This window comes from Carex rostrata, chromosome 18 (assembly GCF_964058835.1).
Source record: "Carex rostrata chromosome 18, lpCarRost1.2, whole genome shotgun sequence".
Taxonomy (NCBI): domain Eukaryota; kingdom Viridiplantae; phylum Streptophyta; class Magnoliopsida; order Poales; family Cyperaceae; genus Carex; species Carex rostrata.
This window is the reverse complement of record NC_135935.1, coordinates 3,383,183-3,444,130: the sequence shown is the minus strand read 5'-3', so window position 1 is coordinate 3,444,130 and position 60,948 is coordinate 3,383,183. Positions and strand designations below refer to the sequence as shown.

The window sequence follows — 60,948 nt, the reverse complement described above, 5'->3', positions numbered from 1 at the left end:
TACCATTTGTACTTCCTCAAGTTTACGCCTATTTGAAAGAATGTCTTTGAAAAATTTGGTGTAAACTGGCATTTGGGTCATTACCTCAGTCAATGGTAGGTTCACATGCAATTGTTTCATCAATTCAAGAAATTTGGCAAATTGTTTGTCGGTCTTCTCATTCTTGAATCTACCAGGAAAATGTGCATATTTGTGAGGAGGGATATAGAGAGGTACCTGTGCACTTACCTTTGCCTTTGCTTGTCCTCAAGCAGAGATCTGTTCTTTGTTACCGGGCTGGACTCTAAATGCAAGTTAAGTTCCTAAATGTGAAAATTTACATGAGTTGCTTAAATCAAGAACCTCGAGAATCTTTATGGTATGATTTGGACTTTCCTTGATCAATTTTGATTCACCCCACAAATTGACTAATCAAACTTCAAGTTCTATAATGTTTTAATACTTGCAAAGCTGAATACTCGAATTGATCAATCTATCATTCTTTTACTAAAATCAAGCTCTCATTTGTGGAGATTTTCCCTTTTTCTCCCCCAAGCTTGGAACAAGCTTAGGTTAGCAAGTCGCGGACTTCGTGTGTTGATATATGCAAAAGTTATTCTTCTTTTCTAAATTTGGGAGACGAGCTCAAAGGCGCCCAACAGGACTTATTGCCAGTACTCTTATTTTCTCCATCTTTTCCTTCTTTTCTTTTCTTTTTTTAATTTAGGAGACGAGCTCAAAGGCGCCCAATAGGACTTATTGCCAGTACTCTTATTTTCTCCATCTTTTTATTATTTTTTTATTCTTTTGCTTTTGCACATACCATGAATACACACATCCATTGGTATTCATTCATACCAATGAATATCCAAATTTTTCTTTATTTAAAATCCCCATTGTCCTATTTAAAAGGCACAGTTCAGTTTCAAAAAAAATTGATTTTTGATTCAATTCAAGTTTTCATCCTTTCAAGTTCTCAAAACATCCCTTCCTAATCAGTTCTTTGATCAATTATGAGGTTAGTTCTAATTTTTCAAAGTCATCCAAATCACAACCAAAATTGTTCAAACAAGTCCTTAACCCAAGCAATCACACAAATTTATCACCTAAAAATGCAAATTTTGGAAAAATAAACATGACCTAAATGCAGATACAGTTTTCTTCTATTCACCCCCCCAAGCTTGAATGAAGCATTGTCCTCAATGCTTGAATTCACACAAGAAAAAGTAAATAGAAGAAAATATGGAAACTAACCAGACATGGAGTGAGGAGTGAGGCGGGGGCGCCTCACTGGTTGATGGAAGGTGGATCAGGCGGTTCTGGGCGGAGTGCCCACTTCGGAGGTGTACAGACCGTGTGCTGGTTTGCTGGTAAAGTCCTGAGCTTGCATGTGGCTGGATGAGTGCTTATCACCTTCTTGATCAAGTCCTCAATCACAGTTTGCTGAGCTTTCAAATCCTCCAAGAATCTGAGGATGCGAGCTGGGTCGAGGTCTGCATTGAAAAGCATAGGACAAGAGTTATTTGGGTCGGAGAACTCATACCTGAGGTTAGCTGGAAAAGGCTTGAGCTCAGGAGTCAGCGGCTCTGTGTGGACCTTGACGCGGTCCGCGTCAGGTTCACTCGGATCGTGTGAAGACCTCACGTCAGCTTCATCAGATCCTCGTTCTCTGTTTTCCAGGCCTTCGAACTGTGGCACGCGACCCGCGTGGGATTCATCCGGTCTGTATTGCCTACGAGATTGTTCTTTGGCCAATTGATCGACCACACCAAGCCAGCAGCATGTTTCTGTTTCAGAGGGGCACTTCATAGCTCGGTTGAGATTAAACTCCACTTTCTCATCTCCAATCCGCAGAGTCAGAGTTCGGTTCTCCACATCAATGAGTGTTCGAGTCGTCTTCAAGAATGGCCGTCCCAGAATGATGGGAATTTCTTTGTCCTCCTCCATCTCCATCACCACAAAATCAGCAGAGACATAGAACTTTCCGACTAGAACTGGCACATCCTCCACTATGCCGAGTGGTACCCTGACAGATGAATCAGCAAGCTGTAGAGTCATGCGCGTGGGTCTGAGCTCGCCTACTCCCATGCGCTCAAAGATGGTGCGTGGCATGAGACTCACGCTGGCCCCTAGGTCACACAGGGCTCGCTTGATGGTAGCTTTCCCAATTTTGCAAGGAATTGAGAATTTACCAGGGTCTCCCAGTTTGGGTGGTAGCTCCCTGTTCAGAATGGCGCTGCACTGCTCCGTTAGTTTCACCCTCTCATGCCCCCCCAAGCTTCGCTTGTTGGATAGAATGTCCTTCAAGAACTTGGCATAAGTAGGCATTTGAGTCAGAGCTTCGGTGAACGGAATCGTGATGTGCAGGCCTTTGATCACCTCAGTGAATTTAGCGAATTGTGCGTTCAACTTGTTCTCAGCTAATCGTCGGGGAAAGGGCACAGGTGGTCTGTAAGGTACAGGTTTCTCAACCCCTTTTCCTTTCTCTTTGTCAGACCCTTTTGATGCGGGTCGCATGGTACCATTGCGGGTCGCGTCCACAGGTTCTTCAGGTGGTGTTGCTGGTCGCATTGGCTCGATGCGACCAGGATTCACAGGTTCCTCCGAGGTTGATGCGGGTCGCATGGTTGTGGTGCGGGTCGCATCAGTTGGAATCTGATCAGTTGGGAAGGCTGGTTCATCGTACTGGGTCCCACTCCTCAGTGTGATCGCCTTAGCTTCTCCTCTGGGGTTTGGTTCTGGCTGCGCGGGCAGCTTGCCAGGTTGAGGTTGGCTAGATGTGACGATATGACTCAGTTGTTCTAACAATTTGCTTTGGGTGGCCATTTGAGTTGCCATCGATTGCATTTGCTCCCACATCATTTGGTTCATCTTCCCTTGCTCGTGTGTGAAGTTCGTAGCATAGGGAGGCACATAGGGTCTGGAAGGGCCAGCTTGAGGAGCTCGGTTGTTCTGGTTTGGGAAGGAGGTGTTTTGGTAGAAGTTCCTGTTGTTGTTTCCCCCAGAGGAATTGTTCCAGTTGTTGCCAGATGAATGATTCACAAAGGAGTTGTTGTTGTTGGTAAAGTTGGTGAAAGGGGGTCTGGGAGCATTGTTGAAAGGTGCAGGGTTGTGTTGACTCCTATTCCAATTATGTTGTTCTATTGGATCCTTGGAGTAAGATCGGTTGAAGGGAGGTTTCGGAAAGAAGGAAGGTTCATTGTTGATGGAGTTGACTTGCGCATCCTCCTCTTCATCTTGCACCAATGGACACTGCTCGTAAGCATGCCTCTCGTCACCGCACATGACACATGCTTGCGGTTGTTGCTCCATTGCCTTCACACTCAACTTATCCATTGCTCGTTGCATGGCGTCCAACTTGGCGGTTAGAGCAGTAATTTGATCCACTTCATACTTTCCTCCTCCTCCTCCTGGTCGGGTGTTGTCACGGCCGGACCATTGTTGATTCTGCGCCATGTTATCAATCAGGTTCATGGCCTCCAGAGGTTCTCTCGACATCAATGCTCCACCTGCAACTGCATCAACATTGGTACGAGTACTTTCGGTTAAACCATCATAGAAGGTTTGAATCAACAACCAGTCAGGAATGCCATGGTGGGGGCACGAGTATTGCAACTCTCTAAATCTTTCCCATGTCTCATTGAGGGGTTCATTTGACCTTTGCCTAAAACTGGTTAGTTCATTCCTTACCTTGGCAGTTCTTTTGTGGGGGAAAAACCTAGTGAGAAACAACTTAGATAATTCCCTCCAACTGGTAATGGAATCCCTCGGTAATGATCCTAACCATTTCTTTGCCTTGTCCCTAAGAGTAAAAGGAAATAAAGCAAGTTTGGTGTAATCAGCTGTGGCCCCATTGGTCTTAATGGTTGTGATACACTTGAGGAAGGTTTGGAGGTGAGCATGTGGATCCTCGTGATCCATGCCATTGAAGACATTTTGTTGAACCATGTTGACGACTCCTGGATTGAAGTTTGGTTGTTGTCCGGGAATCCTTGGTAGTCTGATTGCACCTCGCACATCTCCTGCCCTTGGCACGTTAAACTCTCTCAAGGTCCTTGGCATGAAAATATCCATGTCGTCGTCAGATTGGTCGGTCAAGTCTTCTCTTTCTCTTTCTCTGTCGGCGTCCCTGTCCTCCCTGCTCGGATGTTCTGACATTGTTTCTATGATGCGAGTCGCTTCAGTCTTGATACAAGTCACTTCAGGTGTGATGCGAGTCGCTTCAAGCTCGATGCGAGTCGCTTCAGTTGATGTCTGAGCAGGAACTGTGTCTTCTGGAGGTGTGTCGTCGAAGAGTGGTCCTCTGCTCCTCAGTTGATAAGTCAGTTTGTATTTACCTGCAGGAGGAGGGATGAAAGCCAGTTTTTAGTGATAAGGAGGTAAAGCAAAAGAAAAGATACAATTTAAAATCTAGATTAACTAAGAAAAGTAAAAGATCTAGAAAGGAATTGATAGCCGTCCCCGGCAACGGCGCCAAAACTTGTTCGCTTCTCAAAGTGTGCTTACAAAGTTCCAAATACAACTAATTGTACTTGTTTTAAACCTTGAATCCACTCACGTCTAGGATTGCAAGTGTACAATCCTATCCGTGTAGTAAAATAAGGTATCGATCCTCAGGGACGGTTAAACTCAATTCTAGACTTTCACAAATCCAAGTTAGGTACTAGAAGTTTGAAGAATTGGGTTTGATTTGTTTATGTTTCCTAATTTCAAAAGACAATTCAATTAAAGGTAAATGAAAGCGATTAAAAGATTTGGTTTTGAATCAATTATAAAAGGCGTTCTTAGGGTTTCAGACTTCATCTCAAACTTTTCCTTCTCTGGACCTATCATACAACTCGCATCATCTCTGATGCGACCTGTGTGATGCGACTCGCATCATCTCTGATGCGGGTCGCATGGCCCTCGAGCAGAGCTGACATGAGTTCGTATCTAAGTTGATTTCTTGTGCGAGGCTTCAACCTGTGGCTCTCGCCTACTGGTATCTATCATAAATTGATTGTCTGGTTAACTAGAAGTATCTATAACCTCTCGATAATAGAAATTTCACCTCTCGGTTACTATTGATCTTAGATCTACTTTAAGTGCTCAATTACAATTGCAAGATACATCAAGGCCTAATTACTAGAAGAGATGCTATAGACATCTAACAGTAGACAATCAAGAATCAATCAAGAAATCACAATCAAGCAAACGATGAATACTCAAACAACAATCACACAAGTTCAACATTAGATCAAAACATCATTCAACTCAAAGAAAAGGTTTGGAGATTACATCTTAACCCTAAGAACTAGAGATCTACTCAAGCATAACAAAAGTAAACATGAAAGAGAGAGAGAATAAGCAAATCATGATGGAGCTCGAAGATCCAAAGTAGATTGGAGAGGATCTTGAAATCTTCCCTTCTCTTCTTCTTCAATCAAGCTCCAATCTCCTTCTTCTCTCTTGATCTTCGCTCTTTTTGTGTTCTGGAATGTAGAGGGGAAAAAAGCTCCCCAATTTCTGGCTTAGGACCTCTTTATATAGGCATTAGATCTGACTTGGAGCTTATCAGGTCGAATTTGAATTGGGCGGCAACAGTTGATGCGACTCGCATCAACTGGATGCGACTCGCATCAGATGGTCTTCAAGAGAGAGCAGTGAGGGTCGCATCGCAGGTCGCTTTGGGCTTGGATGCGACTCGCACCAGGTGAATGCGACTCGCATCAGAGCTTCCTGAAGTCTGCCTTTTGCCTGATTTCACCTGATTCCTGCAAAGTAGGAACCAAAACATAGCAGTACCACATTCTAGGGATATTCAATGTAAAATGTGCTATTTGTTGGTTCAAAATATCATTTTCTGTATGGAAACAAGTCAATATAATAGGTCTAATAATGTGACATCAGCGGCTCATCTTGAGACGGTTTTGCTTGATTGGCATGATCACTTGGTACAATTGGTGTTGCTTCCTTTGAGGCGGAATCCTCACGTGTGGAGATGTGCTCATCATTGCTTCGTGTCCCTTCACCTCGCGGCTGTACATAGGCGTCCTCTGGGATGGGTGGATCCTTGTACTGCGTCCCGCTGCGAAGCATGTGCCTAACCGCCTTGACATCCCTGGGGTTGCTCTCAGGTTTTGGTGGAAGGGAGCCCGGTTGGTGAGAGAATTGGGTAACTTGTTGTGCAACTTGGTTTTCAAGCAATTTGTTTTGGGTTGCCAACATTTCTACCTTTTTGGTCAATTCATCGAATTTTTGATTTTGACTTGTCATGAAAGTCTCCATCATTAATTCAAGATTGGATTTTGATTGTGCGTTACAATTATACCCTTGGTTACCATAACCTTGATTTGGTCTATTAAAGTTTGAGTTACCTTGGGTATTTTGGTCATTTTGTCTCCACGCAAAGTTTGGGTGATTTCTCCAACCGGGATTGTAGGTATTGGAGTAAGGATTGTTATTCGGTTTGAAATTGCCTTGGTTTATGGCATTAACTTCCTCATGACTAACCTCATTACTTATACCACAATTGATTGCTAAATGGTCGGTTCCACCACAAATTGAACAAGGAAGAGAAGAGGGATAGTTTACCGAATTTACGCTCATTTGATCAATTTTGCGATTTAAAGCGGCAATTTCTGCGGCCATGTTTGAATTCGAATTCACCTCCTTCATTCCCCGTTGCAGGATGATCGGGGTCTCCCTAGGGTTGTGCCATTGGCTTTGGTTGAGAGCCATGTCATCCACCAACTTGTATCCATCAATAGCCCCCTTGTTCATGAGGCTACCTCCAGCGGCTGCATCTAGCATGCCTTTGTCGTGTGGCATGAGGCTATTGTAGAAAATTTGCAATAAATTCCACCCTTCTATACCATGATGAGGGCAGCACCTCTGCAATTCTTGAAATCTTTCCCACGCCTCGCTCATGGTTTCATCTCCTTTTTGTCGGAAATTGTGGATTTGATGGCGCAAGGAGTTTGTTTTTGATGGTGGAAAGAACTTGTTGAGGAAAGCATTCGCCACCTTAGGCCAAGTGTTCATGTTCTCGGGCCGTTGTCCCCTTATCCAACCTTTAGCCTTGTCTGCAAGGGAAAAAGTGAAAGCCATTACTTTAAGATCATCAGGAGAAACAGTTTGTACCTTGATTGTACTGCAGATTTCTTCAAAGTTGGCTAGGTGTTGTGTAGCATCTTCACGAGGCAAACCATGGAAAAGATTGCGCTGCACCATGCTAACCCATGCAGGAGGAATTTGATATTCCTCCGCATTGATAGTAGGTGCCGTGTACCCAAGGTAGATTTCCTCAGCCCTAGGTGCCCTAAAGTCTCTCAAAGGGCGGTTGGCATCGGCTGCTTCATGATTTTCTCTTTCCACATTAGCTGCCCTCAAGCGTTGAAGTTCATTGGCCATCCGATCCTTTCTCTTTGAAGGTTTTGAAACCTAGCATCCTCATTTCCGGTCGACATGTCTAACCGGCGTGGATTCAAGGGTAAGAAAGGTCCCCTTGTTGGGTGCTTGTTTCTTCTCTCGTAGAAAAGATGAGTTGATCCTCTCCTCGAAAACCACTCAACCAAATCTGTGGCGTCCGGAGTTGGAGGCTCCTCTGTCAGATTTCAACCTAAAATGAGAGAGAAAGAAAACAAAAGAAAATTAAAAACAATTACTAATTAAATTACTTAGGTCCGAAATAATATTCACCGTTGTCCCCGGCAACGGCGCCAAAAACTTGATGTGGTCTTTACTACACAAGTAATAAATCCTAAATGGCACTCAATCCGGTTGCAAGTGTACAACCTTATCAAGTAGTATTTAAGGATCGTCTCCACAGGGACAATTCGGAATATTAGACCCTACCTAATCAATTTAATTTAGTAACAGGAAATAAAAGGAATTTGTTGTTTTTAGTTATGTTTGTTTGTAGGTGATCAAATCTCTATATTAATACCATATTTAAATTAGTATAAATGTCACCTCTCGGTACTTGGTTACACTAATCCAAAGTCATTAAGTCCTTAACTGTCCCAATTGATGTAGAAAGCTATTCATCACCTCTCGGTACTTAGTACAATTTTCTAACCTATCGGGTGAAGCCCGTATAAGACAAGCGTCACCTCTCGGTACTTAGCCTATCAAATACCCTATTCTTTATGGTCAGGACTAAATATTCAATCTCTCGATTGCAAATATAAAATCCCAGGGTTTCATGCAATTTCGATTAAGTCATCACAATCAAATAATATAAAGAATAGATCATACCAAGGAACAAGTAAATATAATATAAAATCAACTAATTCATGACACAAGTTTCAAGCATAACCCTAATCAACCCTAGAAATGACCTTAGCCGATCATGGCTAAAGCACAAAAGAGAATAAACAAGTAAGAGAGTTCTAAAAGAAAGAAGTCAATATAACCGCTCGAAGAATTCGCTATCTTCTTCTCCTTCCTTTTGTCTCTCCTTTCTCTCCCTATTCTCCTCTGCTTTTCTCTCTTTCTAATGTCTAAAATTCGTCCTCCAAAAAAACAGTTATTCTTCTTCCAGAAATAAAAACAACTAATAATAGCAAAAATATCGTTCTGGAACTGTTTATTGCGGGCCGCAATAACCTCCATTGCGGGCCGCAATAATAATACAGAAATCTGTTCTGAAAATGCTGTTCTGTCTGAGTTGGTTGCGGCCCGCAATAAATTAATTGCGGCCCGCAATAAAAGAGAAAATTCGCCAGAATTCGTGCTGTCTTGCTCCAGAAAATTCGTCTTTCTCCGTTGAGCTCCAAGCACTTGATTGCCTACAAAATAAACACAACTAGGGCAGTAACTTGAACTTTTAAACATTTCTAACCTAATTAAATTCTAATTTCAACAAAACTCGGCTTAATTTACACAACAAACCCTAGGTTTCAACATATATCATTTTGGCTTATCAAATTCCCCCAAGCTTAGTTTTTGCTTAGTGTTTAGAAGAGATGCAAGAAACATTCAACAATAGACAATCAAGATTCAAACAATCAAAATCAAGCAATGAAAGAATAATACTCAATCAATTGATCACAAGAACAACTTCAAATTCAGATTCAATGCATACAATCAAAGCTTTAGACTACATCTACCCTAGAAACAAATAAGGATCTACTCAAAAGACATCATAAAAGAAGAGAGAAGAGAAGAGATCATGATAGAACTCAATGTAGCAATCTAGCAAGGATCTCCCCTTCTTTCTTGATCAACACTCCAATTCTTGAGGTTTTGAATCTTCAAATTCGGAACTCCCTCTCTGGTGGCAGGGGTGGTCTATTTATAGACCTTTCAAAATGAATGCTTCAATTCTGGGCCCTTATTGGGCCTTTGCTGTCTGCTCTGGAAGCTCGCGATGCGACCCGCATCACCACTGTTGCGACCCGCATCGGAGTGTGATCGATGCGTCTCGCATGCAATGGTGCTGCGACCTGCTGATGCGACTCTGAGTGGTTGATGCGCCTCGCGTCAAGCTTGATGAGGGTCGCATCAAGGTCTCTGGACTTCAGAAATTCTCTCGATTTCACCAATTTCCTGCAAAGTAAGAATGAAAGCACAACAATACCAAATTCTACATGTAATCACTGTAATAGACGTTATTTGATGGTTCAGAATACATGTTTTGGTACTGAAATTGGTCAAATCAATAGGTCGGATATAGCTATATCACTGTACATAAAATAAAACTCCAAATGAATTTGATACATTAATATATAAGCCCAACGGGCTGCCTGTGGGCTTCGATTCAAGCCCAGGCCTGGCCTGGCCCGTCTTTAGGCCCGGCCTTACTTGGCCCAGCACAGCGTCGGGCCGACCGGGTAAAGGGCGGGCCGGGCAGATATAACCGGGCCTCCGGGCCAACTGGGCTTTTTTGCCATCCCTAATGGAGGTAGGGAAAATAGTTGACGGGAGATGTGGTGATCTTCGGTTCATCTGGTTCATCAATATCTGATCGGATGGTAAATCAGTGAGATGACACTATTCATTGCTGATGTCACACTCTACTTGGTAGGTTTATCAGCTTTAAAAGTTTATAGAGAAAAAAAAAGGAAATGGATAATAGCAAATTAATTGGTACCTTAACAACCGATCAGGCTCTGCCGCTTAGTACTGGTACATATTGCTTCACAAAAATTAATTAATCTTTTCTTATTTCTATTTTTGTTTTGGAAGCAGCCAAGAAGAAGGGTAGTGCTTTGTTATTACTAATGATTTAGAGGTAACTCTTTTTTTATGAACTACTAAAACTTTAACTTGTAAAACTGTAAAGTAATTAGCATATTGTATTATATCATGATATTGGTATTGCTAGCAGGTTGGAGCAAGAGAATAATTAGGTGAGGTATGCTTGTGCTTAATTATAATTTGTTCTGTTGTTGTTTTGCTGTGCTGTATTGGATAGTAAAGTGTTTTTCTGTGTTGGAATTTTTGTTGCTGTGTTGTTTTGTGTAGTATTAATTTATGCTTAGTGTTGTTTTGCTTAGGGCTGTGCTGCCGTATCACCTTGGATTTTTTTTTTTTTTATATATGCTTAGTATTAATTTTTGCTTGTGTTGGACTGTTGATTATACAAAAAAAGTTGTTGGTTTGGTTGGGCATGGCAGGGCCGGGCCGGGTCAGTCCATGGGCACAAACAGGCAGGCACGGGCAGGCCTGAGCCTGGAGGAAAGGCCCATGGGCAGGACGGGCCTAAATTTTTAAGCCTGCCACTTTGGGCCAGGCAGGCGGGCCATTGATTTTTAACAAGCAGGTCAGGTCTGGGCTTGGCAAAATACCCGTGGGCTCGGCCCATTGCCATCCCTAACCTCCATTGGATGTTCTGCACGATTTTGCCCCAATAAGAATGGAGATAACTAAATTTCGTTGGAATATTACAAAGAGGATGCTCATATGCTGATCATAGGAAGTAATGCTGGATCTCCAGCTTAATGCAAAATGAAGAATACTTGTAATTGAATACTGTATAGAAAGATGGGAGATATGTTTCTCAACTTTAAATAAAAAAAATATATATATACACACACACACACATACATTCATACATTTAAATTTCGAACAAGTGACATCACCCACTGAAGATATAGTTGTTACATTTCAGTCTAGGCTGTCAGGTATAATTTCAACATTTTCATAGCAATCTAGACCAGATCTTGTTGTATACAAGCAATCAATCACACGCAGTTTAATGATCATGCTACACGCATAATCTAGCAAAGTGTTATTAAGACATATCTTTTCAATCTAGTGGAGCGTGAATCGGTTGCCTGCGCCTTAGTCTCCATTGATAAAGTTTCCAAAGTAGAAAACCTCAAGCTTCGCACACCAAGGTGTTATCGAGAACAGGAGGAGATCAATGCTAGTCAATCGTATCCTCGTGCCTTTGCGAATTCGAATACCAGTTCACAATACAATCTCGCACGCTTCTCAATGATCCAAATCTCAACTAAATTGAGGAGGTAAGGAGTCATCCCTCTCATGTGTTTGACCAATCAAACACATGACACCTCACATTTGGTCAAAAACGTGTTCGACCAAGGTTTGACCCGTCTTTGACTTTGGTCAACTTTCTTACATCTTCACTTAAATGATCATAACTTCTGAACCGTGAGTCCAAATTGCGCATATCATATATCCACACACTTGTATGATTATCTTCTATTTCATGGTATCAACACATCAAACAAAATAATAGGATAATCACCTCATATTATAATTAAAACATCATTTGTACAGCTGGTTGCAAACAACTTTAATTATAACCTCATTTCTCTCATAGTGTTGAACTGTATAATAGCTTGTATTACTAAATTTGTTGTGCTATGTTGTTTCCAACATTTATGCACTAGTATCATAAACTCGTATGACATCTTGACCAAGTGACCCTATAGGTATGACCGGTTTGGATCTGTATTATGTTGGCAATCTGGAACAGCTGGTTTCCAGTTGATCAAGGTTGGCGTTTAGCAACACGCCCTGACTATCCAAATACAGACGATATTTATACAAACAGTATCGCAGATCCAATATAGACAATGCATGACACTGCCCGTGTTGTGTCCAATATCTCATGATTATCCTCTGATGAACGCGAGACAGGATGTTTGTCATTCTCACTGTATCATCCATTATTTTTCTTGACACGTGAGAATTATATTATAATACTTGATTCCAACTAGTCAATCAAGTTGTGCTCATATAATATAACCTCTATTAAGGGCCCAATGGATATTATAGCTTACTACATAGACCAGGATGCTAGTAAGGAATATTTAGTCATGTTGACATATGCGTCATACCCAACATAAGTACTGTACACAGATAAAATATCTAAATGGCCCCTTTTTACAGAGAGAATTGGACATAAACCACTAATGCACATTCCTTAAGCAGGCTGATAGAGGTACAAAAAATGGAAGCATTTGAACTCTCCTCATCCAGCTAATACATTTCGCATAAAGGCCAAGAAAAAAAATATATATTCTCATTAAGTTGCTACATAATTTGGCGCGGTTACACATAAAATTTATGCACAAAATGATTGTTGCATTCTTTGTTAATCTCCAATTAAGGATACTAAACTAACTATTTTTTACCCAAATAAAATGTAAATTTCAAATTTAGAAGGCAGATATAAAACACTTACACAGGTATCAACACAAGCCCAGAAGTCAAAGTATTGACCAGTGCCAGTGGCGGAACCAGAAATGATCGGTAGGGGGGGCCTAGCTAGAAAAACCACGGCGCGGAGAGAGACAGAGTCGGAGACGCCTGTCGCTTTGGCATGGGGTAGAGATGAACAGTTAGTGGCGTAGCAAGGATTTTCATTAGGGGTAGGCAAAAAAAAGTTACAACTAGAGATTCGCCAGCTCGTCTCTGCACAGTTACAAGCGCAACTCATGGTTTTTCTTTCTTAGCAGTTTTTTTTTCTTAGACGGTGAGAAATTGATTACAGAAAAAAAAGAGGTTCCGATATATAGAACACAATATGGTGGCTAGTGAGAAAAAAGTTTGCAAATTAGGGTTTATATTAGAGCGCTAGGGTTAAGCATGAGTTGAGGTGCTGATGTAAAAAATCTAGAATCATGGTTTTGAAAATCAGAATTAAAATTAGTAGGAATTGGACAAATTGAATCAAAAATTTATATTTGTTTCTGAAGAAAGCTTGTTTTATTTTATACTTAAAAGAAAAAGGAAAATAATTCTAAAACAAATATTTTGTCGAAAAATTATATTAACTCAAAAAATCACCAATATAAGATAATACATTTATTTTGGTAAATAAATATTTTCTTATTTATTTATTTATTTATTTCTTTGATCAAATTCAGGTTCATAAAAGTGGTTTGCAGCAAACCACTATACATTCTTTTAAATTTTAATAACCTTTGTTTAATATTTTTTTTATTTTGAGATCGAGACTGGTTAAGTGCTGCAAACTACTATAGCTGTGCATTTGAATTTTTCTTTAATGAATTAGGTGCTGCAAATCACTGTACTTCATACTTTTTTTAATATTTTATTCTTTAGGCCCATAAAATTCGGCCCATTCACTTGAATCATGTAAAAATGACCCCACTTGTCAGAATCACCTTCTATTATCATTCTTTTTCATTCCTTCCTCCCTGAAACGATGGATCGACACAATTGCAAAATATGAGCTGCGAGCTGCGAGATTTTTACAGAGTAGGAAACCAACCTTATCAGGGTAGGTAACAACAAGGGGGGGCCAAGAGAGTAGAAACTAAAAGCTAGCGCTTGTTAGAGGTGAGAAACTAAAAGCTATCTCTGTATATTTTTCTGGACCAAGGGGGGCCAAGGCCCAGGCTGGCCCAGGCCTTGGTTCCGCCCCTGACCAGTGCAGTGCTTGTGACCCGACTCGTCATCTTTAACTCTTTCCACACATTCCTGTTATTATAGAGAAAACTTTGAATAAAATAAACATAACAAGCTACAACAAGAGTAATATTCCTGTTATTATAGAGAAAACTTTGAATAAAATAAACATAATAAGATACAACAGGAGTAAAACTAGGGTGTTCTTAAGTTCACCAAGTCTCTTTGTGAACTTAAATCTAAAATTTACCGGATTGACTTTAAATGATGAATTCAAGCCATTGAAATCCATCTATTTTACGAGTGATGTATTTACATGCGAAAATTTTTAACTTTCAAATTAATTTAGTATAAAGTCAAGCAGTCAAAATTAGAAGTTTTATAAATTCATTTTAATGCATTTATTTTGTGAATAATTTTTGACCACTTGATTCTATATAAAATTAATTTGAAAGTTTAAAATTTTCACATGTAGATGCATCACTTGTAAGGTGGATGGATTTTAATGGTCTGGATTCGTCATTTGATACCAATCCGATAGATTTTAGAGTTAAGTTCACAAAGAGACTTGATGAACTTATGAACACCCTAGTTTTTTTTTTTTTTTTTTTTTTTTTTCAAGGGTTAGTGGTTAAAGAACACCCTAGTTCTATACTCCTACAACAGCTCCATTTATGAAATTGATTTTATCATCCTTCCAACTAGAGGATGAAAATTCAAATTGTATTTAGAAATGATGATTTAGGGTTCTATTTACAATCAGCAGATAATAAATGAATGTAAGGTCCTATTTATATTTGGAAAACACTGGGTTCGATTTGCGAATATTCTAAGGAACCTGGTAATTTGCAAAAAAAAAAAAAAATTCATTTAGTACACCATAAATGGTCAAAAACCTTATACTGTAGAATTTCTAATCAACTCAAGTTGACACCTGGAAACTTTTGTCCATCCGTGGCGTACCGAATGAAAAATTGATAGAAAAATTAACAAATTTCAAGATCAAAATGGTAAAAAGTGTACCTGATAGACACGAAGAGGCCTGACGCACTTGGGCTTGCACGTGTCTTCAAGATACTTCTTTTGATCCATTATCTCTTCCTCAGCCCTGATTTGTAAACATACTTTCTAATTAGTAAACCTTTTATCTTCTGAAAGTTTCAGTAATTCTGCATTTCTTTGGGCAAATTTATTTTTATGTTTAGCTGTGCCAGAACCCCACGAGTCAGGCACACACTTGAGATTGTTCTATTCTTTGTATATTTTTGGTGAAATTCAACATGCAGACAACCTTCTTTTTATACTGTGATTTATTATTTGTTTTTTAAGGTTTTATTGCTGTATTAGGTTCTATTAAGGCTCAATTTGTGTTTACCAAACTTTTTGAACTGGTACAGCTAGGTCAAGTATAATTAAAAATACTTGCAACATAAATCTATTGGAAAGACATATCAAAGCTTACATTTCGAGATGAATCAAATTGTGAGGCCTCTATCAGCTTCAGCTTCCACTATACTGAAAAATTTAAATATTTTACCTGGCTAAATGATTTCAACACAAACAATGTATTTAGTTAATTACAAAAACACGTATAAATAAAACATATAAACAAAGCAAGAGAGACCAACACTTGTCACTATATATTATCGAATAATAGTATAAAATCTGGTGATCCTTTTTGGATTTTACATACACACCCAGAACATAATCCCATAATTGCAGAATCCCTCCACGCCCTTGCAAAATTGCATATCTGCATGATACCCAATATACCACATTTTTGCATAAAAATAGTATCTGTCTGACAATCTCATGGCATTTAAGAGATATACACGCAATATTAATTCAGAAATTAGAAAGAAAACGAAGAATTTTCAGCTTACTTTTGCAAAAACTCCAAGATAATGCAGATATAATACAGACTAATAGTATACCGAAATTTTTATTAATACCCAAAAAAAATATCAAATTACTCAATCTATCCATTTTTTGACAAGAATTCGATTATTGCCCCTTCCGGTTACTAAATAACCGGACAAACTCCTCTTTTCTAGTAATTTAATCACCAAATCCAGGAAAATGGTCCGGTTACTAGGGGTGCAAACGGACCGGATACGGATTGGATAGTGCTCAACCCATATCCGTATCCGTATTTTTTTTTCGGATATGGATACGGATCGGATAGTAATTGGATACGGATACAGATATGGATCGGATATTTTCGGATACGAATACATATACGAATATAATTCGGATTTCTAATTCAAAATATATATCTAATTAACTTGTTACACCATTACAAAATATATATCTGATTAACTAAAATTCACCAACATAACTATACATTTAATTAAAAATACCAACATAAAAGATATTTTCTAAAGATATTCTAATACAAAAGATAAATAGACACAAAATATATTTTCTCAAGTCTTAACACATTAATCACTGTCAGCATCTTCAAAACAAGATTAATCAAATTTCTGAAATAAAAAAATTAAAATGTCAAAGCTAGACTTGAGTTGTTCAAAGAAACTAAGGTTAGTCTAGATTTTGAATAATCCAAACTTTTAAATAATTTATCCTAATAATAAATTCAGTTGTCAGAATTATGCATATATAATATGCCAAACATTTTGTCTTTAAGTGAAGTTGGTTTATATTTTATATGTCAGATGACTCAAATTCAATGTATCAAAAGGATTATTTTAAACTCAGTTGTCAGAATCAAAGCATATAAAACTATTATCCAACACGGTAACACAAGAGTATATTATGCGGATATCCGAAAAAGTAATTTATGCGGATACAGATAATTATCCGTATTCGTATCTGATTTCGAAACTCAACCCGTATGCGTATCCGAATCCGCATAAAAAATATCCATATCCGAATCCGCAATTATCCATATCCGGATATCCGAATTTGCAAAAATTCGAATACGGATCTGAATTCGGACGGATAATATCCAACCCGTTTGCACCTCTACCAGTTACTAAATAACCGGAAAGAAGCCCTTTGTCCGGTTATTTAGTAACCGGACCAGATTTATATGGTATATAAAACCGTTTGACTGTGCCGTGTGTCTCTGCGAGTTATCTGACCAAGATAAATTGAGACTCTTATCCCCGTGCATTTCATTGAAATTGCATTGACACGTGGTTCGTTTTGGCCAAAAAATTCACAGTAGACAAAAGCAGGAATTTGCATCCTCTGAGATATGTATGCCATCTTCTGATTTTTTTTGTATCATATATAATGTATCCTTCCATGTTGCATAAATTTCTACATTAATTGTTACTTATCATACTTTTTATAGTAGTGATCAAGTCAGATATTCAGATAAATGTTTGTATGCTTGAAATTTATATTATATTTTATAAGTGAATTACAAATAGATTATTGTACTACATAATTAATATATCTTTTACATCTTCACATCAAATGTTTATTAACTTTTAAATATATTTTTTCCTATATAATTTTTACGCAAAACAAACTTGTGTCAAAAAAATTCAAATTTATGTTATGTTTCGACTGATTCCGAGTCAAGTAACCGATTTTGCATGTTTTAGTTATTGGTACTATAATTTAATAGATTTTGGAGTGAAGCTGACTTGGTAAGCTTAAAAATATTCTAATAATAGTGTAAGAATAATGTTAATAAGAGTAGAACAAGGATATTCGTAAGCTCACCAAGTTCTTTAGTTCTTCGCAATTTATTGGAGTAATTTTAAATGATAAATTCAAACAGTTAAAATTGTTCTACATCACAGACGATGCTATTAAATACATAATTTATAAATTTTCGAATTAATTTTGTTATATTTCGAAATTTTAAATTAGATTAATTTGCTAAATTAAAAATTTTGCTCAAATTAAATTTCTATTTAATTAAACGATTGTTCAGATTATATTTGACTAATTTAAAATGAAACCAGAAATTTCGAGATATAATCGAATTATGAATTTAACAATATATTAAATTAAGATTTAAAATTTAACTATAAAATTTATAAATTAATTCTAACTAATCGACAAGTTTGTAAATTAAAAATTTGTTACAAGTCTCGTTGGATTATCAGAAAAATAGTTATTTTAAATAAATATGTATTAATAAATAAATAAATAAATTGAGTTCTAATTTGAAAAGATAAAAACACAAACCATTCCTGCGAATTTAATCGTGAAAATTTCCAACTTCGATTCGAATTTTATAAACAAAACGGACCATAGATCAATTAATTGAGACCATATTGGAATTTCAGAAATCGTTGAACCCTTGGATTTAATCCGGCACGAATCTCAAAGCAGTCCCTTTAATAAACCCCTCCTCTCCATTCCCTTCTTCTTTCTCTCTCACTGACCGCCCCGACCCCTCCTCCTCCTCCTCTCCCTTGCGAAACCCTAAATCCCTCTCTCTTCTCTCACTGACCCGCGGACCCCACCTCTCCTGACTGCTCTCTTTTCTCCTTTCTGGAGAAGGAAACGGGAGAAATCCCGCTCGTTTTTGCTCTCTTCGCCGCTGTCTTTGCCGTAAGAGCGAGAATACTCGCGCTCACCCACTCCTGCACCTCTGTCTCTGTTGCGCGCACCTGCCCTCTTGTATGAAAAAGATGGAAGCAAGTAAGAAATATAACATTGCAAAAAAGGCCAAAGAAATGTCCATTTTATGCGAGATACTCGCCACTGATACCAAGGGGAAGGCAGATCTTGTCTTTGAACCGAATATGTAACCTCTAGTTCCCTATCTGTTATCTTTGATTTTGTATATGTTTTTTTCATACTGCGCCTTGTGCCCATGCCAAAGAAATCTTCTCCTAATTTGATCAATTTTTTTAACAACCCTTATTTACATTATTTGGTAAAAGAGTAATCTGTGTTATAAATTATATGAATTCCTTTTTGTTTTCATAATCGGAAAATTGAGATTTAATTATCTAAATTAATGAAAAGAAGTTGCTGGTGAGCCTTCAGTACTACCAAGTGCTGGTATCAGTTTACCAGCATTTATCTGTTTTTCCAACCGTTGCTAATTACATTTTTTTTTCTCTTTTTCTATTGTTGGCGTGTTCTTATATATGAGAAGTTGGAAGTATTTCAGGTAGATAATAAACTCTAGTTATTTCAATATTTTATTTATTTTTAATTTCTTCCAATAAGTTTGGCTATAACTAATATTTATTTGATATAAATATTCTTACTTTACATAAATAGGCTTTGAAAGAAGTTTTCAAAGGAACAAGCGACAATGAAAACAATATGAGCGGTAACATGGATGTCATTCAGGTAGACATAATAAACTCTAGTTATTTCAATATTTTATTTATTTGCAATTTCTTCCAATAAGTTTGGCAATAACTAATATAAATCTAATATAAACATTCTTACTTTACATAAATAGGCTTTCAAAGGAGCCTTCAAAGGGATGAGCGACCTTGAAATTCAACAGCTCATGAATATTTGGTACTTAGTTTTATTCATATTTTTTTTTTTTCTGACAACGAATGCCTCAAATTTAGTACTAGTTTGATACATGTTAGGTCTGGTCAATACCAATGCAAGTGGTACTTACTAGCATTGTATTAGAATATTATTCTTCATTTCATGTTACATCTTGGTCTACCAGCTGTTGATCAAAATGAACTTAATAAAGCAGAGATGAATAATTCTCTTTATTTGTGTCAATTTAATCAAATCGTGTACGTCTAATCTTTTTCAGGGGATCTGGAACCTCTCATTCCATGGAGCAGGTATTATAATATACTGTTTTTTCTTACCTTGTGCCTAAAGCATTCCATAAATAAATATTAAAAATTAAATTTTAGAAATCAGATTGATTATGTTCCACCCCATGTAAGAGACGAAGTCTTTGTTCGATTCCATGATATATGTATAATCTAGGTTGCATGGATACGGATACGAGTATCGTATCGGATACTATCTTTGTTCAAAGGATCGACCCGTATTATGGATCCATATCTTTGTTTTCAAGGTTTAAATAGTCAATCCAAACTGTTAAACATGATCTCTGTATTAAAATGTACTTGGAGACCAAATTTTATATTCTTTAGAATTTGTTTACTATTTTTAAGATACATAGAAAATTATTGATCTAAAAATTATAGGCCATCGGAAAGTGGTGATTTTCTATCTATTTAAAAAAAACCAATAAACAAATTCTTAAAAATGCGAAAAAATTTCTCCAAGTATATTTTCATATAGATCATGTTTAACGGTACGGATCAACTATTTGAACTTTTAAAAAAAAGATATTAATACATAGCACGGATCGATCCTATGTATATTACCAGTCTCATTATATATATATATATATATCATATGTGTATTCCTTCTTTTGTTCTCTTTTTTAAGTGCTGACTCTTTCTTTACAGGGCCAGCAGAGTTCTAACATGACCGAAGAAATACATGATACAGGAATAGCTCCCTCGCTTGAGTAATAATTTCATCAAAATTATTAGTTTAACTAGTAGCTTAACTAATTGTTTCCTTTCCTTTTCTTAATAGAGGTTTATTTGAACAAATTAGGGTTAGGTGATAGAAAATGGATTGTCTTATGGCTTTAGTTTCTAAACTGGAGCAAAACAGGGCCTAATGAGATTATATTAACAGAAGAATAATTTGTGGTTAAGAAAAGACTGATGGAAGCAATTAGTTAAGCATGACCTAATAGTAGTTAGGGATTATTTAGGAGTAATATTATAGGTCTTAGGTCATAAGACTAGAAATTTGGAGTCAAGGATGTAAGCTTAGGACTTTGACCCCTACGGTTGATAGTTTCGGTATAATATAGTTAATATTAGTATTAGTATTATTACTATCACTATCACTCTCACTTTCAATTTTATTTTTATTATTATTACTTTATTACTACTTATCTTTATTTTATGATTGTGATTGGGTTTCATTTCTAGCCTATTCCAATTTGTTTAGGACTAAATGCTTGATTGTTGTTGTTGTTGTTGTAAGAAAAGACTCATTGAAGCTTGAATTCTCTTATCTACAGAAGTATTATAGGAAAATTGAAACATATGGAAGCTGTCAAAGTGGAGCTCAAGAAGTAGGAGGTACATACATTTTAAATTAAATTACAAAAATGATCTTTAATTTCTTTCTATAATTGGAGCTACTAAGCTACACTAGAGATTGATTCGTTGTTCTTTTTTGGACAATCAGAATGAGAGATTTATCAGAGCCACTACAAGTACCAGTGCCGTTCATCATTCATATGGACCGTCTTAATGTCAGATTTGAATCTGGAAGGCAGTTTTTCTTATGCCTCTTCCTATGCCTCTATCTCTGACTCATCTGATTTAAGCTTTTTCTTCTGATGATGCTTTAGATAGTAGTCATATTGATAGTACTATGTTTTGTAATACCTTTAGTTTTCTACTTAATTCTGATATGCTAGTTCTATGTTAGTTGGACTTTCTATTCTTAACAACTGTAGCAAGTGATGAATTCTCCCTTATTATTTGTATGAGACAAATGCTTATTGTCAGATTTTGTAATTGAACTATTATGTTTCATATGAAACTAATGGATATAGGTATATAATCCACTTTTATTAAAAAAAAATAGATTCTTATTCTCTCGGACATCGTACTAATTTAAAATAAAATTTGATTTAATATCTTCTGTACCCTTTGATTCTTCATTAAGTATTTTCTTCTTCTACTTTTCATTCTTTCGTAGTTCCCCCTCAACTATTGCAAATATTTCTTATTTGTCCATAACATTAAAATTAATATATTAACTATGATTATCTATTTAGAAAATTACTGGTTTACCTTTAATTAAGAAAATAAAAAACAAAAGATTCTCTCTTCATTGCTAGTCTTTTCTCCATACAATGCAATAGTATCTATTCTATGAGTTCAAATATCTCTTGCATGTTTTAATTGTGGTTCATATCTTTTTTTTTTTGTATTTAAAGTCTAAATATCAATCAAAACATCTCAACACGACCTCCGTATTTTAATGTACTTAAACTGTTTGGAAAGATTTACTATTTTTTAGATAAATACAAAATCACTTCTTTTTTTTATAATATTCTGAAACATAATAGGATAGTGATTTTATACTTACCTAAAGATAGTAAAAATAATTCAAAAAACATAAAAATATGAAAACGACTCTTTAAAAGATCATGTTGAACAGTTTGAAAACGTCTCTTTAAAATTTAAAATAGGAAAAAAAAATATAAGGCACGATTAAAATATGAAAAATATGAGTCATTGAAACTTAAATTCATATTCTCCAAATACAATTAGAAAATTCAGACTGTTATTTAAAAACATATTTTCCATTTTTACAAAATGTACAGATTTCGTTTTTATTCGGCTGAGACTAATTAGACAGTTATTTTCCCTGCAATTTCCCAAGTTACCCGAGGGGATACAAATTCTTTAAACTCAATTCATATTCTATTTGGTATTTACTAATAATGAAAATTTGTCTGTGTCCACGACTTTCTCTAGTTGGTCCATCACGGACTATGACAAGCAAATTTTACATTCGCTTATTGCATAATCTTCGATTGCAAGTTTGGATTTCAGAGAAGGACAAATCACAGCTAAAAGAAGATTAGCTTTGTTTTTCAACACAAGGAAAGTGCGCGCCAACAAAGACAAGGCTGTAGGAGAGATTTTTAAAATTTTAATGTTTCTAGGGATGTTTCTGCTTATTTCCGTAGGTTACCTTGTCAGATTTTTTTTTTTATTATTATTATTGTAAGAGACATTCTGCTTATTATCAAGGGCTTTTTCTCAAAAAAAAAAGTTCGGATTTCAGATTTGTTTAATTGTTTCACTAGATTCTTACGGAGAACGTAGCTTACCTTCCAACTTTCTATATAAAATCCACCATCTCTGCATACTTGTTTGAATGTTTGAATGACGCCAACAAATTGTTATTATTATTTTTTGTTTAGAATTTGGAAGCTTCCTCTAACACTCGCACAGCTTTGATTTAAAAAAAAAATATATATATATTGCTGATTTCAGCCGTACGATGTCGAACTTCAACAAGTCTCCTTTACTATTTGAAATGGAGAGCTCCATTTCATCTCGTCCAACAGGTTTTTTTTTTTTTCTATGCAACTGTTCTTCATATTTTACAAAACTTACATAACTTGACAAGGTCGTGGTCATAATTTTTACTAGAGTAGACAAAAAAATTGCTGATGTGACTAGTTGATTGCGAAATAAGATAATTTAATCAATTCAAATTTTGAGTTGTCCGGAAATAAGCAACAATATGATTATACATGAACATATACTCGATATTCAAAATCTAGAGATAGACAATTGCATGTTGTCTATTTCTGATTGAATGTGACTCCGCCACAGTCCACAGATTGTAAGTTGAGAAGAGAGAAGAGCTTCGGAAAAAGAAGAAGGATATATTTGTCTTTTCAATTATGATTGCTTAAAAAAAAAACTGCTCATATGTCAATTCAAAACTAATTACTGTACTCCTCTCTCGAATTAAAATTTATGACATTTTTTATACCATGATTAAATGAAGAATAGTATGGAAGGGGTGTTAGAACTTAGAAACCAAATGTAAAGTATATTATTTACCTACTAATTAGAAAATGAGGGTAATTTAGTAATTTTAGTTGTCATCATGAGAATAATGATATATTAAATAAATTTAAAATGAGTATATTCTAATTAAATGAAGGAAGAGGAAATATAAAAGACTTTTAAGTTTTAAAGGAAAAATATATATATTTTTTAAATTTTGACGAAAAAGTAAGTAGAATTTCTGATGGGAACATAAGCAAATATCTCTAAAAAATTAACTATGTTAGCTTTATAATTTTAGTTCAACGAGTAAATAAAAATTGTGAGGATTCACTGATAATGAATTAATTTGATAATCTTGACAACCATGATAATAATTTATATTTTTTAAATTTGACGAATAAAATGAATATCTATACTTTGTATAGGTTATACTTATATACGAAAAAAGATAAAATTTTATGCAAGTTTTTATGTTCATAAAATGATACTTTAATTTTTTCTTAATATGATTAAAGAATTATAATTAAAATTATTATGAAGTAATCCCACTCAAACAAAAAATACAGTGCATCTGTTGAGAATCCTTACCCTATGCATTAACGTACCGTTTGAATTAATTTTTAAACCGTGAGATCAAAATTCAGATCAATTAAGTTCATGTCTATAATACACGGACCCTTTAATATTAATGAGGATTTAAATCAAACGGTTTAGATCTTAACTCAAAATTTGAGTAAACTCAAGGGGCGTTTGGTTCGTACTATTGGAGGCTGATTCTCTGGCATCTCAATACCCTGGAATGTGATTACCGTATTTGGCAAAATTAAAATGGAAATAGACATGATAATATATGATTTCTTGCTATCTCAATTCCCTCATTCATGGTCATCGTGATAGCCTAAAAAAAGGCGGAACTTTTCCATTCCCGCTCCGCGGATATCACACCAAGCGGGCGCGCGCGAGATTTTTATTTTATTAGGTTGAAACTTTCCGTCTTCTTCTCCGATAAATTTCGCGAAAGGAAAACCACCTCCAACTCCGACGTCGTTCTTCAGCCTCCGTCTCCAATTTTTTTTATCTCCGATTACAAGTTTTCTCTCTATCACTCCAGAGGCTCCAATTTCTGATCTCCGATCACAGGTTATCTCGTTCTCTATCTCTCCGCACCACCCTTCCCCTATTCGTCCAAAAATTTAGTAAATTTAACACCGATTACAAATTTTCTTTCTTTCTCTCTCACCTCACTTCCCTTTCCTAATTCCACCGTCTAAATTATGCCTCAATTTCTCCAATTTATACTTACTTTCCCTTCTCATTCTACAAGTGATGCATAATAGTCGGATTTTATTATAATTTTGCAATTTTGGTAGATAATGAGTGTGCAATTTTAGTTAATGAGGAGGTAGACCTTAATTTCGTGCTTTTCTAACTCTGTTATTGAGTCGCTATCTAACTTTGACCAGAAAAAAAAAAAAAAAACCAATATCTTTACTTTCTGAGTTTTCTCTTTTCTATTACTTTTTTTTTTCTCGCCGATGTCCCAGACGATAACAATACTAAATTTTGTTTCCAGATCAGATTCAGAAGTCAGTCAATTACTTTAGCATGCATCAAGGAGACATACAATGGTAATATTATACCTTGATATACTTAATTCTGATTTGAATAACTGATAGTATTTAACTAGTTAATGTACACTCAAATGGTTTTGCGCAGGACCTAATATTCTGATTTGAGTTAAAACCAACATGCAATGTAAAGTTTGATTATGCCCCAATGTTCTTAAAATCCAATAGTTTTCAATAAACAGAAATAATTGCAATGGTTGTTGATTTATGTCTCTTGGTACTATATATGGTATTATGAGTCCAAACTCAACCACCCAAACACAAGGTCAATGCAATCAGTTTATGTTCCTTCAAAAAGGACAAAGTCAATTTATATACGTGCATCCATATATTGACAAAACATACATGAAAATGTAGTTTAGAATGGTACCTTGTTTTAGTGAGAATTCATGAGGTGTGAGAGTTGAGATCTAGCCACTCTCATTAAAAACTCTTGCATCATTTGGTATAGGTACTTTACCAGAATGGTTACAGATGCAATTTTAAATGAAATGCTGGACAAAATTTGTGTCGTATAGCTGGGTTCAGTGTTGATTAATTTTAAAGGTGGGATCTTTTATAATCTTGCTTCAATTTCAATGAAAATGATAGTCAAATGCAATAGCTTCCCTTCACATGGTTGTTCTGTCTATCAGTAAAATCAGTGATATATTAAATGAAAGGAGTCTGAATAAAGGAATATTGGATAGTTTCTCTGAAGTTCCTTTTCAGGATTAGGGTTTATCTACAGAAAAATGTACAAAAAATCTTAGGATTTGAATTGCTCAGTCCTCTGCATGTTCTCTTTAAACAACAAATGTAATCTGCACAATTGTCATTTCTAAGCAATTAATTTCCCTTCATGGTATTACAATTAGTTATTGTGGGGCAAAAATTTGTCTCATGAATTTCTTAAGCCATCATTGAATCAGTTCATAGATGAAAATATTGAATATAATTGCCTCAGAATCTTAGTATTACACTAAGCTGAGACCAATTTCTCCACTACATACTAATTACTCCCTCGTATTCTGATTATTTCTGTTTCATCCGAGCTATATACTGGACTGACATATCTGTAATGCTTTAAGTCAAGTATGCTGACAAGAAGATTTGACAGTGCCGAACTGTACCAAACTGGTACTGGTACACTCTGGTATGAGCTGAAGTGGGCTCTGACCTGGACTAGAGAATGGGATCTGAACGGACTGGTAAATATAAACTGCTACACCAACAGGAAGGAGCGTACCGACTGGTAAGAACATATTCTGGAGATCAACATTATTTGGTGCAAATTAAGATTTTCTTTCTAATATAAAGGACTGGTGCACGGACAAAAGAGTATGACACTACCAAACAATACCAAATTGGTACTGAAGGAATCCACTTGGATTTCCATGTTTGTATGTGTAACATGGTAAATTTGGAAGGAACGTAATGCGAGGATTTTTCGAAGGTGATGAAATTCCATCATGGTTGCTGGCAGATCGCATTGTCAGAGAGGGTCATCTATGGTGAAGTTCTGTTAGAAGATTATGTTCTTATGTTTTATATTTTTGTGAAAGCTATTGTTATTTGCTTGCTTTGGTATTTTAAATGATTTGTTGTAAACTATGTCAGTACAATTTTGGAATTTCTCTATCTTTAATTTTTATTTATGATTAACGAAACAAATATGGTGATATATGATATATTAAGTTTTTTTTCTAGTATGCGGAAAACTTTGACTAAGTAATTAAAAAATAAAAAATGGAAGAGAATTAACTATATTATTTGGTTTAATTTCTAATTCGACCATGTCCGGTTTATATTTATTATTTATGACAACTAAATAAGTTTTTTTTTAGACAATTTGATTAATAACTTAAAAAAAAGTGAAAACATGTCCCAATAGGTATTTGCAATAGCTATGCGCGAATCAAATATAGGAATGACTCATCTCAGGGAATGTTGAAGCAATAGTCATGTACAAATTAAATATAGTAATGATGCATGCCCTGGACCTGGAATGACATTCCTTGGAATCCTTCTATTTCCTAGAATAACCTACAGCGCGAACTCAATTCGGTTTTTATGAAAATTATAGGAATTTGTTTTGTGATTTGTGTCAGGTTAAAAAAACGGTCCGGATTCATTAATTGCACTGGATGTCTGGATGTGAATTCTGGAGAGAGCATCTGAAAAGTGAATCCGTATCCTCTGAGATATCTCATATTCTGTGTGACCGACGTGTCCGGTGTCTATTCGTGAATAGTGCAGGGGGCCCTATTATTATAGCTTTGAGATTCGTGCAGAACTTATTTAAACGGTTTAGATTTTCCAGAAAGTCACTCAAAATATGAGATATCTCAGAGGATGCGAATTCCTGAAAAGTACTGCAAAGAAATAAGAAACAGATGAAGAGGAGATGAGAACTGAGAAGACCAGAGTGGGGCGTTACATCACTCTCCAGACTGGCAGACCGACATCGACCAATTCTCTTCCATGGCGATCGCACAAAGCATAGCATACCTTCCCTCCTCCAAAACCCTAACCCTGTATCGAACACCGTGTCTCTCTCCCTCCAACCCTCTCCTCTCTCTCCGTCACTCCTTGCGTATCTCCGGTGTCTCGGCTACTTTCTCCGGCGCACGGCCGCTGAGGTGCACGGTGGACGCTTTTGATCCAACCATACCTCTAGAGGAAGCGTTGACGCCTCCTGGTTCATGGTACACCCAGCCTAGCTTCCTTTCCCTCGAGCTCGAGCGCGTTTTTTTCCGAGGATGGCAGGCTGTTGGTGAGTTTCTGACATCATAGTACCTTTTTGAAGCATTTTTTGTTTGCGAGAACTTGGCGTTGGTACTTCTATAATATCGGCACATTGTTCATATGCACAAGTAAAATTGTGCAAGTACGGGACTTGAATTCTTACTTTCACAGTTAATTGAAACCATCATTCCCGTTATGATTTACAATCAAATATACAACCAAATGTGGTTTTGTTCAATCCCTTCTTCCCATAGTGGCATTCATCAGGTTATAATTTATTAAGACATTATTTAATTCAAGATGCAGAGAGTGTTCCAAACTTATAATATATAAAATAACAGAGACAATTCAGATATGCCAAAAACCATTACAGTTTAATTTTGGTAGTGGCAATCATATATCTTTCGTCTCATAAAATCAGCATTAAGGGGAATATGAAATTTTCATCCATTTATTTCTCGAATCTGTCTATTTGCAGGATACATCGAGCAAATTAGAAATCCACATGATTTCTTCACCGGAAGGTACCCCCATCTCCCCCAACCTACATCCTAAAAAGTTCAATCTAGTATTGCAAAAGCTCTAATGGAAACAATCTAATAAAATGTAGATGAAAATAAAAACAGATTAGGAAATGTAGAGTATGTGGTGTGTCGAGATACAGATGGAGACCTCCATTGTTTTCACAATGTCTGCCAGCACCATGCCTCTCTCCTTGCATTTGGCTCTGGCCAAAAGACTTGCCTTGAATGCCCCTATCATGTGTGTTCTCTACTTAAATATATATTTTTTTAATTTACTGATGCCTTTAGAGATTGATAGATTTTTCCTGTTGATTTTTTACATGCATGTAAGCATGTGTTCCAGTAATTGCTGAATTGCATTACTAGAAAATTAGTTAGAAGATCATATAAATAGTTGACTACTCATTGTAGTTGTTATTACTTTAATTAAAAAAATTGGTAAACAAATAATCCTTTTCATATTTTTTGTTTGATTATGGCATGTTTTCTTGTATTACATCTCCTTGATATACATGTTATCATTTTTGCCCAGGGATGGACATATGGGTTAGATGGAAAGCTACTGAAAGCTACTCGTATAACAGGCATAAAAAAATTTAACATCAACGTAAGCTCCTTTTTTAGATTCCATGCTTGGTATACTTTCTTTCGTTAGGGCCAAAACCCTATTAAATTAGGGATCATTTATTGTCATTTTTTGGTGGAGAACAGGAGTTTGGTCTGAAACCTATAGAAGTAGCAACATGGGGTCCATTTGTGCTGATCCGACTGGACAATGATGCAATATCCTGTGATGGAAGGGATGAAGAGAGAGTAGGAGATGAGTGGCTAGGAACTGCTTCACATTTATTGAGTACTAATGGCATCGATACATCTTTGACACATGTTTGCAGGAGAGACTACACTATCAACTGCAACTGGAAGGTTCAATTTTTTCAGGACACTAGACTTTTGTTTACTGTACTACTCAGGTACAGTACTGGTATTTTATTGAACTAGTACAGAATTTTCCTTGCTTGATTCAATTCCTCTTTTTCCTCTCCTTCCTCTCTTTTTTGTGAGTTTGTGCTTGAACATAAAGATTTGGCCTAATGCGATGGAAAATCTTGACCGGTCAAGTGCAGCTGGTCCCAAACTGGTCAGTAGCTATACACCTTGACTTTAGAAACTAAAAGGACAAAACTTCCAGTTGTGAAAAATGCGGAAGCTTTAACTGTTGTATTTTGGTTAGTTGTTGAATCAATTTACCTCTATATTGGTTAGTTTTGACTTTTGAGTCAATGTACACTTTTTTCTTTCAATTACAGGTGTTCTGTGACAATTATCTAGATGGAGGATATCATGTGCCGTATGCTCATGGGGGGCTTGCATCTGGCCTTGATCTCAGCTCTTACGAAACCCTTGTATGCATTTCTTTTTATGACGAAATTTTATTCTCCCACTGCCACTTTAGCAATTATGTGAAGCTAAAGTTGGGTAACAAATGATGGCTATTTGGATTACATAGACATATGAGAAGGTGAGTGTTCAAAGATGTGGGGGAACCACGTCAGCAGAGGACGGTTTTGATAGACTGGGATCCAAAGCATTATATGCATTTGTTTACCCAAACTTTATGATAAACAGGTGTGTATGGTACTGTATTTACAGATTATTTAAATTCAAAACTCAAAACCAAATTACATTTTTTGTAAGATTTTGTGATTAGCTTTGATTGTTCTAAAAAATGCTTAGGTACGGTCCATGGATGGACACTAACCTGGTCATCCCTTTGTGCTCAAGAAAGTGTCAAGTCATATTTGATTACTTCTTAGATCCTGCACATGTGGTGAGCTTACAAACCACCTCTTATGTTGTAGTTGGGATTTGATTACTTCTATAATGGGGATTGTGAACAAGTTCAATACTCTTGTTTCTCCATCTTTTACCAAAACCAGTTTTCTTGCTGGTAGGAAATGTCTTCCTCATTTTTCTTATTATATTTCATTTATTTTTAGTGAGGATAAATTGGTTTAGAACAGGTCAGGCTCATTGGGTTAAATTTAGGACAAATAGAGCATCGTTGTTTAAAAATGAGGTTGTATTGAGGCCTAATTGGGTAAAATTAGGACTCTGATGCCATAACATGTCAATCACTGTACTGACGAGATGCCGAGTAGAGAGTACTTGCCTGCCAAACTTGAGCTTGGCAGCAATTTCTCAGGAAATTCGCTACATTTTGAATCTGTTAATTTGCAAATAATGCAATTATCATGGACTTATTGTACTTCATGAAATTTTATATTTGCTGTATACAAAATTTCTTAGGAGGATGAATCTTTCGTCTTAAGAAGCTTAGAAGAGAGCGAGAGAGTGCAGGTGCAGTCTTTTACTTGCAATTTCTCCAAAATTTCCTGATTGGGTTTGATGTATAAATGTTGCAGTTATTATATGTATGTGTATTGTGTACCAGGTGGAGGACATAGAACTGTGTGAAGGGGTGCAGAGAGGACTTGAATCACCAGCTTACCATTGTGGGAGATATGCGCCATCCGTTGAGAAGGCCATGCATCACTTCCATTGCCTCCTCCATAGCAGTCTCACTATCCCGTGAGCAAAATTGAAAACTGTCGTCAATTGTAAATGTCAAATAAGCTTCACCCCACCAACAAATTTGAAAAAATGGTGACTTCTGTGTTAGTTTTGTGATCAGTAAATAACATTGAAGTGGTGCTTTTAGACTTTGTACTTATTTGTGACTCTTGTTATTTATGAAAAATAAGATATATGCATAACAAAACGTTGACAATGCTATCTTTCCTTTTGATCTCAACCAGGATTAGTCTGGTTGTTTTTTTTTTTTGCTTGTGCTCCGTTCTTCTCATGTCTATATAACTTTTCGACTAAATATCATACTTTATATTTGTTTAATGATATGATCTGAGGGTATGCTTCGGCTTCCCTGATAATCGCATTTAAATGAAGTGCTCTGCTATTAGCATGTTTGTTGTTATTTTTGCTACTAGTTACACCCATAACTGCCAAATGCTTAAGAAGAACTAGGCTTCGAAATGCAGGATTTTTGCTAACATTAATATATCTGACCAGACAATTCGAAAAACACAACTATGTTAGCAATCTATCAAAGTATATATCATGAGAAAAAAATAAAAATTTAAATTGCCAAAATCTTAATGTAGAAGAAACATTTAAAAGAAGTCACAGCACAGTTGCCCACTACAGTTGTATTTAAAAATCCCCAAACTTGTTAATACAAACAACTAGAAGCATGGATAGAACCATGCATCCCTCTCAGCACAGGCCAGGATTTATCAATCATTTCAACTTTGGGATGGTCCTGCAGATGGCCCCGCACTCTGCTGTTGAGGAGGTTGCATCTGGTGCTGATGGGGTGGCGGGGGTTGCCTATACTGAGGACCATAGTACTGAGGTGGGTATGGCATAGGAGGTTGCGCTGGCGGTCCCATTTGCCCATAAGAATGTGGAGGTGGCGGTGCATAGTACTGCGGAGGATACTGTCCTCCCTGATAATATGGGCGTGGCTGAGATGGGTAGTACTGTGGAGCAAGCTGACTCGGCCCACCTTTACTGCTCTCCCCTGCTTCCTGAGACGGCACAACTGCCCCCATCCTCTGTGGGTCCATCGACGGGTAGTGTACCCGCTCCGGTATGTTGAAGTAATTATAACTCTGTTGTGGCGGTGCCGGTGGTGCTTCTGGTGGCTGGTCGCTGCTTTGCTGTTGTGAAATAACAGCACGAGGAAGCAGTCCACCGTGCATGACTACTCCAGGCTGGCCTTCTTCAGGTTTAGGCTGCTGGGGCCTGCCCCACATAAGCTTGAGGCGGACCCCCTTGATAACCAGCTTGTTAGCAAGTTCTTCAGCAGCCTTCTCAGCTGCCTCACGTGTGGTATAGGTGACGAAGGCACAGGCCCGCTGCACAACCATGCGCACCGACTCAATCTCCCCATGCACGTAAAACTGGTCTCGCAGATCCTGCTCTGAGATGCGCGCATCAAGGCCACCAACATAGAGGGTCCGTATGCTCTCATCGTCGGGTGGCTGAAGGGATGGCATCTCTCCAGCCTTGCCGAGTAACTTTAGTGCCACTGGATCATTTACACTGCACAAATGAAATAGTAGCAACATGAAAAACTAGTCCCAACTTGGCATGCAAAATGTATTTTTATCCATTTCTATAGGAGAGATGCATTGAAAAGTTGGCTAATTAAATAAAGAAAGATAAAATATAATTTTTCTTTTTCATCAACAAATTCAGTACAAAATCTAAATACGATTTTTTTATTTTTTTTTTCTTTTCACATTGGTTAGAAACATCAGATACAAGTGAGTTCATTCTCCATCATCTTAGCATTCTGGATCTATTATACATTTTAGGCCAAGGTATGTAAAACACTTCTCGGAACACATGTAAATGATCCTACACTAAGTTCAATCCATGAAATGTGCGAGCAGTTAAAGAAAAGGCAAAATGACCATCTATAGATCATTAGAAATTTCAAAGAAAGAACAAATTTACATACCCATAATAGCGGTCCTTAATGTTTTGCTGAGATAATTCACCAGTTTCAGGCATCTCATGACGGTAAGGACACTCAGCTCCACGTGTACACTCACCACGAACAAAGAAGCTGCAAACATGGGCTCTGTTTCTCTTATAGTATGGGGCTGTCCTCTGAAGTTTCAATATTGTATCGTTAGGACGAACCTTCCCATGTGAGGACTCGTAGTCTATACCAGCCCGGGCCTGAGATTTTAAAAAATGCACAACGTAATTTATTCAGTTGCCGACTAAACAAATGAAAACATGCAACAATTACCAAGGTAAAGAAAATCAAAATCACAACAATTCTTAATAGTTCTATTATAACATGAGGGGGGCTCAAATGCCCCATTGCTTTCATGCCCCAACCATATCCCATATCATTATCTCCAATTCCAAAGTCCAAACAGACGATCCGAACCGCTCAGCATGATATCCACATTAAAATGTGCTTGGAGTCCAAATTTTATATTTTTTGGAATTTTTTACTATTTTTTAAGGTAGGTTCAAAATCACTGTTTTTAAGAATATTTGGACCATCTAAAAACAGTGATTTTGTACCTACATTAAAAAATATTAAAAATTCCCAAAAAATATAACATTTGGTCTCCAAGCATGTTTTAATGTGGATATCATGCTGAGCGGTTCGGATCGTTTGTTTGGACTTTGGAATCGGAGATAATGATGTGGGATATGGTTGGGGCATGAAAGCAATGGGGCATTTGAGCCCTCCTCATCATACATACACTGCTCTCTTATACGAGTGCTACTATGCAAATGAAAATGCTTTCCCAACTCCAATTTATGCCTTATTGGCATTTCATGCTGTATAACATCAGTATTCATAATATCTGATTGGAGAATGAATGGGAAAAACATGTTTTTTTTTTCATGAATTGGATATATACAGATCCAGTAAGAGGTTTGCATATACAATTTAATACCCGAAGTTTTGAGAAACAGCAAATAAGTGTATTTAGCAAAAAAAATTAAATGCAATTTTGTAAATTTGAAAAAACCCAATTCAAATTATACATCAAGTACATATACATTATAGAGAGGCTTTGCAATGAATACCCTTACAAAATTTCTAGTTCCACATCTGTTTATGTATACCTCCTAAGAAAAACAATAATATATAAGCAGGCAAAATACAGCTTCACGCCATCTTTTGAAGCCTGATAATATAATAGAAATTACAACATTATGCTTCAAACTTTCATTTCCCAACTACTGGTTATCATTATTGATTGATTTTAGGAATCACCGAGCTCATCTGAGATTGATACACATACCTTACGATCATGCTCTTCAGCAAAATACTCCCGGTTCACGTCGCTCCTGGGTATAGCATCGTGTGAGCTGATAGCGAGTGCAGTATCACGCACCTGGACCGGGAGACCGTACTCTAGATCCAAGAGGCAAACCTGGCACACATTTTTCAATTTGCAACAGGTCTGGCAGATCTCTGTCTTTTTGTACCTTGCATCACGTCCTGGCCTCCACCGAAATACAGTAAATGGCCGTGCGCATATCTTGCATTCTTTGTCATAGTCTGCCCTTAACTGCAGGGAACTATCAATGAGTACGAGGAAAAAAAAAACACAGGTTCTACTATATGTCAACATTGTGGAGCATAAATCTTCTCTTGGCCAATGAAAAAATATCATAATTCATAAAATCAACTATAGATGAAACCTTTTAAGCTTATCTGCACAGAAAATAACATTGACTAAGCATAAGTGCTTTATGTTTTGCAGTTCCATGAAGAAAAGGATAATTTCTATATCTAATAACAGATACATGTTTGCTTCAGTAAATCAAACTATGCATGCATCTATGTCTAGTCCTAACATATTATTAGGTCAAATCAAAGAGCCCAAGCAAGCAGGATGCAAAATCAGAACGGTTCAGACTTCTGAATACAAAAATACAATTAAATCCAACAGAAAGGACCTTACGAGAAACATAATTATCCTACCTATATTAAATCGCTCATTTGAGCAAGCTTGTAGCTGAAAGAAAAATTGATACTGGGTTAATTCGAGGTTTAAAATCGACAAAACTGATATTCCAGAGACGGGAAATCAAGGATAAAATACAATTTATTTATTCATACTACATCTAAACGGAAAAAATTACAGTTTATGACTATCGGCGGAAAAAAGAGAGAAAAAAAGATCTAGGGTTAGGGTTTAAGAACAAACCATTCGAACGTAAGGGTTGTCGCCGAGGCATGATTCGCAAATAATAGGAAAGTCCGATCTCTCCCATCCATCCGCCTGCGCGTCTCTCAATAACCTGTGCGCCATTCCAAGTTTCCAACAGAGAAGACAAGCTCGCGCGAGGGAGATGTGAAAAGCTACTCAACGTCGATTAGGATATTTCGGCATGAACCGGTTGGACCAGCTGGTCTATCTTGTACGGCTTGGAACCGACCTACGAAGGTGATGTCATAGTTGTCTCCAGTTTTGAACCTTGAATCGGATCGATCAAAATTTAACGGTTCAGATTATATTTATTTTTTAAGCATGTTTTATCTGATTCACTCAATTGTTTGATCTTTTTATGATTCACATTATCAAATAGAAATTATCCCCCGTTATTTACCATCTTTTTCTCTTTTCTCTTCTGTAGAAAGAAAGAAGACGAGGGCCTAAACCTACAAAAGAAAAAAACATGCAATCACAGAAAGCATGGCTGTAGTAATGTATCCCAGAGGGCGGACTCAGAAAGAGCATTGAAATTTTATGGAGATCCATAAATTTGATCAACTTTACCTCCTCCTCTTTTAAAATTTTATTTATTATTTTCTGAAATTTTAATTTGTAATTTGAGTTAAATTTAAAGTTAAAATTAAAATAATTTTTTTGAATTTTGGTTGGTAATTTGAACTAGACATTAGAGTATTAAAAAATTATATGTTAAGTATTAATTTTTTATCTATTATATGTTTAGCTATTTAAATTTGAATAATTATTATTTTGTCTTCTCTGACAAAAATCTTGAATCCGCTGTCTCAGATCTCCATGAGATACAACAACACATGGGAGATTAAATATTAATCCGTGCTAAGGAGAAGTTATTCAGTAAGCTAAAGAAAGAGGCAGGAAATTAAGATAGCTAAAAGAAGCTAAAAGAAGGGGGGAGATGTCTTAAAGAAGACACAGGAGATTAAGATCCGAGCAAAATGAGACTAAAGGATGTTGTCTTAATCCACACTAAAAAACTGGTATTTGACAGTATTAAGCAACTAAGGAAGCTAAAAGAGACTCCTTTAACCTTAAGGGGTTGTTCAACAATAAAGGATTAAGAATGAATGATGAAGAGCTTAAGGAGCGTTAAGGAATTGATGTTCGGTTGTCTTAATTCGTGGGTGAGAGCTAAAGAAGCTAAAGAAATGGATAGAGATGTCTTAAGGTCCAGGCAAAAAGAGGCTAAAAGAGGTTTTCTTAATTCACGCTAAGGAATCGGTATTTGACAAAATTAAGCGGCTAAGAAAGATAAAAGAATCGGTGTACGTTTGCATTTACATAAGAAAAGTCTAGCGCCATGGAAGTTTCAGAGTAGTAGAATCAACTTTTTATATATTTCAGAAGGTAACGATGCAAGTTATTTTCCCATATGAAATTTACCAAAGACAGCAAAGATGCTTTGGTCTGAACCGGGAAGTCGATTTATGTTTGTGGAATCGAGGAACTGGCTCCAAGAATACATTAGTATGTATTCCAAAATAAATTGGCACGGGACTTCACACTAAGCTCCAGATTCTCTTTTAATATATAAATAAAAGTATAGTTGATGAAGATATGATTTGAGTAAAACACTATCTTCGTATAAAACCATTTTATCCATCTTCCTTCGTATACAAAATTGACTACAAAAATGTTAAAAAAGAGTGAGAGAGAAACATAAAGAGTGTTAACAGATTTTTGTAAGTATAGAAGATATGTAGAAATTCTATCGATTCAAGTTTAGATGATTTTAAATCGATAGAATATTAATCTGAACCAGCTATTCGTATATTTTATTATAATTCTCTACTAAAATATAAAAAAAGTTTTTAGAAAACTTAAGTCCTAGTATATTTAAACTTTATACTGCTTCATCTCTTTACCTATAAAATATTTTAACAGAGGAAATTAAAAAAAGAGAGAGAAAAACTGATTTTCATAGGTAAAAATTCTACCGATCCAAACTTTTGAATCAATACAATTCTTATAAGAAAATTTAATAGTACTCTTTCTATTTCTCTTCTTCTTTTTTAATATTTTCTATGAATAAAAAAATATCTTTCTTCATTGAGTTATTTGTCATGAAACGATTCTTGTGTTTTTGCCTTTTTGATCTATGAATTATTGGAGCACACCGGTGTGAGGTCCAGCTGAGTCAGCTGATCGAATTCATGTTTTGTATAGACAAGCTAGGGAGATTCTAAAATCGAACCATTTGCGCCTTAGCTTTTGCTTATTAATTCGTAGAGGGTCGTAGTCATACTTTCAAATTATAAAAATTAAATGTAAATGAAGATCAATTATATGAATTTTTCACAGTGAGAATGAGAATTAATTTTACAGTACCCATGATATTTTACTCTAAATTATATAAAAGATCATACATAAATAAATAAAAAGTAGGGGGCCAATTAATCTTCATTCATTTATATGCCTCCGCCCCTGAATCTTTACAATCCAGTTAAACGATTAAGCAATTGATATTTAAAAAAAAATCGTTATATAGTTACCTTTATAATATTTAACTTCGAATTTCAAAGTTATTAGTAAAAAAAAGTTACCCGTTGGATTCCTCTCCTGCCTCGTGAAACCATTCCCTTCCTAAGAATGTTTGTTTGTCACAAAATTGTGCACGATAATTTTTTTAAAGTTGGAATACTTGCAGATTAATTTAAAAGAATCCATATTTTTTTAGTATGTCCTGAAATGGTCATGGAAATATGCTATAAAATGAATTTCTGATTGTATTGTGAAAACAGTTACGAAAAATTCTAATTTGATAAAGACATTCATGAAAAACTGTATTCTTTCTTTTTGAAATACTTATTATTAATACTAATCTTCTGATTAATAAATATTGGTAGGGTTTTTATCTATTATAATAATTTGAAGTCTAATAATTAACATATAATAAAATTTAAGAAAATGAAATATAAATAATTTCATTATAATAAATTAAAATTTCTCCTTAGTTAAACGAAAGCATTCTTGTGCATTTATATTTTATTAGCATTGTTTGAGAAAGCAACCATAGGAAAAAATTAAAATTCTATCCAGTGTTATTTTGTAGTCTAAATTGGCTTAAAGAAGGATAGCACTCCCTATGGAGAAATTTGTAACGCATAGTCACACTAGAGACTTTCAAGTGCCAAACTATTTGCCAAAGGTTGAAAGAATTTATCTCGGATTAGCACATTGGTAGCTACACATAAAAATTCAGCGCACACATTTGGTTTCTTCTTAAATATGGTTATGTTCTTGTGAGGGGCCAAATGCATCTGCCACTGCCAGTGGTACGTCAGTGCGACATACCATAAGAAACTGCATGAATTTTGAAAGATTGTGCAAGGCTGCAACCCCTCCAGACCAATTTCTACCTACCATAGCAATCAATTGGAAAAAACTGCTTCCCACAGACGCATGAAATACCAGAGAGATATGAACATAGTGCATTATTGTCATATCACAGTTGATCACACACCTAACCCAAAGTCAAGACTAAGCTGCAGTAAATGATACAGTACAGCATAACCTATCCAAAGTTGAGATCTAGTAATTCCAATCAAGAAATAAGTGCAGAAATAACTAACACCTCATGGGAAATAATAACAAATTGATGATCTCGCACTGTCGCACATTACAAAACTATTATCTATAGTACAAAACATAAATTAAGCAGAACTGGGCTCCAGCATGATCCACAACAAAGCTAACACAAAATAGGGTTCCAGAATGCAAGAACAGGTCTTAATCCATCGCATAACAGCTATCATCAATTGGACCTGGCATATGCATGAAATACACAGCCTACAAGCTCCTATAGTCTAGGACAGTGACTTCATCCTCAGGAGCATCAAGATCTCGGTAACTGCACCAAAAAACAAAGAACAATTTTTGTCAGAATGAAAATACAAAAGGCAACCAGGTTCTTGTAGCTTCTAATGCAATTTTTTGGAGGTTCTCCACACAAAGGGTGTGTTGTAATTTATAAATTTCTAGCAACAATATAATACCACACTGCATATTGCAATATATACTAAGTGTCCCCCTGTCAAAAATTTCTACTTGTTTAATATATGCATACACAGATATGCATTTGCATGGATGGTAAAGTGGAGAAGGAGAGGGAGTGTAAGACCTTCGGATGCGACGGGGATCATGCTGAAATGCTGGAGGAATAGCAATAAGGGGTGCAGAACCTCCAATGCCAGGTGGGACACCCAGCATCCCTGCCTTTCTGCCACCAACACCACCTCCACCAATAGCAGGTGGGCCCCCATTGGAAGTATCAAAGGGAGCTGGGCCACCACCTTGCTCTCTCATCATCCGCATTGCTACTTCTGGTGGAGCTGGCACAAAAGGCCCCAATGGCCTGCACAAATAAAAGAATTTACAAAATGAAAACTAAAAACCAAGAAAACAAGTATTGTTGTACAAAATAGAAGCAACGTCTATTGAAAAGAGTAATGACGATTGCTGTTTTTGTTCTTATATTTGCCTGGTTTTTTGTGATTTCAGAAATTTTAACTTGACTTCTTTGTATAATCAAGACAGTTCATTTAGAAAACCATTTGGAACCTGATGCAAAAACAAACGAAGAATGCAGTAGCTTGCTACATGTAAATTTTTCACTATTTTACAGTCCTCTACCTAGATACCTCCAAATATTAAGAACTTACTACAGATAAAGGGAAGGCATAGAAAACAGAAAAAGAAAACTAAACTATATTAACGTAGACAAACATGATTTAAATACAAGATGAAAATTAATAAAGCGATATCTCGTCTTTACTAGAAAAAAACAAAAATAAAAAAAGGTGATTATATGGCATACCCAGCGCCTGGGACAGGCATGAGAATAGGTGGAGGGGGGAACTCAGCCAGGAAAGGTGCACCACCTCCACGTGGGCCCCGCCCACCAAAAGCATCAAACATGGGATCATCACCGTTCTTTGCCTCAGCTTCATCTCCTTCACGGGTAGGAGAACCCTCCGCTCTCCTTTTGTTGCCTCGGTCTTCTTCCCTGCGTGGGCCCCCACGCTCGTCCCTTAGTCGGTTTGCTAGAGGTGGCCTCCGTCTCATTCTATCCTGCTTCAGCAATTACACATTGATATTCAAAACCTTTTTAAGATTAAACCCCTAAAAAAAATCTAGGACTTCAGGTTCATTATTGGGTTGTTTTCCATTGTGTGGCTAATAGCTCTATCATTGGAGTTTAATTGAGGCTCTATGCCTTTGTCTAGCTCAGCACTAAAGGTTAGCATCCCTAATGAAGCGCCATACAAATGGCAGTAGCATTGCTGGTACAAGAAGCCCCGCATAGAACAAGCTAGGCAGCACAGAAAATCTTGCTGTGATACTATGTTACTCGCAAGAAGGTTGACACCCGAATTCATAATATTTAAACAACTCAGACCAAAACAACAAAGTGAATTCAAATGTTCTCTGCAACACATTATTATTAGCAATAGGTTGGAAATTAATGTAAAGGAATAACAATAGCATACCGGGGCAGGTTGTTGCATAACAGGTGTTCCACCTGGTGCATTAGGGTCACTGCATCAAACAAGTAATGATATTAATCTCAAGATCTCAGTAGTCAGTACCGTAGAAATGACGAACACTGCCCTAGTACTAGCAAAGGTAGAGGACTAGATATATTTGGTAGTTCGGTACCGGTACACACCAGTAGCTGGTGCAAAAGTACCATTTCTCATTCAAAGATCTTTGGTTTAGTCCGTGCAAGTGTTGGCCCTCTGCAGCTTTCTGGCTGGCTGAATTCACCATTGTTTCTTAAGGCTTCTGTAAAGATGTTCTGGTCAAAACATAGACTAATGGGAACCTGTTAATTAGCAAAAAAAGAGAACTGTGTAGCAAAATTGGTAGCAAAAGTCTACACTCTGCAGCCTAACTATTCAACTAGGAAGAAGGTTAAAATGATCAAAAGGCATACTTCATGTAATTCTGATGATATATTTCCTCGCGCATTTTAGCAGTCAGTTCAACCACTAGTTCAGGATGCTTCAGTTTAAGATGTTTGTGTACAAATTCAGGCGCATGAAACAACTTGGTGCACCCCTTTGCACCACACCCATATTTCCACCCATACTTATCATCCCTTATCTTTCTAGTGAGTGGGTCCAAAACCTCGCCTGACACGGCCTCGATCTTATCCTTTGCTGAAAGCACCACCAGTGGATCCTGGCCATTTGTTCTCTCTTTCCAGTATGAATCCAACCTCTTCACCCAATCTGAACCAGATTCATCAGACCCAGAGCCAGCTTTTGCATCCCCTCTGATGTGGCGTAGGCCTTTAGCTTCATGACTCTCCTTCATGCCATAGTAGTCTATGCCATGCACACGCCACAGGTAAGTCAGCAGGGTATCCAGTAGTTCAATTCCCTCAAGCCCCTTAACAGTAGATGGGCCGCGTATAATGATGATAGGGCCCATGGGACCACCCTCAGACTTATCAAGATCTGCAAGGATGTTGCCTTCAATGCCCTTCTCAGAATCCAGCTTCCGGGCCAGGGATTGAGAACGGTCAATGTCAAGTTGGATTCTGTGTTGTTCTGAACTGATTGGGTGGGCACGAGGGGCTGAAGAGAGGTCCTTGTCTTTGGCTTTTGTGCGTCTTCTTCTCTTGCCACCTGAGTCAGATTCATCTGAATTGGCATCACTTTCTTCTGCTTGTTTGGTTGGAACTTTTTCAGGACCACTGCAGTAGAAATAACAGTGTCACGGCTAATAGATAAACAAAACAGAAGGGAACAAGAGAGAGCACAATAAATAGGAATTCTCACATGTCAAGCGTGCCATTCTGGAGATCAGAAAGAAGCTCCTTTGCAAGAGACTTTGCTTGCTCATTGCGCCTTCAATTAAAAGTTGTAAGCAGGTTAATTAAATGATTGTAAGGATATGGGAGATTCAATGCCTTCTTAATACAGTGCACACTACAACACATAATATTTTTTTTTTTGGAAAGTATTCAATGTACAATGTTCGTCTCCCTCATTTTCCTCTCAAGGTACTCAACACAACACTACCCTTCTTCTGTGAAATGGTATTATTATTGTAAACAGTGTAGAGAGGATTTCTTCAGGAGTTATTTCAGGTATCCAAGGATTTCCTTGCAGGTTTATTTGGCACCTTACAGAAGTTGCAAGGATACAAAGAATAATGCAATTTTACTTGATAGTACCAAAAATTTATACTCATGTTAGCAAGTAGCTTACTTTTCAATAACAGACACAAGATTGGTGGGATGATACTTCTCTTTAAGCCTACAAAATATCAAAAGATGAATAAATCATGCTCGTCAGTCGTTAACAGTCAAATAAATAGACATATCTCTTAGTACCAAGAAGAGGTAACTACCAATCTTCTTCCTTGTGTAGTTCAAAATAAGCACGCTTCTGAGTTGTAATATACTCATTACGATACTCTTGATACCTGCAATAACAGTTTTTAACAGTTATGCCCAAAAATCAAGATACTCTCCAAGTAGAAATTATTGCACCAGTCTATTATGAGAAACATAGCATGGCTGCACCAGTGGAATCAGGAAACGTGTCATGCATTGCATCTTTGATAATTTTATCATCATCTCATAGAAACTTTAATCCTTAAAATTAGTTTGCTTTCCAGTAAACCCAATTGACATTCGATTTATATGCAATTATAAAACTAACTTAATGCAAGAGAAAGGTGTATATATATGATAAGTTATAGGAATACCGCCGCTCAGCTTCAGCTGGTAGAATATCATCTTCAAGCACTTGGATAAACTGTTTATAAGTCATCAGTCCTTCCCTGAGAAAAATATTAAAAAATAAATTCAAGTGTAAAAGGTTTTAGATATTCCACTAAAGAAACATATTAAAAATGAACACGAAAATAGTAGGTGTAGAAATTTTAAAAGACATCACTAGAGAAGGGTAGAGAGAAACTTCAAGTAGGAAACCAGTTTAAATTATTTTTTAAATTATATTAATCTTGAATCTCTTTCAGGGCTTCATTTTGTAGATTCTATTGATTCTTGTATCTCCAAAATGGCTAGAAGTGGCTTCAAATAATGGTTTAAAAGCCAATTCAATTTTAATTGGAATGTGTTATGTATACAATAATATTCAAAGGGATAGGCTTTTGAAATATGTCTCAAATTTTATTCTAGTAATCCTAGAAAGTAAAAAGGATTAGTCAAAGTGGACCAATTACTATGAGAAAACACAGAACTTTATTTGAACAAACCTCTGAGAAGCAATTGGAGCATCACCATACCCACCAAAACCCGCATCAGACCAGTCTAAAGATTAGTGAGAAAAGATTGCATTAGCTCGATCATTCCGAAAGGTTGACAAAAGAAACCAAATTTTGACAAAGCCTCAAAAGAGATGAAGTTAGCAACATAAAGAACTATAATATATTACCAGAATTACGATTGAAACGGCCATGAGGTCTGTCGTCACCAAAGCCGCCTCTGCCTCCGCCAAATTCATAACCAAATCTGAACAGAAATTAAAATTTAACATCTCAGGATTGCATATGGTACCAGTTAAAATGCCTATGAAATCCAAAATTATGTGAAAAAGTTCCAAAACCTAACTATTGCACTTTTAACATGATCAAAGGGAATTTGTGCTCGTATATTAGAAACAGATTTCATTTTAGCATGTAAAAAGAATCTAAGATAACCTGACACCCAATCAATTTTCTACCCGGTAAGTCTACATAACACTGGCTGGAAAGGACATCATGTGATATATGCTTCAAATTATACTTTGTTTACAAAAATATGTACATCACAGAAAATATATCCAATAGTAACAGAGAGGAAATGGAATAGCAACAAACTTATCTAAACCTAAAAATTCTCTCATCCTCACCTTCTATCCTCTCTAGGGCTCCCCCTTCTCCTATCGAAACCTCCATCATCCCTTCTCGACCGTTTATTATAGTACGGCGGTGGGCTATAAGTCGGAGACGCTCGCCTGAGCGGTGGAGACCGGCGACGCTCGCGGTGGCTGTAAGGCGGTGGACTGGGGCTGTGGCTTGGACTCCTCCTCCTATAGATGTCTCTGTCTCTGTCCCGATCCCTATCCCTCTCTCTGTCTCTATCTCGGTCCCTGTCTCGTAGGAACCGATCCGGCCTCGAATTTGGAGGAGGCGGGGGATGGAGGGAAGGAGAGGAGGATCTAGGGTTAGGGTTTGGTTCTTCACGGTCGCGCTTGCGAGGGGGTGGCCCAGGTGGAGGGGGAGGTAATGGATTGGAAGGACATTCGTCACCGCCAGAGGGAGAACGGTGGCGATCTAGGTTACCGGCGGACATGTCGATAACCTCCGCCATGGATTTAGAGATGGGAGGAAGAAAACCCTAGAAATCAGATGGCGTAGGATAAAGGAAGGAAGCGACAGGGGAGAGATGAGAGAAAGCAAGCCGGATCTAAACCGTTGATGTAGATTACTCTCCCATAAACTATAGTTTAGTTTAAAGTTTAAACAGAGAAACGAGTTTTGTGTTTGCTCTGTACGAGAAAATAATCGCAAACGGTGAAATACTGATTGAGTTTTGTGTTGTGTCGAATTTTATTTGTTTCTCCATCTGGGGACGAGGCAAATCGGTGGACTATAAATCAGTGTTATTAAAACCGAACCGTACCGGACTGGACTGTTCAACCGGAAAATTAGATTATTTATAGTATAAAACTATAAATGGATTTTAGTGCTGATATAGAGTCGGGCCGAAATTTTTAAATATACCATACTTCCAAAAAAAATAAACCAAACAATCACGATTGCTGAAAAATTTGATTTTTGACGTGGCCGCATCCCCTAGGTGCGGCCACCTTTTTTCGGGCCGCATCTAGGAGATGTGGCCACCTTTTTTCGGGCCGCATCTAGCGGATGCGGCCACCCTTTTTTTCCCATTCAGATTGAACTACACGAAGAAGAAGAAAGAAAAAAAAAGGTGGCCGCATCCCCTAGATGCGGCCCGCAGAAAAGTGGCTGCATTTTGGGAATGCGGCCATGTCAAAATTCGAAATTTTGAGAGAAAGTGATGGTTTAGTTTATTTTTTTTAGGATAATGGTATATTTAAAAATTTCGGAGAGTCAGAGTAAATCTAACCCGATAAAAAATAACTGTCTCAAATTTTGGTCCGACGCGACCGACAAATAATAAATTCCATGGATGATTATTGTTAGTTTGTAATAATCTAGAAGTCAATAATACGATAAATTAATCATAAAGCTTTGTTCATGAATTGAATGTTTATTTATATATCATTTTGTTGCCTTGAGTATTATTAAAATTATGGATCATTTCGAGTTCATGACTGAAATTGTGAAACTCCATAATATAGATAATATATACTCTTAAAAGTCACTGACCAAGGTAATTAGCAGGAACACTAATTACTGCGATAAGGTTAGCAAGTGGATTAAAAGATGGTTAAGTTTTACAAACCACCTGACACGAGATGTCATTTTAATCACATGGATACATGTTCTAGGAACATGGTATTTGACGGACCCCGAATGAAACATTAGAATTGTGTTCGTGTCATTTATGTTTTCATTCAGTGTCAAAGTTCTACAGTATGAGGTATTTATCGTTCCCACTAAGAAATATATATGAGTAAGTGTTATCTAACGCTGTCCGTAAAAAGCAGCCATAACGGTAACATTTCCATATGTATAACTTAGCTGAGGAAGTGATAGTCTACCAAGAATACTACTTGTCCCTCATATCTCTATACGAGCTATAACATCACTGGGCCCCTTGGTAGAGTTAGATTATCTGCATGCAGTATAATTACAAGAGTAATTATATTTGATAATCTACTCAAGATCAAGAAAAGATACAGTTAACAAGGATGACACATATCTACCTTAAAACTGATCTGATAGCTATGAGACAGAAGAACTGACACAAGTAAATTGTTTACTGGATCGTGATATTGTACAGTACAGCATCATCTGTGTAATTGGATGGTCATGATGTGTTGCCAGATGCCACCCATGACTAACAGAAGTTAAAACAGTTTTAACTCTGTTTACCAACATAACACAGATCCTATTGGGTCACACCATATAGGAGCTACTCGGAGAATCTTACTGATTAATTATAAATTGATTATAATTAATATTAAGATGGTTATAATTAATTATACGTGATATAATTAAATTATAAATGTCATTTAGAATGACAAGCAGAAACAACGGTTAATTTATAAACGTACACGTTACGTTGTATAAAAGTTACCGAACAATAACCGAAAAGAAATATAATTGTACATGACAATTATATATATATGATTTGGAATTTTAATTGTTAATTATGGGTTTGAATTATGGATTTAAAAGCCCAAAATAATCAAAGCCTTAATTAAAATTAAAGGCCCAAAGTCAAAGCCCAAAATCAAAGCCCAACACTATTCATGCCTTAATGGGCCAAGGGCAAAATGGTCTTTTTCCCTTGGTGCCGACTTCCCATGTGTTGACACGTGTCATGTGAGGTGGCAAGGGTATTTTGGTCATTTCACATGATAAAAGGATGAGGTGTCAAGGGCTTTTGGTAAATAGATTTGTTTTGAGGGGTATTTTGGTCTTTTGCAAACCTCCTCAAAAGTCTATAAATAGAGGGGTAGGGGTAGAGAGAAAGACTCACTAATTCACGTGTTAATTTGATTACTTCGTTAATCGGTTTTTCTCTCTTCCTTGATTTCGGTTATTTCGAGATTAGGAAATAATATATTTTGTGTAATCCTGCGGTTTAGCTTTTAAGCAAAACCGAGTTACTTCGGGACACAAATATATTTATTTTATCATTTTTTCGGTGAATAGTGTTTTTGCAGAATTCCGCGGTTTACGGTATTTCTGGCAGAAGAAGTAAATCGCACGTGTGATACTGCGAGTCGATTCCATCCCTGGTGAGGCTCTACTCGCTCGGTCTGCATTCCAACTGAGATTTGGAATCAAGGTATAAATTGTTATATTAATCTATTTAATTTGTAAATAGATTTAATGCTTTAGAAAATCAATTATGGAGTAGATCTGTAAATAGGATTAAACGAATCTTCTTGATTCATTTAATCCGTAGCTTAAGTTAGATGTAAAAATTTTTGTTTTACTCTTTCCGCAGCTTAAGCTAATTAAATGGGTTTGAACCGTTCCACAAAACCCAACAATTATCCATCTCCAATCCAACAATTGAAATTAATTGCTAAATTAGCAATTATGAAAATTTTAAAAATTAAGCAATCCACTCTTACATTGGTGCAATCAATCAAACAATTGAGAATTAAACATTTGACCAATAAAAATTAAACATTTGGCCAACTCATATTTAGAAAATGATTTCTTATTAAGCAATTATTTCCAACAATTGCTAAATAAGCAATAGCCATACAACCCAGCAATTACAAAAACAATTGACACATCAGCATAAGCAATCCATAAGCAATCACTGTTGGAGATACTCTTTATGCCTAAATTAGAAGAGATTATTGGTCTGGAACCATAATTAATTGAATCAATTTTTTTTACAATAAATCTATAAATGTTAATAATCGTTTGATTCTTCAACTCAAATGTGATTTAAATCTACCTGACCCAACCTAACATATTATAAATCGAACTGAAATAATTTGACAGCACAATTAATCGATATCTAGTTTGGTCCAAAAAGGGATAAAATTGAAAGTCTCGCGATCCGAGTTAATGTCTGTGTGTGGAGATTCAGACACGATAATCCACTGAGCTTCAAATAAATCGATATAAAACGACCTGAGAGTAGGGCTGCTAAAAAAGTTCGTAGTTCGTGATTCGATTGGCTTCGATTCGAAAAAAAACTTTTGCAATTAACTCGCTTGATTGAAGTTCGTTTAATTTGTGTTATGAAACAAATCAAATCAGTTCAATTCAAATCTTATTCAAATTCAGACTGAGTATAGTTCGTTAGAAATTGGTTCACAAACTATTTAGATTCAAATCTCAAATTAACATGTACTGTTTAAATTAGAGCAACGTCAGCGGCTCAGTGCAAAATCAAGGTTTCATTTTAAATAGGTACAAATAAATACCTGAGATGGTCAGATAAGATCCAATACAATGCTTAGTTTAAGATATCCAATCTTCAAAAAATAACTAAGGACGGTAGTGCTGCTAAAAAAAGCTCGTAATTCTTGATTCGATTGACTTCAATTCAAAAAAAATTAATAATTAACTCGTTGGATTGAAGTTCATTATGAAACAAATTAAACTAGTTCAGTTCAAATCTTTATTCAAATTCAAACTCAAACTAAAATAAGTTTGACTTAATTTAATTAGTTTGCAGCCCTGCTTGAAAGCAATAGCAATTTAAATTCAAAAGTGATTCAAATATGATTTATCTCGACCCAAACAAAACCTAATTCGCCGATTAGTAGGCATATTCGGGATCTCTATCCTTAGTTTTGTATGGAGGAATTTTCTTTTTCTTTTTTTAAATCTGATAGTGGTATGGAGGAATTTTCGAAATGTGTGTGTTAATATGATTTTTTAAGCAAAAAATAATAATAGATTTGCATTAAAAATTTCTAACGCAAATAAAGATATGAGTCATTAGTTTGAACCTACATGATTTGTGTTCAGAAAATATTTGTCTTTAAAAACGAGCTTCATGAGTTAGAATTTCAGTTGGAGGAGAGAAAAAAATGAAAGGAGCAAGAAGGGAGGTTATTATTGAAATCGAGAGGTACAAGTTGAAAAATAAAAAAATGTTACCTCCTCCTCCTCTTGTTTTCCATTAAAAATTTGAATTTACCAAACAAGTAACCAAACGAGTAATCATGCATTATGCAAATTGATTACCCTTGTCTCTCCTCTTCTCTCTGTAAGTTTGGAAGCAAACTCTATTAAGTAGTTTGGATGAATTAAATATTATAAAGTATAGTTATTTTAATGAAACAAATTGACAAGGAGATTTAAATTTAAAACTTTCAATTTGGAATAATTCCTTTTTGAAAAAAACTTCCTTATTAAGAAAACTTTATAAATTAGACTTTCGCAATAATAAAAAAATATATATAAGAATAAATTTTTTTAAGAGGAGGGCAAAAAACTTTTTCTAACTCATTGCTCAATTTATCTCTTTCCAAACTTTTTCAAACTTTTTCTAACTCACTGCTCAATTTAAGTCACCATTCAATAAATCATTGCTCAATTTATCCCTTTTCAAACTTTTTCTAACCTGGAGAAAAACTAGAGATATTAGAGGATACAATTTTTTTTGGTCCTGATTTTGATTCGAACCGACGATACATCTGTATCACATCATCAACAAGGTTTATTTCTGAGACATTTTAATTCATAGTCACAAGATTTGCGAATTAAACCCGAATAATTCATTTTTTGTGTGATACTGAACTGATTGCCGAATTATTCGGTTAACCGAATTAAACCAGAATAATTTGCGAATTTCTCGAATTTTTCGCAGAACATTTTTTTTCTTTTGTTTTTTTTTTCTCTCTTGCAGGAATGAGATATCTGGTCCGAATAATTTTCAATCATTCTCGAATTATATCCGAATTATTCTTGAATCACGAAATTTTGACCTTACCTAACCGAACCCGAATAATTGATTTGTCACTATGATTTTAATTCAAAGGGCATAGTTATTTACTTATTTTGCAGATATCCTTTTAGTTATCAACTTTTACTTGATCAAATTCTTCACTCTAGCCTCAAATCTATCTTTCCGGCAAGTGTACTATATGTAGAGTGTGTGCTCTATTGAGTGTTACATGTTGTATATGTCTATTGAGAAATTCTCACAGGTTTCATTGCCGTTCATTGATCAATTATAATGCATAATCATAATTAACTGAAGGTATATAGCGCTATATTCAGCCCACTTAAACCCTAAACCCTAAAACCCAATCCCTTAATACAATTATGAGAGCTCTGAGAATCTTTTTCTTTAAATATCTAGTTTATTATTTCCCTATCTGTTGTATTTAATTAATGAAATAAATTAATAAATAAAAATATTTAATTAATGAAATAAGCTAATAAAGGAAAGCAATCCCTACCGAGAGAAAAAATTGCACGTCCCAAATTCCTCTGTATCTAATTGCAAATGTATTCTCAATATTCCTCTTATTTGCATTTGCTTGCAATACAAAAATAACACCTCAATTGTTGAACTGATCTGATGACACTTACACCCTGTTTGGATGGAGGGTAGAGGAAAGAAGGGGAGGTGAAGAATAGAAGGGAATGGAATGGAATAGAAAGGAAGATTAACATATTTAACCTCTTTGTGTTTGAATGATTAATGAGAGAAAATAAATTTAACTTTCCTTTCCATCTTATTTTTTGTTTGGTTGATTAAAATTTAGAAGGTTAACGAGAAATTTGGTGGCTGTTGTAGGTTTGTGATGAAAAACTTTGTATGAGAATTATAATGGTAAGATATAGAGTTGGACATTTGTGATATTTTTTTTTAAATATTTGCAACAAAATTTCTTTCCATCCATTACACTCCAAATTGGGAGGGAAACCGATTCTATTAATTACAATGATACAAGGTTAAACCTTTCACTTCCTGTACCCTTCACCTCCGACATAATTTTATCAACCAAACACAATTCGACAGAAAGTTTTATTTTCTTTCCATTCCCTCCCTTCCTCTACTCTCCATCCAAACAACGTGTTACGGTGTACACTTTGCTAACCTAAGTGCATGAGTTGTTTCTATTATTTGTTCTTTCTCTTAGTGATGTGCATGATTAAGTGAGCAAAGTCTATCGGAACCGAGAGATATCACTAAAACTCAAAATCCAGAAGAGGTGGATGTCCCCTCTGGCACAATGTGGGTCCGCCCCTGAACTTTAGCATTAGTTTTCTGCAGTATTATATGACTTAGTTATTAGTAGTTTTTAGTACAACAAAATTCTAGGTATTCAAATGGTCGAAGGTTAAAAAAGTATAACACCTCTTTAAACATATGAACATATTATATCTGATAGGAAATTATACATGAGCACTGAAATAACCAAAAGTTTATTGAAATATACTACAGTTGCTCAGTTTTATGTAGAATGTTAAGTTTCGAGAAATCTAAGGAGTTAATCAAGATAACACACATTTTTTTTCTCAGAAAAAGGTTATGCGTATATCAATTTCTAGCTCGTGAAAAGATAAATATGCAATATTTTGGAGTGTGACACATCCGCGAGGGTAAAAAGTGACTATCTGCGAGGGTATACTGATAAGAAGGTGTTTTTTTATTAGCGACGGTAGCATCTGCAAGGGTATACCGACAGTATCCCTCGCGGATACTCTCCTATTCTTGCAGATATTGTTATATATCGAGATAAACATACGTAATGAATTAATTGATCAAGTTCTTGAATTATCTTCTCCATGTTATTTAGGGTCCAACATACATAAACATGTAATAGTTGCATTTTGTTGGCTTTAATTTCTTATGTTAATTATTATCGTAGATTTTATGACTTAGCTTTTATTTTTAACTGATGTTTATGCTAATTTTGTTATCTATGGTTATAAATTTTATAAGACATAATCAGATTATTATATTCTTATTTGCGTTGTCGTTCATCTTAAAAGTTCAACAGTCCAAGTATAATGTTGTAAATTTGGTGAAATATTAGCGGTTAAGAATTGTAAAGTATAGTACGTTAAATTTCAGCGCCTAAGAATCCTAAATATATATAGTGTTATGCAGATATATATATATAGTGTATAAATAAGTATCATCGTGGTACATACTTAGAAAGAAATATGAGTGAATTTAAAAATATTTCTTTTTCCATAGACCTCTTTTAAATCATATAATATATGATCAAATATCAGTGTCTAAGATGTTACAAAAACGTCCTTTAAATAATATAATAATCATCTAATCACATAATATGACAAAGATATTACAAAAAAATCAACAGAAAAATATCAGGGTCGACTAAGATAACTTTGGAACAGGCAGGTTGTTTGTAAAAAAGATTTATATCAGGTTCTTTTGTATGTAAAAAAGATTGTTTGTTTCTTTCATATATAATATGCAGGTTTTAATGATTTTAGGTATATATATAAAAAGAGATGATGAGTATTACAGATTTAAGGAATAAGGGTAAATGGGATATTGAAATATAAAAAAATCTCTTAGCACTCAAGATTATTATATTAGGTGCGTTCAATATATCACTTATCAAAATATTTAATTTTTGATTATATCAACAAATGTTAATTATGTGAAAATATACTCATTAATTTGATACAACTCAAATGTAATTTGAATCTACCTGACCAAAAAAAAAAAACCTAACATGATATTATGAATCAAACTGAAATAATTTGACACCATAATTAATCAATATATATGGTTTTGTCCAAAAACGGATAAAATTCAAAATCTGGGGATCCGAGTGTGTGTGTGTGGATTCATACACGATATTAATCCACTGAACTTGAAATAAATCGATATAAAACGACTCGATTCTAATACCAATTCAAATTCAAAAGTGATCCAAACATGATTTATCCCCGACCCAAACAGAACCTAATCTGCCAATTACTAGGCCTAGGGATCCATGTTCTTTTTAAGTTGGGTGCATAATTTCAATCAACAATTTTATTAATAAGAAAATTTTATTTACAAGTTCCTACAATTTAAGTCTCACAGCCTAGGGTATTTCTATATTTGCAGTTATTCTCCAAACAATGTTATATTGGCTCTAGTATACTACAACAAAGTAGACACTTTTTGCGAGGAAAAAACGCATTTATAACGGTAGTCCGTTGCAAAAAGTATCTTTTAATGGACTGGCTAATGAATAACAAACTATCATTATAAAATAAATATCCAATCTGATTAGTTAATGAGTTTGAACCGATTATAAATTTTAATGGTCTAGCCCGTTGTTAGTTGTATACATGTTCTTAAGTTTTTAATGGACTAGCTAATGAATAATAAAACTATCATTATAAAATAAATATCCAATCCGATTAGTTAATGAGTTTGAACCGCTGAGCTATTTTAAAACTTTCAATTTGGAAATTTTCTCTTTTTGGATAAACAAAATAAAAGTATCTACAAACTTTTACTAATTCATCACAATTGTTATTGAAAACTCTAAAATTTAGACTATTACAATAAGAGAATAAGATTATTAAAAACTTATATCATGAAAGCTCAATCAAGAGTTAATTGTCGATCGAGTTGCGCATCTCTTTTGTTCCATTTTTAGATATGGAAGGGCACTCGATGAACGCACAATCATTTTCTAGGTCCCCAGTTTTATTGTCAAATTTGAGTCTTTCATATGCGATTTCCTCCGTTAATTGCGTGGTGGAGAAGAAAGGAGAAAAAAAATTCAAAAAAGAGTGATTTATTTAACTGTTTGATATGTTAGATTGAGAGAGAAATAAGTAGAAGGAAAATAAAAAATAAGATAGTTTCTTTCAAATGTGAGATATTTTAATGGTGAAAATGACGTATGATGTTATATTGCAATCTTCTTAAATTTTAAATATAAATTCTAAATCACTCGAATTTACAAAAAAAAAGTGTAAATTCAAGTGATTTTATCAATATTGAGTATGAATATGTTTTAATAGATGACAACAATTTTTATTACAAATTCAGAATTATTGTCAAAAAAAATTATTTCTCTTAAATATGTTAATATATTCATTTAGACAATTATATAGCATCTTTCAATCTTCCCGGAATAGTTCGACGTGTTGAAAAGTAGAGCAGGTCTGAATTGTCGTAAAACACGAAGCATGTTCGTACTTTGATCACATAATTCATACCAAAATTATTAGTAGAGAAGGGATCGGATGACATCGTGCATTTTTAAAGTCCAAACAGTCGATCCAAACTGTTGAACTTGATGGATATGTTAAAATGTGCTTGCAGATCAAATTTTACATTTTTCTGAATTTTGTTACTATTTATTAAGATGGGTACGAAAATTCAACGGTCTGAATATAGCGATTTTGTTAAATACTTAATAAATAATAAAAAAATTCCAAAAAATGTAAAATTTGATCCGCAAGCACATTTTAACATATCCATTATGTTGAACGGTTTGGATCGACTGTTTGGACTTTGAAAACTTTAAAAATGCACGATGTTATTCGATGTCACCAAAAAAGGGTGTCATCCGATCCCTCCTCCTCTTATTATTATTATTATTATTATTATTATTATTATTATTATCATCATCATCATTATTATCATCATTATTATTATCATTATTATTATTATTATTATTTTTATTATTATTATTAGTAGTAGTAGTAATTAGTTTTTTTTTTTTTTATTGTTGTTGCTATTTTTATTCGTATTTTTTTTTTAACCTATAAATTTCCATAAAAATTCAAAATCTAGACAGAAAGTTGCCCCCACGGCCCCACCCCTCCCTCTTACTAGGTCCGACCCTAGTTATTATCATATTAGTACTATTGTTGCTGTTTTTTGTTGTAAAGATCGTACTTGAATCCTCTCATTATCTTGTCTTCATCAAAGAGCTCAAAAAAAAAAAAAAAAAACTTTAGCAGGCCCTCTTTGTCCACTTATTGCTTCCTCATAGAAGGAAGAATCGACAATTACTGAGAATGTCGTTTCATTTGATTTTTTTTCAGCCATGTTCAGTCCTATTAAATTGAAGTCGCTATTCAATTAACTCATTGCTCAATTTATTCTGTTTCAAACTTTTTCGAACCTGCCAAAAAACTGGTCCTGATTTTGATTCGAACCGACGATACATATGTATCATACCATCAATAAGATTTATTTTGGAGATATTTTAATTCAATAGGTTTTATTGTGAAGATGCCCTCTTAGTCGTCAAGTTTTACTTAATCAAATTCTTCACTCTAGCCTGAAATCTATCTTACCGGCAAGTGAACTATAGAGTGTTACTTACATGTTGTATAGGGTCTATTAAGAAATTCTCATAAGATTAATTGCCGTTCATTGATCAATTATAATGCATAATCAGCTTTTATGTTATGATTTAAAAAAAAAAAAATACAGATCAAGTGGTTACAAACTCTGAAGACGTAGAAATCTAGCTAAATCGACACTGGACATTGCTAGTTGAATTAAATTTGCGTTCTTTATTTTACTCTATTTATTTTGCTTGTTTTTGTGAATCAAAACTTATATATATATTTTTTACTTTAAATTATAAAATAAATAAAAAGATGTTCAAATTTCGACCAAGATAATTGTCTATTTTGTACTAGATCGTCTATATAGAAACCAAGTGTGGGCCCGACCACCAAAAGCGCCACCGTTCTTTGCCTCAGATTTATCTCCTTCACAAGTAGGAGAACCCTCAGCTCTCCATTTGTTACCTCTATCTTCATCCATGTGTGGGCCCCCACACTCGTCCCTTAGTCGGTTCTCTAGAGGTCGCCTCTTCGGTTACAACAAGTATGCATTGACAAATTAGGACCTTTTTAAGATTAAACCCTTAAAAAAAAATCTAGGACTGCAGGGTCATTTTTGGGGTGTTGTTTTCCATCTTGTGGATAATAGCTCTACCATTGGAGTTTAATTGAGGTTCCATGCCTTTGTTTAGCTCAGCACTAGAGATTAGCAACTCTAATGAAGCACCATACAGTTGACAGCAGCATTGCTTGTACAAGAAACCCAGTATAGAACAAAATAGGCAGCACCAGAAAACCTTAATGTGATACTGTAGTGTCATACAATGTTACCCGCAAGAAGGTCGGCACCCGAATTCATATGAAAAGTTTAAACAAGTCAGATCAAAATAGCAATGTGAATTCAAATTTTTTCCGCAACACATTATTATTTGCAAGAGGTCTGAAATTAATGCAAATTATGTAAGATTGATAAAGGAATAACAATAACATACCGGGGCAGGTTGCTGCATAACAGGTGTTCCACCTGGTGCGTTGGGGTCACTGCATCAAACAAATAATGACATTAATCTTAAGATCTCAGTAGTCAGTACACCATTGAATTGAGGAACACTGTCGTAGTACTAGCAAAGGTAGACTATAAATATTTGGTAGTTTGGCACCAATACACACCAGTTGCTGGTGCAAAAATACCATTTCTCATTCAAATATCTTTGGTTTAGTCTGTGCAAGTGATGGCCCTCTGCAGCTTTCTGGCTGGCTGAATTCACCATTGTTTCTTAAGGCTTCTGTAATAGGTTCTGGTCAAAATATTGGCTAATGGGAACCTGTTAATTAGCAAAGAAGAGAACTCCGTAGCAAAAGTCTACACTCAGCAGTCTAACTATTCAAATAGGGAGAAGGAAAAAAAGATCAAAAGGCATACATCATGTAATTCTGATCATATATTTCCTTGTGCATTTTAGAGTTCAGTTCAATCATTTGTTTACAATATATATGCATGTTCATAAAAAAATTTGTGGACACTAGATGACCGCTTAATAAGAATAAGAGGAGTGCTATTCTGAGGGCATAAATTGAGATTTTCAGGGCAGAGAGAATTTTTTATCTTAAATTCCGATTTTGGCCTTACTCTTTCTTTCTAAAGTAATTAAGAAGGGAGCTAATAAAGGAGGAGAAAATGGAAATGAATCAGTTGCAAATCTTCTCATGTCTGTATGCTAAGTTGCTCTTCCTCCAGTACAGAAAAATGGAAATCTTTGATTTCAAATCTCTCTGTCCAAATCGGAGAGAAACTCGAAACAACGTACATAAACAGATTTTGATTAGAACAAAAAAGTTTTATTTTTGTATAATTTTCATGTGGCACAGTTGGATTGCATTGTACACGGCAGAGTTTCATGTTTTTTTTTTTCTAAAACAAGTATGCAATGAGTACGGTATCTTGCATAGATGTACTATTTAAACCTGTTGTTTAAATTTAAGTGGTAAAATAAAATGTACTTGTTAAGAATTGTAATTGGGGGAACTTCTTCCTTACTAGAATTATTCTTTCTTCTGATTCTGCTAAAGGGCACCATCACCATGAATTATATATCTTATTATGCTTTTAAGCATTTTATTCTTTTTGAAATATACTGGTTCAGTACTAGATCTATTTATTTTATGGTAAAGAGATGGACCTACTGGTGCAATAATTTGTTGGTTGTGAATCTTTCGACAGGGTAACTGCATACCTGATGTACCACTCTGTACTAGTATATGGTATGTAATTGAATTGTACACGGCAGTATTACACCCTGTGAACTGTGCCAGTATATGGTATGTAAGCATTCAGCAAAAAAAATTAAAGTAACACTGTACAATATAGTTAAGCAGTTCATGAATAAAGTATTAATTATATTGAGTACATATACTATAGTTAGGTACAGAGTAGATCTGAAATTACGAGCCAAAAATAGAAACAAATCTACTTCCAGGAACAATATACTGACAACTGAATCCATGAAAACTTTGCATAAGTGTGATATTTTTTTCTTTTCTGTTTCATTGGTGCACGATAATTCTATCAACTAACCATCCCTTGTTTTATGTGACCAATTTGTATATTATTGTTTTTTCTTCTTTTATTTGTGTTTTTTAATCACGGAGAAGGAGGAGGCAGCTGGCTGGCACACAGGGATTGGAGGTGCTTCCTATGATTTGGAGATTAATCACGAAAGAAAAAAAAATTTAGGCCTTTTCTTTTTTCTCAGAGATGGAAGGAACTTTAAAGTTTCCATTAAATTATTTCCTTTATTAGTTCATTTATTAAATGAGTGAGAGAGAGAGAATGTGGAAGGGCAAAATCGGTGTTTAAAGAAAAAAGTTTCCCTTAGCCCTCAAAATTAGAATAAATGCCCTCAGTATAGCACTCTCCTAAGAATAAAAACAAAAAAATCATTTGGCAGTGCTTTGGACAGCGTATTTTACAAATTCATAACGAACTTTTTAATTTGAAGATTACCGAATCTTGAGTTGATTAATTAACAATTTAATCCACATAAAAACAATATGGTAATTGATTTTTTTTATAGGTTTTGGATTTGTGTAGACCGGCCGTATTCCGTTATTTAGAGTCTAGAACTGCTATTATTTGCTCTCAAAACCGAATCGTCCTCTTTTCTGGGTTTTGATCATTACTCAGAAAAGAATTATACAAACTTATTTAATATTTAGTACATTGTTTGACAATTTTTTTTTTTCTGTGGTTTAATGTCAGCATAAAAAAAATAGAACTATTTACGTACTTTTGAACTTTTAATAAAAAAAATAGTCTAGCTAATTCACATACAGATTAAAAACTGATTTGATCCTCCGTTATAAAACACGATATATTTTATTGGAATCAAAACAATGCGAAACTTCAGGTCCAATTTGTTGTCAATTGTTAATCTCTCTTCATGATTTTTTTTATCGATCAGAAATCAATATTGATAATGAGCAATAAGAATCTACAGTTTTAAGATGCACTTTTGCGGAATTCAATTTTCTTCTATTTCACATTGTGGCTTGGATTCGATTTCATTTATAGTCTATTCCAATTCATTTGGAACTAAAAATTTGATTATTGTTTGTTATCTGCTTCTTATGTGCAGGGCGGAACTGGGGCTGCAAGGGGAGGCCAGGCACCCCCCATCAAACTATGAATGTTGAAACCATATATATATGCATCAACCATTTATACACAGTTATTTACAGATGCATACTCATTAGCACTCTCAAAAACCCCCCAAAAAATTTCGGCCCCCCAAATTCAAATCCTGGTTCCGCCCCTACTTGTGTGCACGTATCTATGTCGTCTTTAAATAACCACATTGATGTCTGCATCAAATTGGTAACACCGATGGTGTTAATATTAATTAGAGATCCAACAAATGGAATTCGCATCCTCTGAGATATCTCAAATTTTGCGTGACATTTTGGAAAATCTCAACCGTTCAAATACTTCTGCACGAATCTCAAAGCTCAAATAATACTGCCCCCCTAAGCTATTCCTGAATTAGTTAGGAGCAAAATAAGAAGGTAACTAGTAAGGGGCAAAACTGGATTAAAAAGAAAAAAAAATTAGCACTCAAAAGTATAATCATGCGCTCAAAATAGCATTTTCTTAATTTTTTTAACCTGAATTGTTATCATAAATTTTGTCACTTGGCTTTAATTTGTAACTGATATTTATGCTAATTTTGTTATCTGTGATTATAAATTCCGTAAGAGATATTCAGATTATTATATAATTATTTATGTTGTTGTTCATCTTAACAATTTCAGCAGTCTAAGTATAGTGTTGCATTTGATGAAATATTAGCGGTTAAAAGTAGTGATGTAAAGTATAGTGGTGAAATTTCAGGGTCTAACTGCCTTAGAATCCTAAGTATGTTATATATAGTGTAAATAAGTATTATCGTGCAACATAGAAAGAAATATTAGTGTTTACAAATATTTCTGCTGCCGCTGACCTCCTTTAAATCATATAATCATATAATATATGATCAAATATCAGTGTCTAAGATGTTACAAAAATGTCCTTTAATTTTTTTTTTTTTAAAAAGGCAAAAGCCCATTCCATATATTTGAAACCGGTAACTTACAAAGTCTTCCTATACGATATGACTAGAGTTCAGTCCATAGAGTCAAACAACATTCCTAATAGGTACCTACTAGCATCCATAGAGACTAAAGAAGGAACAAAGTCCAAGTGCTTATTGATGCACACAGGCATCCAAAATATATATAGGGGAATATATATACCACATTCTACACCCATCTCTTGAAGATAAACTCAAGAGATTGAGTACAACAAAATGAATGTGATAATAAAAGAAAGCAGCATCATTCTTCATCTTCTTTGCCAATGACCCAGTCCAACATCATATCATCAGCCGGATCCACCACTTGCAAGGGAATAGCATCTTAAATCACCTGGAGTCCAAGTTCCAATTGCCTGTTGGATGTCCTCTTGAATAGTACCTGACCAATAAGTAATCAAAGACAAAATTTGTAAGATAAGGATACGAGCAGTGTAAATTCTAACATTATTAAAGCACAAGTCATTTTGATGTTTCTATATACTCCAAATAACAGCACAAACAATAATAAGAAAGGCTATTCTATCAATTCTAGATAAAGTGCATGCAACCTGTATAACATCTTCAATGGAGGACAAAAAAAAAATGTCCGTTAAATAATATAATAATCATATAATATGATTAAGATATTACAAAAATTTCAGCCGAGAAATATCAGCGTCTAAGATTTGAGGTATGCAGGTATTAGTGATTATAGGTATATATAGAAAAAGAGATGAGAGTATTAAAGATTTAAGGAATAAGAGTAAATTGGCTATTGAAATTAAAAGATTCTCTCTTAGCTCTTCTAATTACATTAGATGCGCTTAATATAGCACTCATAAAAAATATAAAAAAAAACCATTTTTAATATATATATCTGCAAATGTCAATTATCTGAATATAACATCATTTGACACTTCTCTTTTTTTTCATTTAAAATTCGAGATTACAAAACAAATAATAAAGTACGAGTAATCATGCATTACGTAAAATTGATTGCCTCTGTCTCTATTCTTTTCTCTCTCTGTAAGTTGACAAGCAAACTATGTTAAGTACTTCTAGTTCAATCAAAATTAAATGTTATAAAATATATTTAATTAATGAAGTAAAATGACAAAGAGGATTTAGATTTAAAAATTTCAATTTGGACTAATTATTTTAGAGAAAAACAAAATAAAAACATCTACAAATTTTTACTAATTCATCACAGTTGTTATTAGAAACTCTAGAAATTAGACTCTCACAGAAGCAAGAGAATAATGATTCGAATAAGAAAAGAAAAAACACATAAGAAGAATTTTTTTGAAGAGCGCTAAAAACTTTATCATGAAAGCTCAATCACGAATTGTCGATCGAGTTGCGCGCGTACCTGTTATAGTGTGAATACAAATAATGGG

The 60,948-nt window shown here is 35.3% G+C and overlaps 4 protein-coding genes, 1 long non-coding RNA gene and 2 other non-coding genes across 9 annotated transcripts; 4 read left to right on the top strand and 3 right to left on the bottom strand.

Moving 5' to 3' along the window:
• The first annotated feature begins 3,565 nt into the window (after window positions 1–3,565).
• Window positions 3,566–3,672, top strand: LOC144570801 (small nucleolar RNA R71). Its single transcript, XR_013517025.1, has one exon. It is a non-coding gene; the product is annotated as a small nucleolar RNA R71 (small nucleolar RNA).
• Window positions 3,673–6,829: 3,157 nt separating this feature from the next.
• LOC144570803 (small nucleolar RNA R71) lies at window positions 6,830–6,940 on the top strand. The gene has a single exon (XR_013517027.1). It is a non-coding gene; the product is annotated as a small nucleolar RNA R71 (small nucleolar RNA).
• A 5,476-nt stretch (window positions 6,941–12,416) lies between these two features.
• On the bottom strand, window positions 12,417–15,441 carry LOC144569191 (cytochrome b-c1 complex subunit 6-2, mitochondrial-like). The gene is made up of 4 exons (XM_078319413.1): window positions 15,272–15,441; window positions 14,833–14,917; window positions 13,836–13,881; window positions 12,417–12,663 (listed from the first exon to the last, which is right to left on the bottom strand). Coding segments are annotated over exons 1-4 (231 nt in total). The 5' UTR covers window positions 15,274–15,441; the 3' UTR covers window positions 12,417–12,565.
• Window positions 15,442–24,243: 8,802 nt separating this feature from the next.
• On the top strand, window positions 24,244–26,654 carry LOC144569622 (uncharacterized). The gene is made up of 2 exons (XR_013516107.1): window positions 24,244–24,503; window positions 24,937–26,654. It is a non-coding gene; the product is annotated as an uncharacterized LOC144569622 (long non-coding RNA).
• A 744-nt stretch (window positions 26,655–27,398) lies between these two features.
• Window positions 27,399–31,063, top strand: LOC144569187 (choline monooxygenase, chloroplastic-like). Of its 2 annotated transcripts, none has more exons than XM_078319405.1 (10): window positions 27,399–27,746; window positions 28,197–28,242; window positions 28,329–28,480; window positions 28,775–28,849; window positions 28,954–29,166; window positions 29,550–29,645; window positions 29,750–29,868; window positions 29,977–30,070; window positions 30,550–30,600; window positions 30,695–31,063. In XM_078319405.1, exons 2-10 carry the CDS (start codon window positions 28,224–28,226, stop codon window positions 30,833–30,835), a joined length of 960 nt encoding a protein of 319 aa, XP_078175531.1. In that variant the 5' UTR covers window positions 27,399–27,746; window positions 28,197–28,223; the 3' UTR covers window positions 30,836–31,063. The 2 variants fall into 2 exon arrangements, with proteins under 2 accessions (XP_078175531.1, XP_078175530.1); XM_078319404.1 differs by having other exon boundaries at window positions 27,404–27,746; window positions 28,345–28,480.
• A 315-nt stretch (window positions 31,064–31,378) lies between these two features.
• On the bottom strand, window positions 31,379–35,225 carry LOC144569186 (zinc finger CCCH domain-containing protein 40-like). The gene is made up of 4 exons (XM_078319403.1): window positions 35,013–35,225; window positions 34,101–34,370; window positions 32,786–33,009; window positions 31,379–32,364 (listed from the first exon to the last, which is right to left on the bottom strand). Exons 1-4 carry the CDS (start codon window positions 35,115–35,117, stop codon window positions 31,563–31,565), a joined length of 1,401 nt encoding a protein of 466 aa, XP_078175529.1. The 5' UTR covers window positions 35,118–35,225; the 3' UTR covers window positions 31,379–31,562.
• Window positions 35,226–38,478: 3,253 nt separating this feature from the next.
• On the bottom strand, window positions 38,479–44,672 carry SE (C2H2 zinc-finger protein SERRATE (SE)). Of its 2 annotated transcripts, none has more exons than XM_078319399.1 (12): window positions 43,925–44,672; window positions 43,469–43,545; window positions 43,290–43,344; window positions 42,777–42,851; window positions 42,417–42,491; window positions 42,275–42,322; window positions 41,843–41,911; window positions 40,993–41,757; window positions 40,547–40,595; window positions 39,874–40,130; window positions 39,178–39,411; window positions 38,479–38,907 (listed from the first exon to the last, which is right to left on the bottom strand). In XM_078319399.1, exons 1-12 carry the CDS (start codon window positions 44,383–44,385, stop codon window positions 38,847–38,849), a joined length of 2,226 nt encoding a protein of 741 aa, XP_078175525.1. In that variant the 5' UTR covers window positions 44,386–44,672; the 3' UTR covers window positions 38,479–38,846. The 2 variants fall into 2 exon arrangements, with proteins under 2 accessions (XP_078175525.1, XP_078175526.1); XM_078319400.1 differs by having other exon boundaries at window positions 39,874–40,127.
• Between the last annotated feature and the right edge of the window lie 16,276 nt (window positions 44,673–60,948).

Bases quoted from the DNA above. Each gene is read 5' to 3' on its own strand.
- SE (XM_078319399.1), bottom strand. From the start codon at position 44,385: ATGGCGGAGGTTATCGACATGTCCGCCGGTAACCTAGATCGCCACCGT. The intron at 43,345-43,468 runs GTAATATATTAT...ACTAATCTTTAG, and splicing joins CCGTTTCAATCGTAATTCTG to ACTGGTCTGATGCGGGTTTT. The intron at 38,908-39,177 runs GTCTTACACTCC...TTTTTGGTGCAG, and splicing joins GATCCCCGTCGCATCCGAAG to TTACCGAGATCTTGATGCTC.
- LOC144569186 (XM_078319403.1), bottom strand. From the start codon at position 35,117: ATGGCGCACAGGTTATTGAGAGACGCGCAGGCGGATGGATGGGAGAGA. The intron at 34,371-35,012 runs GTTTGTTCTTAA...AGTTCCCTGCAG, and splicing joins ACAACCCTTACGTTCGAATG to TTAAGGGCAGACTATGACAA. The intron at 32,365-32,785 runs GTATGTAAATTT...TCATTTGTGCAG, and splicing joins ATTAAGGACCGCTATTATGG to TGTAAATGATCCAGTGGCAC.
- LOC144569187 (XM_078319404.1), top strand. From the start codon at position 27,455: ATGGCGATCGCACAAAGCATAGCATACCTTCCCTCCTCCAAAACCCTA. The intron at 29,167-29,549 runs GTTCAATTTTTT...TTTCAATTACAG, and splicing joins CTATCAACTGCAACTGGAAG to GTGTTCTGTGACAATTATCT. The intron at 29,869-29,976 runs GTGTGTATGGTA...AAAAATGCTTAG, and splicing joins CCAAACTTTATGATAAACAG to GTACGGTCCATGGATGGACA.
- LOC144569191 (XM_078319413.1), bottom strand. The intron at 13,882-14,832 runs GTACACTTTTTA...CTATAATAACAG, and splicing joins GGCCTCTTCGTGTCTATCAG to GAATGTGTGGAAAGAGTTAA. The intron at 12,664-13,835 runs GCACTGGTCAGG...GTTCCGCCACTG, and splicing joins CGAGTCGGGTCACAAGCACT to GCACTGGTCAATACTTTGAC.